The 72,089-nt window shown below is 41.3% G+C and overlaps 1 protein-coding gene across 1 annotated transcript; it reads left to right on the forward strand.

Annotated features, from left to right (window-relative positions):
• Positions 1 to 760: 760 nt before the first annotated feature.
• On the forward strand, positions 761 to 14,917 carry ETS2 (ETS proto-oncogene 2, transcription factor). Its single transcript, XM_006269409.4, has 10 exons — positions 761 to 858; positions 4,807 to 4,878; positions 7,470 to 7,590; positions 8,660 to 8,779; positions 9,215 to 9,415; positions 10,135 to 10,218; positions 10,892 to 11,131; positions 11,249 to 11,512; positions 12,177 to 12,295; positions 13,285 to 14,917. Exons 2-10 carry the CDS (start codon positions 4,807 to 4,809, stop codon positions 13,498 to 13,500), a joined length of 1,437 nt encoding a protein of 478 aa, XP_006269471.1. The 5' UTR covers positions 761 to 858; the 3' UTR covers positions 13,501 to 14,917.
• Positions 14,918 to 72,089: the final 57,172 nt, after the last annotated feature.

Here is a 72,089-nt window from a genome sequence, read left to right on the forward strand (position 1 = left end):
GTGTGGTGGCAGCATCCCCAGGTTGAGAACCACTTGTTTGAATGGCCCAAGGGACCACAATATACTCATCACGTTTCTTTGGTCCCTGCCCTGAAGACACTACCATTTAAATTCATCATTTAAATAAATATCATCTTCTGCTGCTGCTGTTGCTCCTTTTAAAGTGTGTGTCTCTGTGTGTGTGAAAGTGGGTGCATGTGTGAGAAAGTGTGCAAGTGTCTGCGTGTACAAGTGCCTGGGTGTGCATGTGTGCTAGCATGTGTGTATGTGTGCATGCAACCACGTGAGAGTGAGTGTGAGAGTGAGTGTGTGCATGTGAGTGTATGTGTGTGAGGGTGTGCAAAAGTGAGTGCGCAAGTGTGTGTGCGAGGGTGTGAGAGTGTATGTGTGTGGGCGAGTAAGTGTGAGGGGGTGTGCGAGTATGAGTGAGCGTCTATGTGCGTATGTGCAAGTTTGTGTGAATGTGTGCGTAAGTCAGTGTGCGTGTATGTGTGAGTGAGCGCGTGTGTGAGTGTATGTGAGCGTGTATGAGGGTTTGGTACGTGTGTGTATGTGAGTGAGTGAGTGAGTGCGTGTGAGGCTGAGGGTAGGAATGAGTGCGTGCATGTGTGTGTGAGACAGAGCGCGAGGCTGAGTGAGTGTGTGTGTGTGTGTGTGTGTGTGTGTGTGTGAGGGAGGGAGGATGAGTGCACGTGTGCGCGCGGGAGACGCTGGGGCCGCCCCAGAGGGCGGGGGCGGGGGCGCGGCCCGGGCTCCTCCTCCTCTCGCCGCTGCCTCTGAAGAGCGGCTGCCCGGCTCGCGCCCGGCACAGCACAGCGCAGCGTTCCGCACCCGCACCCGCAGCCACAGCCACAGCAGGTAGGGGAGGCCGGTCGCCTGGCCGCAGCCGCGGCAGTGATGCTCCCTGGGGAAGGCGGGGGGAAGGAACCTGGCCCTGCCCGGAGGGCTCTACACCCTCTAGCTCCACGGCAGATGCCTTGCCGGCCCAGCCGCTGGAGGAGCCCGACTGGGGCCGGCCGAGTTAGATGTGGAGCCGCAGCCTGCGCCTTGTTCTTCCAGCTTCCGGAGGAGCCCGCCTAGGACGGGCTGGCTTGGTAGCATGGCCACCTTCTGCCAGACAAGCCGGCTTTGGACAGGCTGGTTTAGATGCAGCCCCCTATGCCTTGCCTCTCTAGCTGCCAGAGGAGCCCGCCTAGGACAGGCTGGCTTAGATGTAGCTCTGTGCATCCATCCTGCCAGACTAGTCTGCCTGGGACAGGCTACTTTGGCTTGGTTTGGTTTAGTTGAGTGACTGTTTGCTGTTTGTTTGTTTTTTTTTCTTTGGCCTTCCAACCATTTGCCAGCTCTTAGGTGTTATGATGGTTTAGACAGGCTGGCTTGGTTGAGTAGGTTTTTGGGGTTTGTGGGTTTTTTCATTTTGTTGTATTTTGTTTCTTGGACTTCCAACCGGTTGCCAGCTCTCGGGCATCACAAGCAAGCACTCTGTCTCAGCCCCTGCTGGGAAGCTGTGGGCCCCGGTTCGGCAGAATTCGTTAATCAGTGCCTGAGCCTGTTGACCCTGTTCAGGTTCACCCACTTGCAGCCGTGCGGGGGTGTGGAGAGAAGGCGTGCGGCAAGGGCAAGGAGCAGTTGTGGGTGGATTGGATTGAGTGGGGGTTGAAGTAGCCAAGCCCAATGCCAGTGTGTGGTGAGTGGGGGGTGGGATAAGCAGCCAGGCCCAACAGCAGCATCCTGCTGTTGTTCTCTGTCTCTGAAAAGACACACCAGCTTTCATCCATGCAGAAAAAAACACTCTTTTAACCCTTTCAAGAGCACTGAAAGGGTGGGTATCTCAGCCCCGTTTGTTTTCTAGTAGCAGGCACAAGCCAGTGACACTAGGCCTGTTTGCATCTTTGTTGTACAACTTGAACTCGGTTAGAAGGTAGATATTGTGGTGTCAATATGCAGGGATTTGGTAGCCTGAATTTGCTGAACTGGCAGTCTGTTTTCCAGTGCTCAGTGTGCTACATACATTTTGAAAACAAGATCCAGAAAAATCATAGTGTGTTTAGAAGAGCAAGTGGCAATGGTCCTAGGGGCTACATTTAGTAACTGGAAGAATGTCAGATATGCTAGTTATTGCATAAAATTATTCTTTGTACTCTGAACACTACTCAGACAAATCATGAAAATATGGAAGAGAAAATCCTGTTCCTCTAGATCAGTGATAAAGCTCTGCTGCTTTTCACCATTGCACCTGAAATCTTTGGAAGCCATATTAGTAATACAGGATGGGTCCAATATTTAAAGTTTATTAAGAACCTAAGTAATGTGATATCACACACAAATGCAGCCGTGTTCAGGAGTTACTTCTCAGAGCTGGACACTCCTTCTCTGTGTATTTTAATGCTGCTACCACACACAGAAAGAGAGAAAGAGAGAAAGAAAGAAAGCCACAGTAGAAGAAGAAGAATAGTCATTTAAACTGTAGTATCTTCAGAGCAGGGACCAAAGAAACTTGATGCATATATTATGAACAGTTCATTAGTTCCCAAAGTTCCCTCTAAAGTATAACATTTGTTAATAATCTAATTTAAGTAAAATGATAGCTGTATATTACATGCTTGGGTGGTATTGATGATCTGTGAAGCTGACAATTCCTTTCAATGCATTTAATATATTTTCTGTCATAAGCCTTTTATACTCAGAAATAGCTAACATTGCATCTGAAACAAGTCCTTAGGTTATTGTTCTTTGTTTGCTTTTTTTTTTTTTAATTTTGCTTTTAAAGTGATCAAATAGAAAGGAGGGAATAGGTTTATCATCTGTTTGTTTGCATCTGGACAGATTTTGTAGGGTGTTGCTTAGAGAAAACAAATATAGTCAGCCCAGCTTTTATTTGCAGTTTATTTGCTAAAAACCTTTTATTTGCAGTTTCTTTTTGAACCAGTTTAGGATTGCACTTGGAGTTTTACATACCTTTAGTAAAGTCATTTAAAAAAATAAAAAGGACTGGAGAACATTTGTTGATGTCCTTTACCTGATAAGGAATTTCAAAACGCATACAAGTTTCTAGACAGTTTCTGTGAGGCTGAAACAATCAACATCAGGAGGAGGTAAAAGGTGGGGGGGAGGAGGAAAGTGTTTAAACAAACAGCTTTTCAATAGAGTCTGAGTAGAGCATTTATTCTCACTTTTTACGTCATCATGATAAACTTGAACACCACCCCAAAAAAAATGGTACTTCCTTGTCTGAGCTTCGTTGCTGAGTAAATGCACAGTAATCTTATCACTTTTTATTCCATTAAATAGACTTCAGAGTACAAGTCCTGAGATCACACAATTCTGTTTCTTTGTATTATACATTATATGACAGTACTTCTGCCAGTATGACAATTCTTGTGTTACTGCAATCAAGTTATTGGTTTCATTGGTTTCAGTTAGAAACCCTTTCAAGTGGAAACTTGAGAGGTAGCCTGACACTCTTTGTTTAAAAAAAAAAAAAAAAAAAATTAGTTACACTTTCAGTTATGAAGCATGCAAAGTTTAACTGATGGTTTGGGGTTGCTTTCTCTTTCATTTAAAGAAAATCAGGTTACTAGTTTTTGGGTTTTAGTTTTTTGTTTTGTTTTGGTTGGGTGTTTTTGTTTCTTTGGGGGTTTTTTTTGGTTTTTTTTGTTTTTGTTTTTTTTTTTTGGAATAGGCAACTCTCCCATTCCCATAAAATGGGAGAGTTAAAACATGTACCATCCAGACATGACATGGTAAAAACCATACTAAAAATGTATTTTACTGTATATGGGGGTTGGTTGTAGCCGTGTTGGTCTAAGGGCATAGGCAGAGAAGGTTCTTTGGGTAAATCCAGTATCTTTTATTAGACCAACTAAAATAGTTGGAAAAATTCTTCTTTGCAAGCTTTTGGGTATAAACACCCTGCTTCAGGCAGAAAGAAGAACATCTGTAGTTATATGCTTTTCCTGGATGGGAGACAAGAAGCCTCTGGCTTCTATTTTATCCCATCCAGGAAGAGCACATAGCTGCAGAGGCAACCTCTGGCTGAAGCAAGGTGTTTGTACTTGAAAGCTTGCAGAGAAGTTTTCCAGCTATTTTAGTTAGTCTAATAAAAGATATTGTATTTATCCAAAGAACCTATACTGCACATTGCCTTTGAAATGCCCAAAGAACCTAAGTTGGTATTGTGTAATTCCCTTCCTTTATAGTGGGTTGTCTTTTCCCTGATACTTCTCAAACGCTTATTTATTCAACTGACCACAAGAATCCCATGACAAATAATCGAAACATAGCTATCAACAAGCTATTATTTTTAGGCTATTAAGTTTCACATTTTGAATGCAACCTACATGCAGTAGTCTGCTTGATTGAATTAACAGTGTACTCTGGATCATTCTCAGTTATGAATTTTGCCTGATAAAGAACTCATTACAATCTGTCTCCTCTCTTGAATATCCCAAATGTTTTATAGCTGGCTTGTGGGGTTTTTTTTTTTTTTTAAGAGGCAGTAAAAGACAAATAACTCCAAATCTGAGTATGCTTGAGGCCTTGCCTACATTGCAGAGTTATGTCAACTAGCAATATGAAGAGATCACACCCCATAACTGATACAGCTTGTTTCTGTTGATTTTTAAAGCCCTTGGAAAGAGAGTGCTGAATTGGGCCCTGCCCAAGTACATAGCACATAACCTAGTTCTGTTCTTGCTCCACCTTACTCAACCTGTTCTGTTCTAGAGCAGATAAGATGTTTCTGTTCGTGAATATGCACTTACAGGGGTAATAATATGTTTCCCGCATTCTGTTTCTATTTCTCAGATGAGTGATTTTGGAATCAAGAACATGGATCAGGTAGCTCCTGTGTCTAACCTCTACAGAGGAATCCTCAAGGTGAGTTCTCTTAGGCTAGATGCTTCTAAAGCCAAAAGGTTGCATCTACTCATTGCATTATATTTATAGTCTGTTAATGCTAATGAAGGAACTGTATGGACATGCTGATGAGAGGATAGATTCTCAAGTACTGAAAGTCTAATTGCAGACAAGGTTCTCTTCCTCTAGTTGGCACTTCAATTAAGTGGAACTAGAGCAAGCCCTTTGTATCCAGCCACTTAAAATTGACAAACATATTGGATGAACAGTTAATTCCATCATAATTCCCACCAATCCTAAAGATCTCATAGTAAAATATAGGGTCAGATACTGAGTTCTAATTCTTTGAAGTAACGGGCATTTAGGTGCAAGTAAAGGCAGCAGGACTGGGTCTTTCTGTGTTTAACTTTGTGTGGCTGTCACATTTTGATATGCAGCTTTAGTTCTTATTTATATAAAAGCATTACTATGGTATGCGGAAAATTTAGAACTTGTCTTGTGATTAATTTATTACATGCAAGCCTAATACCAAATGAAAATAGAGTGTAATGCAGGAAAACAAAAGCAGGCTATTACATTTTATAATTATTCAAATGTATTGACTCCATTTAGAAGGAATTTAAAGACAAGAGGACAAAGTAGGAATAAAAGATTCCTTTTCTAGCTGTCTGCAAGTGCTTTTCTCTTTATCTATATGACAGTTCCCCCCGCATCTCAGCCTTGATTCTTTATATAGTGACGATCAAGGTAAATTGAATAAAGACCAGTCAGACTTTCTGAATCCTTGAACCGTAAGAAATGCTGTGATCATTGAGGATTTTATTTTTAGAGCAATTCAGATACCAGAGATTTGTTTAAGTGAGCTTCAAGGACTGAAGTGGAGGTGAAGTGGGGAACTTTTTTTGTTAATTTGTTTACTGTATAGGACAGCACACAGTTCTTATGCCAGGCATAAAACAAAATAGACATTAGTAACAACACAATTTCATGTCTCAGCCTTTAAGGTACTAGTCCGTTATCAGGTACTCGTTACTTATTTGCAGTTCTTTTGGATTTGCTTTAAGTTGTACGTAAACTTGTAATAGCAGCTCTCATGTATATTTTGAGGTCAAATAACGTTCTGTTGACTATGAGTAAGGTGAGCAGGATTTATCCCATGTAGAGTTTTCCTCTACTAGTTATTGAAGGCTTTGCTCAAAGATGAGTTTCATGTTTCACAAGTGTAAAATCCAGCATGCTTTCTACTCATTCATGGTACTGCATTTTTTCCAGTGACTCAGTATAAGGGTCATCTATTTACACAAAACACAGGAGTTTCCAAATGATGTTGAAAGAACTTGGCCTTCCTTCTAGGTACTAGTGATGAATCAGAGCTATTCTCTATTTAACATAAAAGGAGTCTTCTAGGCAGCTACTATTAACCATTTCATTTAGATGAGAGCTTTAAAGTATTTTATCCTGACTCTTTATTCTTTGTCATTGTTCCTGAACATTTTTTGTTGTTTAGAACAAATTACATTCTCTCAGTAACTTAAACCACTAAAAAAATAAATCACATGAGAAACTATTACATAAGTCATGTGGGGCTGTACCACAGCTCCTAGTAATATGATGTAGATTAAATCTTTAAAAAATATATAAATAAATTTACTTCAGTCCTCAATTATTCACTATCTGTTCATATCGTTATAATTGTTACTCGGAGGATAATACCACTACTGCAGTAGGTTAAAACAATACATATACTACTACAGATTTCTTTTTAAAAATTTAGTATATCAAGCAATTGTGCATGTACAACTCAAGTTCCAAGAAAGGTTAAAATATCTTCTGCTACTTGTGCCTTTTTATAAAGTACCAGAAGAAAGTCTTTTCATATCACTTCTTACAGTCTAACTTTTTAAAAGAGGTTTATATTGCCTTTTTGCCACTGCAGAGATGCAGCTGCCACTCTGTAAACAGATGTGCTGTGCTTCTTACTGTAGTAGCATTTTGCTAGAGTCATTAACAGCTCATATAGGCACTTACCCCTCTCCCCAGCCTATTCACCTCAGTGGTGGTGTAAACATCAAAGCTTAATTGAGGTCATTTAGCCTCTGACTTAGTTTCACTCAGGCAGTGCAGTCTTAAAAATGCAAATGAGCAGCATTAATACATTATGAAGGTTGCACAGTTATTTTATACAGATTGAGAATCTGGCCCTATGATTTGTAAAATGGTTCTACTGAAGCCAGTAGAGCCATGCCAGTTTACACTAGCTATGTAGGATCTGGCCTAGAGGGTCAGGAAAGACGGGAATAGTTCTGATGTATAACTTATACAAACACGCTTGTACATATGTATACAGGCTGCACACTTTAAATGCAGTAGCTGTATTCATGTTGGGACCTAGAGAGCATATCAAAGAACTGTTTCACTGTAGTTGGAGCCTTAAACATTTATGTTAATATTGTTTCTTGTATGCATAACTTGAACTTAAGTTTAATGCATGTATCATAGTCTGAATCCTGTTTTTATCAACGATTGGGAAATTCAACTCCTTTTAGCTGTTCTTGGCAATGCTCTGATAAAATGCTTACACTGCGTACTTGTTTTCTTAAACCATCTTGCAGCGTCAGCCAGCATTTGACACCTTTGATGGAGCAAATTCTTTATTTGCTGGATATTTTCCCACATTAAATGAAGATCAGACGCTTCAAGAAGTGCCAACAGGCTTTGATTCAACTTCTTATGGTAAATATTGTTCTGTAGTCTGAACAGCAATATCAACAGCTCAAATAAAATGTATTTGGTATTGGCTTCAGTAACCCTTTCACTTTGAGCAACAATAATTTTTTTTAATGTAAAAACAAGCATTGTGGAGTGTTTCGGGTGGGGGAGTTGTTTTTTAAGTTACTTTAGGGCTCTAACTTTGCCAACACACTTTAATTTTATTCGCAAGAGTAGTTACAATGATAGTTTACAGCTTCCCATGTTGAAGCAGAGTTCATGAGCATAAAAGGAATTGGTGTCTGTGGAAAGTTTCTGGAACAGACTTGAGACTGCCTGTGCAATAATTTGCTAATATTGCTGATCGTTATCAACTTCTTAAGCTTCCATTTCTAGTACTTTAGTCAGACATCATCAAGCAAACAAGCACACCAATATATTGGTAACAAGTGTGATGGAAACACATAGGCACCATCTTGCAATGAACTGTGTGGGTGTGGTGTTTGACCTGCTTTATCATGTGGAACTCCTGACAGGACCAAAGGCTTAAAAAGCTAGAATAGCCTTGCAGCTGCATGCACAGTGCTAAAATCTGAATAAAATTGAATAAAACATGACAACACTATAAACTCAAAGGACTGACACATCCATAAACAAGCCATTTCATCACAGCCTCTTCTAAAGCTCTCAGACTCGATTGAAAATATCTGGGGTAGAGAGATTGTTACACAATAGTCACTAGAATCACACTAGAAGATATGAAGCATCTCTCACCTTATTCCCTAACAAAGATCATTAAATCCCCACATAACCAAATTACACTTCTTGCCACCAGAAGTTAGTGAGGATCTGTATCATTATCAATCGCAAAGATTTATTTTGTCATGATGCAGTTTTGAGACTACAGCTGATTGTAGTAGTGTTGTTAAGTCAAATGTTGGAAGGCCTAAAATGGATGTATCATGACTGGCTTGTTTTATTTAGGTTTTTTTCAGTTCCTCCTTTTGTAGCCACCTAAATAACCAAATAGATTCTCTATCATGATTACCCCTCAACTAAATAGTTACATGTTCTCCTCTCCTCCTTTTTAAAGAGTCAAACAACTGTGAATTGCCACTCTTGACCCCATGCAGTAAGGCTGTGATGAGTCAGGCCTTAAAAGATACTTTTAATGGTTTCACCAAAGAACGGTGTCGCCTGGGTATTCCAAATAGTAAGTGCTTTCTTTCTATAACCTCGTTTGTTTTTTTTAAGTGAAAAAAGTGAAAAGTAACAATTAGTTAGATAATTCTCAATGAGAAGGAATTGTACTATTAGAAAGTACAAACATACATCTTGTGTGAATTTGGCAAGGTTTATGTGGAAAGATTAGACATACTAATATAAATGGGGGGCATGCAGAGCTTGTATTTTTCAACATAAGAAAAATGAGCTCATCAACTGTTTAAAACTGAGTAAGGCAGGAAAATTTAGAATATTGTTTTAAAATGATGAATAAATTACTGATAGATGAGCTTCTGATGATGAACTAAAAATCCTATTTAATTTTGAGTCCCCACTCGTTTCTTTTTAACTAAACTTATTTTAGGTTCTTATTAATTTCAAAAGCTGCCTCTAAATTTTATTCTATTTTTCTTTCTCCCTACAGACCCTTGGCTGTGGACTGAAAACCAAGTTTGTCAGTGGCTTTTATGGGCTACCAATGAGTTTACTTTGTCCAATGTAAACTTTCATCGGTTCCTCATGAATGGCCAAAACTTGTGCAGCCTAGGCAAGGAACATTTCCTGGAGCTGGCACCTGATTATGTGGGTGACATTCTGTGGGAACACCTGGAACAGATGATAAAAGGTAGCTAGATGACCAGAATCTAAACTGTAATTCCAATAATGAAGACAAACACTATTTTAATCATTTTCAGTAAATTTTGTATTTAACTACCTAAACAACCTACACAAATGCACTCAAAAATCAGTCCAGACAAATGAAATCAATGGGTCTCACCATGGACACATTCATGTGTGCCTCCCAGTCAGTTTGCAGGATGGGAGCCTAAGCAACTGCTCAAAAAAAAAGTGGAAACTTCTTGTTCTATGGTTACTATAAACTGATTTTCAACTTCCAAAGCAGTGTAGTAAGTGAATAAGCGCAGGACCAGTACTGAGACAACTACACTGTTGGGCAGTAGCAGACAAACCAGTGGTCTTGTTGTCTAGCTGAACTTGGTTGTGTTGTTATCTTGTGTATAAAACAGTTATCAAAAGCCCGGATCCCACAAACACACACATGCCTAGTATCTTTTCGCTTCTTGGAACTGCATGTGTATACAAATTAAACAGTTGCATGAATGTTTGCAGAATCTTAGCCTTAAAACATGCTGCAGATTTTTAGACAGGCTGAATATCAGAATTTCATTGGTATTAAATATTACCTGCTAGCAAGTACTCTTTTCAAAAGCTTGATTTTTTTTTTTTGTTTGTTTTTGTTTTCCCCACAAAAATACTTAAAGACTTCCTCAGTGTTCCTGTCCAGATCAGTAAATAGAAATGCATTTGTTCTGTTTTGTTCAGACAGCCAAGAAAAGACACAAGATCAGTATGTTGAATCTTCTCATCTCACTTCTGCCCCTCACTGGGTCAACAACAACTCATTAAGTAAGTCAGTTGAAACACAAGCTTGGTTTTAGTGTATGTAGTATCCAAACTCTGTATGTAGAACATCACTATTGCCACCTTGAATAAAACTTATCCATTCTGGTTTTTTTTAGTGGGAGTTGTATTTAACCCCCTTTTTTGCTGCCAGCCTTTGAGTGTGGGTAGAGTAGAGGTGGAGGTGGGGGAGAAATTACATGGATCATGGAGTCCCTCTTCCCCCATCCTCCAGCTTTGTATATTTTTAGAGTTGTACTTTTAACGCATGAATTCTCTAGCTCTTAATCCGCTGATTCCTAAATTGGAAAAGACCTTCCCAGAATTACCTAAGCTTTCACAGCGTTTTCAGTTGGTTCTAGTCCCTTTGAACCAGAGAGCTCTGAGCAATGGTCTGTTAATCATACTGGAGATAACCAGTTATGTGATAATCTGGTTCAAAGCCTTTTGAAGAAAAGGTAGCCTCCCACTGTCACTAGACTTTGGATTAGGATCATAGCATAGTTTTCCTTGCTCTTTTTTTCTCCCTCACTCAGCCAGGTTTTAAGCAAAATATATTTCTTGGTTGCCTGTGTGTATATGTAGCATTGGGGAGCCCAGGGTTTGTTCTTCTTCCAAGGCATTATGTTGTAACAAGGACTGTTGTGAATTACTTATTAATTCTTTAATTTTCCATTAGGTGTTAATACGGAACAGAACCCATATGGTATGTTGCTACCTAGCTACCCCAAAACCCTCAGTTACTCCAAACCCGATCTCCTGAATGATATGTGTCAGACTTCTGCAAGACCAAACCTCCTCAACCCAGATCAAGAATTTCCAATATTCCCCAAAACTCAACTAGAACCAGTTGGTGTGAACTACTGCTCCATGAACCAGGATTTCTCAAGAAATCTGAATTTGCTGATAGATAATTCTGGTAAGACATAATTTTAGCCCCCTGGCCACATGCTGTATGTTCTTTTTTTCTTTACATAGTTTTGTTTGCCAGAATAATCTAAGTAACAATGACTATATAATTTTTTTTTTTCTTAAGGTAAGCTTAGAGAGCATGAATCGAGTGACAGTGGCACAGAAAGCTATGAAAGCTCAGATTCTTTGCTTCAGTCCTGGAACAGCCAGTCATCTTTAGTGGACTTACAACGTGTTCCATCCTATGAAAGTTTTGAAGACGACTGTAACCAGTCTCTGTGTCTGAACAAACCTACAATGTCTTTCAAAGACTACATTCAAGAAAGAAGTGATCCCGTAGAGCAAGGGAAACCCGTTATACCTGCAGCAATTCTAGCTGGCTTTACAGGTAAGTGAAGTAACAAAGTATATCTTGTCATCTCTCTCTTTTTTTGTCATACTGATACCCTCTGTAGATTTGTATTTGTAGTTCAGAAGTATAGTATACCCTTCCTTAGATAACGTTGTTTTTTTATGAACTGATTCAAATCTAAATATTAATAAAGCAAATATCACTGGACTATTGCTCTATGCAAAGTAAATACAAACCACATCAAAACTAAGACTGCATTCCATTTTTATAACTGACAGTTCTGACTTTCTGAAAGGAAGGTAGATCAGGCAATGTGTCCAATTCATTAAGTTCACAGGCACTGACTCGCCCACTAACTGTTCATCGCTAGTGGCCTTGCTCAGGTAAACCTTCCTTTTCAGGAAGTTTTGCCAGGGCCAGAACTTCAGGACAGGATCTTAAGATTTTAAATATATCTGTCAGCAGAAAGGAATCAAGAGAGAAAAAGACAAGGCTTAGTTCAAATAATCATTTTGATTGAAAACGGTGATCTTGTCTCATTCTAATGACTCCCCTCAGCAAATTTCCATCACAAATGAGCTTTCTGTCAGTGTTCTTTGCCTCATACTAGTAAGTTAAAATTAAGTTATTTCTTTATTCCATAATATAGCCTTTAATTGGAATCAGTCATTTTACCAATTCTTATCTTGTTTGTATACAGGCAGTGGACCTATACAACTATGGCAATTCCTTTTGGAGTTACTGACTGACAAGTCCTGTCAGTCATTTATTAGCTGGACCGGAGATGGATGGGAGTTTAAACTTGCTGACCCAGATGAGGTGTGTGCCTAACTTTTTATGAATAAAAAGATTTAGGGTGTTTATCCTGTAAGCAGTCCCTCTGTGGAGTTGCTTCACAAGATGCAAGGTTTACAAAATCAGACTCTTGGTGAAATCTGTTTGTCTGCAAATATGTTACTATACAAGCTAGGCTAAGGTGAAGGACTTCTCAAGGTCATCGATCAGTCCAGTCACTTCAGTGTATGAAAACAATGTGATGGAACATTCCAACTTTGCATGTTGCTGTCACATTTGATTTACAGCATTGCTTATACTGCCTAAAGAAAACCCAGTTTAAGCAATGCAGTTGGGAATGCACAAACATATGACATGTCATGTACATGTACGTATATTGAGGGCTGCATAGTTCCTTTTTTTTTTTTTAAGATATCCATCAAATTGCTATTATGATGCATTTAAAATATATGATCAGAAACAAGTTTCAGTTACTTAATAGCTAGAATAAACTTCTTCAGCTTTTTCACTGATGATGAAATTTGTTTTCTGATTCAGTTAAGAGGCCTGATCCAAGGCTCCCTGAAAGACTCCTATTGATCTCTTTAGGATACAGATCCTGAAGTGACTCTGTCTTATTCAAGTTTCACTTAAGGAAGTATACTGCACTGTTCATAAATTTACTCTTAACCACACATCTCTGTTTACTGGTGGGTTTTTTTTTTCTATTTTATTTATTTTTATTAATACCTTCTGGGACAAGGTGTCACATGGGCCCACCTACTCTGAATTGGCATTGTGTCCACTGTTTTGGTCATAAACTATGCTTTTCTCGCTTCAAACTAATGCCGGTATTCTGAGCAGAGGCTGTTTATTAAGTGTTCAGCCCTGCTACTCCCAGTCAGCCAAATATCTCCACTGAATTCAGGGCATTTGAACCAAATAAAATGGCTTGACTACTAATAAATTTTTTCCAATAGATCAGCCACTGACTGAGAGATTATTTAACTTTTTCCCCCTCCTTTTGGCTGCAGGTGGCACGACGGTGGGGAAGAAGGAAAAACAAGCCAAAAATGAACTATGAGAAGCTGAGCCGAGGCTTACGCTACTATTATGACAAGAATATCATCCACAAGACTTCAGGGAAACGTTATGTATATCGTTTTGTATGCGACCTACAGAACTTGCTGGGGTACACAGCAGAGGAGCTGCATGCCATGTTAGGAGTGCAGCCAGACACAGAAGACTGAGCACAGCAATCTCAAAAACTGGCAGAGATCACGTGTTCAAACTGTGACAGGGAACCATCTGCAGGCAGCTTTTTTGACTGTTCAGATTGGTGCAACTGTTAAGAAATAAGGACCTTAAAGAAACAATGTTGTAACCAGGGAAAGTTGAAGGAAGAAGTGGCCTTATTTCATCAGATGCAATGGCGTCATAAATTGCTGCATCAGTCCCTTGAGCAGAACAGAAGTCGGCATGGGGCCAGACTCCAGCCTGAAGACAAAGAAAGGCTGTAGGATTTTGTTTTTTTGTTTGTTTTTTTTTTTGGCTGTGTGCACTGCCATATTCATCTGGGTGGTTTTTAAAACCAAAGCTTGGATGAGAGACCAGGGATGCATCAGAATTCTAGCTCAAAACTTAAATTATCACTATAGCTTACATTGTATATTATGATCCATTTAAAAAAAACACACTATTTATTTAAAATGGGCAGTAAGAAGAATCTGTAATCTCTTCTAAAGTACATCTTTGTTATACATGAGCATACTGCACATGTACAGAAATGCGTCAAAACCAGGTATAGCAGTTGTAAAGTTCTCTCAGCAGAGGGGGAGGAAATCTCACCATTTCAACAGTCAATTTATGTATACTGCGATTTTTTTTTTTTTTTTTTTTTCTTTTTGAAATTCTGTAATGTTCCTATTTAACAGATATTGTATATTGTAATTTAAACTAATTGTATGCGTCTGGGGGGGGTTGTTTTTTGTTTTTAAATAGGAAGAAGGTAAACACAAATGTTTGTTTCATGTTTGAATAGGACATACAACCTTCTACAAATATTTAATCTGCCTGAGGGACATTATAAAATGCTAGGAATATGCACATGCTGTTGTATATGCTAGTAGTATAAAAGTCATACAGAGGGTTTCATTCAACATTTTGCCATGAATGTAGCTGGCCAATTCTTTACACATTTTGGCATTTTTACAAGAAACTTGGACATAAAGGGCCTGTTTTGTGGTTTCTCCTCTACCTGAAAGTGAAAATATTAATATGGATAAATGTCATTTTTCTTTGATAAATGGCATATGTTTTGAACTTCTATGCATGTCCTTTTAAAACAATTTGTATACAAGCAAATTTTTTTCAGTTGATTTGTTTTTTCTTTACTTTTTTTTTTTTTTTTTGTGTTCCAGTTTATCCTGTATAATTAAAATATGAATTCTATTTTTGGAAATATTTGTGACTCCTTTTCAGAGATCAGGAGGAATTTATGTAGCAGGTATTTTTACTGCAAAAACAATTCACTGGAAAAATGTAATTTGTAAGAAAGCTTTTATTTTTTATCTGAGCTTGATGTACATTTAAATGTGGTGTACATTGTGAGAGGTTTAAAAAAAAAAATCAAATGTTTATTAAAACCTCTTGGGGAAAGAAATTAAATAGTTGTGTGCATTTCTTAAATTTTGATGAATTCCCAGTATCCCAAGACAGTCTGAGCTGGATTTCTTATTTCTGTGTCTGTAACATAACAATGACATCTGAAGTCTAAGGGCTAGTTTTGTTTCTCATTGATATGAGAGGAAAGAGTAAATTCAATGAACATAGCTGAGTTACATCAGTGTAAAGCTTGGAGGTGGAGAACTAGGCAAAGGTGCTTTTTTTTTTTTTTGGTGTGAGTTCACAAAGACCCTAGACTTTCCCTTTGAGACCTTGTGTTGATGCTGTACCAGGCTACTGCGAGAAAGTAGGATTATAAGAAAGTAGGACTGGAAGCGATGTCATGTGGTCATCTAGTCCAGCCCCTTGCTCAAGGCAAGGTCATCCTTGACTAAAGCATTCCAGACAAGTGTCTGTCTAATCTGCTCTTGAAAACTTCCAAGGATGGAGATTTCACAATTTCTTGAGGTAGCCAGTTCCAGTACTTGACCATTTGCATAGTTAGAAAGTTCCTCCTAATCTCCATCCTAAATTTCCCCTGTTCCATCCTGAGTCCTGTCATGCAGAAAAGCTCATCTCCATCCTCCCCATAACTGCCCTTCTGGTACTTGAAGACCAGTTATCAAATCCCCCTTTAGTCATCTCTTCTCCAGGCTAAATAAACCTAGTTCTTTCAGCCTTTCCCCATAAGTCTTGCCTCTTGGGTCCCTGATCATCACTGTTACTCTTTCTCAGTTTCTAAAAGTTTCATTTCCAATGCACAATTTTTTTTTCCACCAAAAGACAGGAATAGCATTCAACTAGAGCTGAAGCTTATGGTCTGTTTTTCATATGATGGACCTAGTTTAAACAAAGGAAGAAAAAGGAAGATACAGTTCTATTTCCCAATTTCAGCAAAAGAACTTGCATCAGTTGGAAAAATAAAGTCTCTAAAAAACTGCTCACATTAGCACATTTCTTCCAGGAGCTTAAACCAATAATTTGCATTGTGTTACTTTAATGGGCACAACATTAAGTCCCAGGCACAAGTCTCTATGCACTACAAAGGAAGCCTATTTTTAAAGAGTGTTTTATGCCTCAGAACATGGCATGTAGGAAATAACTAGTCTTTTTTTCCCCCAGCAGCCTATAGACAAATGAGTAGCCCATGATTCCCAGTAAATCTCCCTCAGTTGTCTTCCAAACAAAGCAACAATGCCAATGCCAGTCTTTCCAAAGCCTGATTTCTGCAGGCCTCATGGAGCCACTAGTCTGTCAGAAGACTTAGACAAGGTTCTTTGGGTAAATGTGACATCTTTTATTTGACCAACTAAATAGCTGGTACAATTGTTTCAAAAGACAAAATTCAGTATCTCCTATGCTTTAGGGTTGTTGATTAGCATGCAACCTTCATTGATGAAGTTCCACCTTAACTATAAGCAAGCTTCCAAAGGGCTACTGCCCTCTTCAGAGTTCCTTAATTTCCCTTTGATTACCTTGTATAAGGAGTACTGGTTACTGTAAGGCCCAGAGTTTCTAGATTCTGTTCAGTTCCCAGTTCTCTTACAGGCTTCTTTCTGTGTAACCTAGGTGAACATACTTCATCTTTATATTCAGCTCCTGATCTGTAAAACAAAGGCTAAGAGTCTTCCTTTGTCTGTCTTGTCCATTGAGATTCCAAACTCTCTTAGGAAGAGGTTTTCTTGCATGTTCAAACAGTGCCTTCCACAAAAAGGACCTTAATTCTGTGCCTGTAGGTATTATGCTAATATAAACAATAAGAATTCAGCAGTATACATGCAATTAACTGCAGCAAGATCTCATTTCGTCAAATATTAAGGACTCAATTTTTTTAAGATTAAACTGCCTGCATAAATCTAATCATGTAGATTTAGAACACCACTTGGTATAGTGCAGGCTTCAATACAGAATATATTAAACAGATGTTGAGATATATATCAATATCAGCATGTTTAATATATGTTAACCTCTCTCTCTCTCTCTCTCTCTCTCTATATATATATATATATGTGTGTGTGTGATGTTCCAAATCTATAAGATTAAATTCTTCAGCAATTAGGATCCAGCATCTGTTTGTATAGCGCAGGCAGAAATACAGAATTTAACCCACAGTGGGTGCATCTACATGAGACGCTACGGCGGAATAACTCATTGCTATGGCACCATAGTGTCGCTGGGCACAAACCATGACAGCAATCCTACTGCACCATAGTAATGAGCTACTACACAGTAGCTCTTTGCTACCGGGCAGTAGCATCTAAAAATAACCATGCAGTGATGGGACTGCACAGTAACGCCGGTTACTTATACAAGTACTAAATGGCTGTGCAGTAAGAACTGCGTAATCCATTGCATGTGCAGACACAGCCACTAACATCTTGCAAAGTACTCTGATACTGTACTCCAGAGTAAATGTCTACCAATAGCTAGAGACCACAATATTAATTTTGCTAAGGAAGCCTACTGGAGTCATAAAGGCAAGACAAAATAGTAAAAGAGAGGAAGAAAGAAAGAAAGTCACTTTCATTTGTTTCATGAGTGTATCACAGAATTCTGCAAACCGTAGTGCAAATGATCTGGAGTGGTGCAATTCCATGGAAGTCAGAATTTGAAAGTCTATGAAGTATTGTAATGAGAACCACAAAACCCCCCCCCCAACAGATTTGTCCAATGCAGTAATTAACTTTCAGGTTCCTGGAATGAAATCCAAAGGCCTCAGGGCAGCATTTATGCACCCCATAAAATGCAGAGCTATGCACCTCAGGAAAGAGTCCAAAACTGCCAACATGATCAGGAACCAGCAAAAATCAGTGTCCTCAAGGTGCAGCGATCTGGATCTAACTAATAAGCAGTCCAGAGCACAGGGGTGAGTCTTAAACCCCACCTGCCATATACCTCATCTAGGACTGCCAGGAAGTATATCCAGTCAATCATGATCCATAGCGGGAACCCTCTCCTGAAGTGGGGAGCCTGCGCCCTTTCTTTCAAAGAGCTAGCAAGACTTACTGTTTTCTTTTAAAATGGAGGTGGTAAAGCCACTACCAGCCCCCCTCATATAAATGCTTAATAGAGCTCACAAGAAGTGGAAGGCCTGACCTCAACTTCTGCCACTGCCTGAAAGGATACAAATCTACATCTTCCACCTCCTCCCCACCAAGTGATAGGTTAGTCTGAGTGGAACACCTGCACCCCTCCTGTTCAAGCTGCACTTCCATGTAGAACAGAATGAAAGTATTCTGCATGAGACTGTTTGACAAAATGCAAAAATTGGCCTAGGAGCAGGGAGTGAAACCCAAGACTCCCTCTCCTACAATGGCAGCCTAAATACTAGACTGCAGAGTTTTTCTACCTTTAATGCCCTCTCTCAAACCTAATGAATTTTTATTGTGTTTTCTTAAAGGGGTGAATTTGGCAGAACATGATTCTCCCATTTAACTTACATTTGTGAGCAGGATCTTTACTAAGTAACTGGACACATTTTGGCTCAATGAGAGGCAAAGATAAGCCATGAAGGGCAGAGGAGGAAGAGGTGTGGATCCAACAGAAATATCACTGTTGCAATAAACATGGTGTTGTCTTGCCTTCCCCTTCCTTCACAGCCATTCACAGAGCCTAATCTTGAGGGATACTAAGAACCAGATCAGGTTCCAAAACCCCCCAGCCTTATCCTGTTGCTACTGAATAGGCTGATCTAACTCCAGCTGCCTAACAATCCAACGCAGATGATTTTTGTATAAGGATTAACTGTTTTTGAATACTTTCCCCAATGTTCTAGGCACAAGGCTCCTTTTCTTTAACAGGAATGTGTGCCTGCTTGCTTCTCAACTATTTTTCCGTTAAACAAACATATGTATTGTTGCCAATGAAGCGAGAATTCCACTTTCTCCTCAAGGGGCTTTGTAAGAACTGGAAGGCTCAAAATACATCTTTTCCATACCCATTGCCTTCTCTGTCCATTACCTTCCAAAATTAATGAGTTTCCACATGCATACTTTTCTACGCATTTAATCAATAAAAATATATATAAACATCTAACCAGGTATAACATCCTAAAGACCCAAGGAGAAAGTTAGTCTGCTAAGTACCACCACAGATATGTAAGTCAACATTTTTGTCTTCATACACTAATACCTGTAGAATCATAGCTGGAAAAGACCCTGAGCTTATAGTCACAAAGTACTAGTATTCTAATGCAGGATTGCTCTTAAACTGTTTTTTGCCAAGTCCAGTTGTCAGGTAGTGGGGCTTCTATCATTTCTTTTGGATGATTATCATATAGTCTAACAGGTCCCCCTGATAGGAATCTTGTTCAACTGGGGGCTCACATACATTACATCTTCCTTTCTTAAACCAGTGTGTCTCTCTGTCTTAAAAGCAGCTTAGATGTTTACCAAAATCTTGAAGTGTGGGCAGTATTTCCAGCTTATTTTTAGGATATAGCAATCAAAATACAGCCAGTGGAAAATAATTTAGTAGAACCATCCCCACTGGCAGGCCTGAGAGTTTCATTTTTTTTATTACATTATTTTTTTCCACAACACTATTAAAATATTCTTGCTCATTAAAAAAAGAAAATAAAAAACATGAGCTGCCTAGCAATCCCTGAGCATTGCTTCAGATACAGTAGGAAGCTTTAAGAAGGTAGAACAGTTTCTTAAGGCACCACTGTGGTTTCAAGCTGTCAGGAGAATGGGCAATTATTGAAGTGACATGAATGGAAACTGCAATGATTCAGAAAATTATTAATAGCACATTAACAATGTCCCTTGAATAGCCCTCCACTGTACTGGAAGACAGTGGCAGGATTTTGTCCTATACCCACTCCTGGCTCTGCTTTTATTTAGGCTTGTGAATAATTTATAAAGAATCTAACTGAAATCAAACTTGATTGGGGGTCTAACCCATTTGCAAACCTCAGTTCAGGCTCCGGAAGAGCTTGCTGAACACAGGCTATCTCAAATCTCCCTAAAGGTGCCTCCATATTAATTAAGTTTAGCTGGGACTGGGACAAAAACACAAGACTTTGCAGTTGTATTCAAAGGGTTTTCTTTCTGCAGGAGTTGCTTCTCTGCCAGCTATCATGGATAAACCCTGTATGATTCAGTTCAAGACGCACAACCCAAATCCTTTAGGCTTTATACAGCCCTGTTTTTCTCTTCCTTTGAGCTTCTCTACCACAAAGAAACTAGTAACACTAACCTCTGCACCTGTTCAGGTGCTTTCAACAGTTCCATTTTTGGGGCATAGAAACTGATTTTACCTCCTCTTTGCTTTATAAATCCATTGGTCATAGCCACACATGCAGGCACATGCAGTTTGTGGTGCCACAAACCTAAGCCTTGCATGTTAAAATGTGTGCCACGCTGCTAATTTGCTTGTGCTTGTCTGGCTACATGTGCTTGTCTGGAGGCAGCCAACAAGTTCATTGTTGTGTTCCTGAAGTGTATGCAGCACCAGCAGGAATGCAACACAAGCTTAGTAGTACCAGCTTAGTTCTCACAGCAACAGTAGCACACTTACCTAGCCGTTCAATAAATATTTCATAACTTTGCCAGTGACAAACTCTGTGTTCACACAATAATCATCTATGACTTAATCAGGATTCAGTTTCTAGTTCCCCTTTTAATTTTTAGTCAACTTTGTAAACTGGAAAGTTTTTCTTTGCTCTCTAGCTACAGGCAGTAGGATACCTAGTTCGTAGCTCTTTTCAGAGCAAATATAGCTATCACTTCTAAAGCCATAGAAGTACTTCCCATTCCTGTGTCTGGCACAGAGATGGAGAAGAACAAAATGAAGGTACCTTTATTCTACTTCTGGGGCGTGCCTACATGTGCTTCCATGGTGCAGTTGTTACTGTGCTGTCATTTAGTACTTTGTGCTGCTGCATGCACATGCCCCTGCTTGTCTGGATGCACCCAACAAGTTCATTGTTGTGTGTCCCAAGAGGATGCAGCACCAGCTTTAGGAAGTATTAAATGAAGAAGCAATAACAGTTATTACTACACCATCCTGGCCGCGCACAGTTATACATTGTTATAATGACGTGCTATAGCAAGGTAGCTCACTGCTACAGCAACATAGTGTCGGTATCACAATTTGTTCCCGCTGACACTACATCGCCGTAGCACATCGCTACGGTGATGTAGCATCACATACAGATGTGCCCTTACAGTCATATTCAGGAGCAATGCCTCAGATGCCTGGGACTAGTCTAAGCTTCAGAAAAGGCCTGATAGGGACATGTGAAATGTAGCATAGACCTGAGCAAGGAATGAAAAACTGTACTTTTTAAAAGATCTAATCTTCTATTTTCTCATGAAGACAGTTCCTAACCCCTCTTCTACTGCTCTGGGTGATGGCCAGTGGATGACCAGTGGTTTGATGCGTGGGAGATAGCTTTTGTGATCTTATACAGGGCATCTTTACTCCCTTCCATATCCCCTCTTAGGGTTCTGTGGACAGGCAGAATTGCTCTGATAGAAGAGTTAAGAGCTCCTTTTCTTCCTCAGTGCATGCTTGTCCTGAAGCCTAATTGTGAATGTTTAAATGATAGCATAGTTCATTATTTTTGCACTGCAAGGGGAAACAAACACCCAAGAACTGTACTTAGACAGCGGGTGCAGATAATACAGAAACGTGAGATTTTAAAATCCTCATTTGGAACTTTCTTCTTCTGCAGGAAGTGTAGCGACAGCCGTCATCTAGGGAGGACCAAAAGGGGCTGTGAGGGAACTCTCTCCCTGGTGAAAGCAGCTGAAGGGAAATTGCACTGCCATGTGGCGCCTCTTATTTTCATCCCTGCTCATTATCTCTAGCTCGCTGGACTGATGACAAGTCTCAGGCCTCTATAAAGTCACTAACTCTAGCAGCTTTGCTTCCTGTGTTAAAACCACGGCTCAAGTTTTTATCAGTAGTCTGTAAACTTGCTCTTCTTCACCTTTGCTTGTCAAACTCACATCTGTGTAGAGCTTCTGGTTCAGCATCTCTAGTACTGATGGTCTTAACGTGGAGGAGCAGGCTTTTACGAGGTCACATGCTGAGGTCCATTGGTTGTCTCGATTGGTATCCTAGCAGACAACTCCCTCAGGTCACATACTTGGCATCAATAGTCAAGATACAGATCTCTGTAAGACTTCTAATATCGCTAACTGGCTGAGGCACAGGTTTTGAGAGGCTACTTACTCAGTAGGGGAAACTGTCTTTACCGTCAGATGAACTCAATGAACTCAATGCTGTGATTGTCAATAACTATTCCTGGTGGCACTGCATCCTCTTGGGGGACACAACAATGAACTAGTACTAACTGACAGCACACTAACAACTGCATCATGGGGGGCACATGTAGCTGCACCCCAGAAACAGAATAAAGATACCTTCATTTTGTCCTGCTCCACCTCTGTGCCAGGCACAAGGATGGGAAGAGCTTCTGTGGTTTTAGAAGTGATAGCTACATTTGCTCTGAAAAGACTTCTGAACAGGGTATCCTGCTGCCTGTAGCTAGAGAGCAAAGAGAAACTTTCCAGTTGGCAAAGCTGACTAGAAATTAAAAGAGGAACAAAAAACTGAATCCTGATTAAGTCATAGGTGATTACTGTGTGAACACAGAGTTCCTCACTGGCAAAGTTATGAAATATTTATTGAATGGCTAGGGAAGTGTGCTACTGTTGCTGTGAAAACTTTATGTACTAAACATTGAAGTTTTACCGCTAAAAACAGACAAAGGTTGCAACACAAACCATCACTTACAATAAAGAGAAAAAGATTACATCATAACATTGTAAAAGTCCCTGCTACTTTGGTTCTGAAAGAGTTACTCACCAGAAGCAAGTACTGAATTCTTGAGTAATCTACTGTTTCTGCATCTAAAAATATTTCATTTATCAGCATTGTAAATAGTATAAAAGTTAGCTACAATACTGTAATTTTCTAAATAGTTTTAAAGCCTGTTATGTTCCTTTTTTCTGGATGCCCTTCACTTTAGAAATATCAGATTGTCAAATCTAGTTTCCTTTTTTTCTTTTTTCCTTTTCTCTTTGGTGAGAAGAAATTCAGGAGGTCATGATAAAGTGCACGTACCTAGACCAAGGCAAAAGATATCTATTAAATATTTCATTTGCCAAAAAAATGTATATGTGGGCTTATGAAAAACTATTAATAAATTATTGTCAAGTTAACTGTATTGTCATAAAAATAAATTGAAAAAATAAAAATAGTCTGTGCCAAAATGAAACATTTTGAGCTATTCATTTTTCATTAAAAATGAAAATTTGTTTAACAATTTACTTAAATTTACTTAAGAGAAAACATTTTTTAAAGAAATAAATGAAAAGAAAACAAAACTTTTTTAGTTTTTGTTTTCAGTTGAGCAATCACATTTTTGAAAATTTTATTGGCGTATCTTGAGTTTTGACACAATGGCCAAAGGGTGAGAGTGTTAAATCTTTACCAAAAATACCCTTTCACGCAAGTGTCAATTAGGTGCTAACAAAATCAAAGAGCTCTAGTCTTGCCTGTTTTGGAGGACAGTAGAGTTTGCATCATGTGCACCTCCAGCAATGCAACTCTTTACTTTTTATATACACCCTCATGTAAAAAAAGTTCCTTGCACTGTTGGGGCTTATCTTGACTTTCAAATGCAAAGTATAATTCATACCAATGGAGGGAAAACGGGTGGGGAATGTGTATGTTACCACAGAAGACTGCAGCTCCAAAAGTGAGAACTTAAGCCTTGCTTCAGGGCACTGCTGAAAGCCATACTCAGTTGTAAATGGTCATTTGGGCTGGGGAGTTAAAGGTGGCAGGATGTGATGCTAACCACAACACACCCTTGCATGCTCTTGGCTACATAAACTGATTTGTCTTAGCCATACTAACCCAATGAGCTGCTAGGTGCAGCTGGACCCTTAGTCTTAATATAACCCCACAGAAATCCTGCTTGAAAAAAAATCTCTTTCTCTCTCATTAATTTTGCATTTAGTTTCTTGTCTTTTCTGATACAGCATCCGTCACCCTAGTGTCATCAGGAGTAGACAAGAACTAAATCTATAAAGTAAAACACATACAGGAGAAAACCTTGCGCGTGTTCTGTGTTGTGAAATTAGCAACAAGGCAATAATTCATGAAAAATTGACTTCTGGTATTTTTAAATCAACTTCTCTGTTCACATTTTGAAGAAGTTCAGATCAAAATCTGAATTCCAACTTGTCAGTATTTTCTAATGTATTTGAAATTTCAGGTAGAGTCATGTAAATATTTGTAAAAGTGTAACCATTAACACCCATAGCTTTATTTTCAATCAAGTTTTAAAAACACTTCTTGAGGTGATAATTTTCTGTGATATCTTTTATTGAACCAACTACAGAGTTGAGAGAGCTGTTGGGCAAGCTTGCAGCTATCCAGTGCCATCCTAGAGATCACTGGCTACTCTCCCAATACTACAGCTCATCCAATAAAAGGCATCACAAAAAAATCCTTGCCTCTCAGACATTTCCTGTACTGTTCTACAGAAACATAAGAAAATTATTTTCATTTCTGCAAAGACATCAAATGGTAGTGCTTTTTGGTTTTCAGTAATTCACCAGGTTGGAAAACTGAATGACTTGGCTTGCTAAGCTGCATGACATTTTGGCAAAAGCACTCAACTGTTATTCAAACATTTGTAAAATTAACTCTGCAAAGTGATATTTTAAAAACACATTAGAAATAGTTCAGTGTTTTGTGATGCCACCATCTTTATCAGCAGAATGGGAACTGAACTGGGGATATTAATAAATTCATACCCTCTTGACACATTAATGTGCATTAACCTAATTTAATGCGCATTACAGGCACACATCTACACATGCACACCCTTAATGCGTATTAAAATAGCAAAATTAGGCTAATCACACCTACATTTGATACCTGCAAATACAGGTATCAAATTTAGGTGCAATTAGTTAAAGCACATTTATGTATGTGTAGACGTGACCCAAGACTAACTTTAGTGCTGGGTCTGCCCAGCCACTAGGGGCACATAGCAAGGCTGTGGGGACTTGGCACTAATTTTGGTGTCAAGTGCACTAACTTTAGTGCCAAGCCCCTGCATGTGTAGACACCTGCTAAAAATCACTTAATGTGCATTAACTTAATGCACATTAAAATTAGTCGTGCTTAAATGCACGTGTAGATGCGTCCACTGTGGCTTACACTGAAAGGAACCTCAGGAGTCTAGTCCCCTCTCTAGATTTGCTTCAGAAGCCTCTGTCTCTTCTAGTCCAAAAGCTTAAATCCCCTTCCCTGAGTTACCCTACCATTCCATGATTCCCAATAGGGGGGTCCCTAGAATCTGCCCCTCCCTGTTTCATGCATGCATGCACCATCTATAAGTTGGCATGAAGAACCAGCCAGATTTAGATCAGAATGGCATTACCTAAAGACAAATCCTGAGGGCCATGCAAAGATCCTGAATACAGTAGCAATGGCAAGGTTCTGCTGCATAAGGCATAGGAAACAGGAAGGTTGTTCAAAGTTTTTGCTTTAGTTTGTAAATTGTGGATGACAACAAGTGGGTTGGGGAGGAGAGAGGGGGCAAGCAGGCACATTAGAGCTAAGTACATACAGTCAAAAAGACTGAGGCTGAATTGATTCAATCTTCACAAGTTAGTCTAAGATGAGTAGATTGAATCAAAAAGCAAGTGAACAGACAATCACTTTAATTCCAGAAATGCAGCACATGCCAGCAGTGGCTCAGGCCAGAAGCCAGGGACATTAAAGCATGCCTCCCTGTTCAGCTGGAGCACACAGCTTAGGCCAAAGCTAGCCCACCCATCCTATGAGGGGTGGTGGGGTTATTGGTGCAAAGCATCCTGAGATGCTGAAGGACTGTGAGTTAATTTGAACATGGAGGGAATATGGGACAGAAGTTCAATAAACGGGTTTAACCTAAATCAGTTAAGTCTGATACTACATCCATCCAGGTTTGTCTTAAACTGGTTTCAGCCATTTTGAATGCAATGTATGTGCATTGAATTTCTGTTGTATTACAGATTTGAACCAGTTTCTGATCACTTATACTGGTTTATGTGTAACTTCTGTCCCTAGCCTACAGGACAGTATTGCTATTCTAAATAACCCTGAGAAACATGGACTGAAATAAATCAGATGAAATTCAATAAGGACAAATGTAAAGTATGACACTTAGGATAGAACAATCAAATATGCAAATATAATGTGGCAAATGACTGGCTAGACTACAGTCCTGAGAAACGAGATCTGGAGATTATAATGGTCCACAAGCTGAATATGAATCAATAGTGTAATATTTTTGGGGGAAAAACCCACCCAAAGCTAATAGGGTATTGACATGTATTAACAGAGAGTTCTGAGTTTGTATGGTGTCTACAAAACTTTAGACCCAGACTGTTGACTTTTGCTCCTAAGCATTATTGTACTACAAGTAGGAATAATGCAGGAACATTGTAACTGGTTGTGGTGTCCCCAGCCCAAGACAGATGTTAAAAAATTGGAAAGTGCTCACAGAAAAGTCAGGATTAAAGACTAGCACTGTGCAAAATGGCTATGGTTCATTTCCAGTTCAGATTTGGCCATTTTGGAGGGACAGTGATTTGTTTTGGTGTTTCAGATCACTGTTCCATTTCAATTCAGCCAAATCTGTCTCGGAGTTTCCTGTTTCAGATTTTCCTGCCGCGTGGGTGCCAGGTGTGGGGAGAGGGAGGATGATCCCCGCTGCCCTACGCTGCACAGGGGGGCTCTGCCATAAGCCCCTAGTGGCCCTGATCACTGCTGCTACAGCTGGGGAGTGCAGGGCTTTTTCTTTATTTTTTTTAAAGTGCCAGGAGGTTGAGACCAGGAGGGGCATGGGGCTGGGCAGGGCAGCCATGGGGGCTTCTCTCATGGCTCCCTCTGCCTGGGGAGAGGCAGGCACAGCCAGATGAGCTGTGGGAGAACCTGCAGCCACCCAGCTGTGCCTGCCTCTCCCTGGCCAATCCGAATCTCTGAATCTCTCTGAATTTTTTTCAAATCAATTCGGAGGCTTCGGATTCTAGTCAGACTTTTTAATGGGTCTCCTGATTCGATTCAGATTTGGAGATTCAGCTGCTGAATCGGGACAGATCTCCTCCAAATTAAATTGGCAACTGAAGCTTTGCACAGCCCTATTAAAGACTAGAAAGCATGTTGTGCAGCAAAAGACTCCAAGAGTTCAGTCAATTTACCTTACCAGAGTGAAAGTTAAGGGGTAACTTGGTAAATCCATGAATACCCATTTGGGGACAGTAATTTGATAACAGACAAAAGTGTGACAAGATACAATGGTTGAAAATCATCTCTGGACAACCTTCACACTATAAATAAAATATAAATCTTTAATGATGAGGGTAATTAATCACTGGAACAATTTGTCAAGGGTTTTGAAGGATTCTAAATCACCAGAGATTTTTAAAAATCAAAACTAAATATTTGTCTAAAAGATGAAGTGTAGTTCAAATATGAATGCAGTCAGGCAAATGCAAAGACCTGTGTTGGACAGGAGGTTAGATTATGATCAGACTGGTCTCTGCCAACTGTGTTTTCTGAACCTTTTCTGTGTTTGTGGCCTGTGCTGTACCTATTTCTTAACATTAGCATTTGATTAGAAATGCTGTGGTGCTGCTCACAAGTACATCATGACCAGGGATGTGGGTTTTTCTTTCACCACAGAAAAACATGGAAAAACATGGATTTTCTCCTTCAAAGGAGAAAAATATGGGTTTTCTCCTTTAAAGGAGAAAAACTCAGGAAATAGTGGGTTTCCCCTTGCAGGGTGGCAGAGTTCTAGACTGCAAGGGGCTGCTTGGGGCTGTGGGGAGTGGAAGATAGAGGAGGGTGCTCAGGTAGGGAGCACCACATGCACATGTGCATGCACACATACACATAGATAGCACCCAGGCAGCATGGAGAGCAGCTCCCTCCAGGTAGATCTATAGGGGGGTGTCATTGGCAACACAATGGGGTGAACGCAGGTTCATGTGCACCCCCTGAGCATGGCAGTGCACCCCCTATGAAAAGGCACCATTGAAACTGTTGGTGGCGCCTCTGGGTGGTCACTGCTTGCAACCCCCCCCCCCCCAACACCACTGGCAGCATCTGCAGGTGGTCAGCAATTTGCCACTGGGTGCTGGCCACCAACAACGCTGCTGGCAGTATCTGTGGGTGGTCACCAACCTCTGGTCGGTGCTCGCTACCTCCCTGCCACCCATTGCCAACAGCGGCGTCAGCGTCTGTGGGAGCTCCCCACTAACTGCCACCATGCTCCTACTGCCACCAGCACCGCCATGCCCCCCACCCCCAAGCACCGGGGGCACACATCATTCATGGGGGATGGCATATTGAGGCCCACACAGTGAGAGAAAGGGGTGGAGTGGAGCAGGACTGGGGCTGGGGCACTGCCCAGCCAGGGTGGTGTGTGGAGCCTGGGGCCCAAGGCCAGGATGATAATGTGCAGCTGCAGATCCTGGGTGGGGACCAGGATGGAGCCATGGGCAGCACAGGGGACAGGCCTCCCACCTCTGCACACACTCCCAGGGTGGCATGGGAGGGTATGTGCCCCCCAAATTTGGGCATGGGGCAGGGGCACATGCGGACTGCCTGCTGTGAACTCAGGGCTCCTCGCTCTGCTTCCCTCCCCCCAGGACCTCCAAGAGGGGAGCCCCAAGCCTGCAGCAGGCATCCCACATATACCCGCCACACCCTCCCCATAGGCTATATTCCAGCCATGCTGCCCACAGGAGAGGGGTGCCCAGGTTCCAGCCTCCACTCTGGCCACAGCATCCACTGCTCCCCATGGGTGTCAGTCAGGGCTCAGGTGCTACTGGGTGGGGGGCAGGGGCCCTGGTCCCATAGCCCTGGGAGCTGGGGTTCCCCTCTGGCAGGGCTGGGTGGGGCAAGGAACTATGGGTCATAAGTGAGGGGCATCAACAGGGCTGGGGGGTGTGGCTGGCTGTAGGTTGGGAGCAAGGAGCCCTGGAAGGGCCCAGGGGGCTGTGGGTTGGGTGTGAGGGGCACCAACAGGGCCAGGGGGCTGTGGATTGAGAGTGAGGAGTAGGGCCAGGGGGCTTTGGGTTGGGAATGAGAAGGACTGGCAGGGCCAGGGGACTGTGGGTTGGGAGTGAGGGGCACCAGCAGGACAGTGGGGGTTGTGGCTTGGGAGTGAGGAGCAACAGCATGGGCAAGGGCAAGGCACCGGCATATTAGGGCTACTCTAATGCCACAAAGTATGTAGGGGGACAGCCACAGCTGGACCCATGTCCTGGTGAACAAAGGGGGCAGGAGGAGTTCTGATTTTTTAATATTAAAAAAACCAAAATCAAACACCAGTATATATAGGTATTTAGAATGTATTTTATTATAATGATTGAGGTACTGGTGGGCTTCCAAATTGCTTTAAAATGGTAAATACATAAGTAAAACATTGTGTTTAACTGATACCTATATATAGTGGTGTTTCATTTTAATTATGGAAAAACAGATGTTTTATTTTTAAGCAAAGAATTTGGGGGGGTGGGGTGGTTATCGGAGAATTTGCATTTTTTTATCAGAGAAAACCAAGATTCCTGATCATGACACGGTACTGCAATAGACACTTGTATCTGGGGAGATGTATTAGTATGAAGTAAAGAACCTCCCCAACTACTTGAGCTGCTTATAATAGTCTTATCTTGTGCAAGGCATTTGGATTTATTTTTATATGAACATTGATTCATAATCTATAGCTGAGTAATTATTTTCTTAAACTGTTTCAACTATTTTACTGTCTCAAGCTTTGACTAAATACGAAGTACAAGTGCAGTTTGTTTTCAGTGGCTCTCTTCCAAATCTACGTGGAGTTTTTCCTCTGTTCATTTTCCATTTCTCTCATTGATTTCTGCAGTATAAAAGTAAATTAAGCACCACCCTAGAAAGTTAATAGAGGTCTGTTTGTTTGTTTAAATGCCCAGACATACCCTTCATGGTTTCAACTGAACATTCAAAGTAACGCCCTAAATCTACAGGCACTAAATGGACTAGGATTATTAACCACAGGATTAAAGAATATAATTTTTAATGCTTGTAAACATATTTTTCCATTCTTTACAAATAATGAAATTTCAGGATAGGTTGCTAAATTTTATAGGTGATTCTGCTGCTCTTATATTGTAAAAGTTTGATGGTTAATAGGTTTTCAAGTTAGTTTTGAGCATTTAAATAACAGTGCCTGCAGTTCTGTGTTTCTGTATTTTGTCTCAACTATGATTTGAAAGGGCACAGATGTAAAGAATTTACTAATGTTACAAACAATAAGTTAATGTTTTCACAACTATTCATAGATACAAATTGTAGCTGTGATAATAGAAGCCATTGGTAAAAAAAAAAACAAAACTACTCCCCCTCACCTCCCATCCCCCAGGCCTTAAATCTGAGGGAGGAAGATTAAGAACTCTATATTGATGCAGTCACAGTAAATATATAATTTCTATAGACAGAATTCTAGTAAACATGCCAATATATTTGAGTTCCTCACATGCATATGTGTTGACAGTCACTGAGTGTGAAAATAGGTGAAGAAAATGGAAGAGGAAGAAAGAAGGGGACATGAATGATATATGTGATTACATAGTCTAATTTTGTGTCCATTTTCCAAGCTTGTGTCTGTTTTGTTTTTTTTAAGGATATAAATAAACCAGACATATGCAGTTAAATGTCTAGTGGAATTTACTTGCAGAAGGAAGTGCATGCACCCTTGAACTAAGCAGTGAATAACATTTACACTTAAAATAGTCAAAGGACAGCAGAAGCCACCTATGCTAAGGTGTCTTATATGTAAGAACAGTTTCTTTTCTTTCTTGTATTCGTTTTATGCGAAAGGAAAGCATACGTCTAAATTTATGATACTGCTTGTATCAGAACTGTTCATGTTATAGAGATTGGGTTATATATATTAAAGCAATAAGAAAATCAGACACAGAAGAGCCATGAGATTCTACTACTCACAAAAAAATAAAAGGCTAATATTCTCAGGCACCCTTGCACCACATATATGAACTTCCCCATCTTTGCAGTGGGCACAGATGGCCTTTCCACATCCAGACAAATCCTTAATACATCCTTAATGATGAAGGGAATAAAACCTAATTGTTAGCTGTTATTATGAAAATTAAGTACATATTTGCCACAGACCTAGTTTTCAGAGCAGCGCACACATCACAAGCTGCTCTGGTGGCAAAGTCACATTCCCTCAGCACTAAATCAAGAGTACAAAAAAGCCACAGTACTGGACTTCTGTGTGTCTGTTTCATTTCAGTTCCGTATCACAAATCAAACTAATGACTAAGTCACAGACTCTTGCCACAAAGTAAAGGAAACAGTTTTATTTGTGAGCGGAGTTGCTGTTTCAGAGCTTGGTCTGGGAAGCCGGCTACTGAGATATGATGGTAGGTCTTAGCTTTTCATTTGGGTACAAATAAGATATGCCAGAATTTAAAACTTTGCCACAATACTGATGAAAACAAATACTGGGGTCAATTGCAACCGTATGAGTAAAAAAACATGAAGCAGAGACATTTCACCATGAAAATGACACAATGGTGAAGTATTTAAGGGCTGGGCCAGGAATGTGATGCGTTTAAAAAAAAAAAGAAGCCTTCCAGGGTGGCTTTGAGCCAACTTGAATACTAAGTGGGCCAGCAGCAGAACCAAGAAGCCCTTCAGGAAGTGATCTCTACTCTAGCATCACTTCAACCTAAATGCTTTTCAACAGGTGTAAGTGTCCTCCACTGTTCACTGGAATCCTTGGGCACAAGGCCTACTTCATGTGGTGCAAAGATTTGGAATAAAGTTCTTCAAGCATTTCTTTACGTCTGTGGTTCTTCAAACATAGCCATAGACCATGTAGTGTGGCCACAGACCATGCAAGGAGGATAAGCCCTATTGTTATCAGTTACAAGAAATGAAAAGGAAAGTTAAGGGAAGACCACTAGTCCCTTCTGCCATCTGACTGCAGGCAAACAGGAAGAGGAGAACTGAGTTTCTTCTTGTGTTGCTGAGTTGTGAAGGATAAGAAGAATCTTCTCTGCAGACACCTCTCCTCTCATATTGACTCCTGAAAAGAAGTGGAAGGGATCCTTCTGTTTACCTGCCTTTAGGGCTTATGACTCACCGCTCAGGTGTCCCGCTCAGGTATAAGTCAGACAGAACAAAGCAAATAAGATAAGGGAGCAGAAACTCAGGTCATATACATGCCAGGAATTTTTTGTAAATGAAAGAAGGAATTACCGACATTAAGAAACTACTCAAGAAGCTGTTTCATAAGGGTCCCTGCCACAAGAACCCCTGCCTTCAGCGTTGTCACATTGTACCAGCCTGCCCCAGCTGGTGCAGCTGCTACTGCCACAAAAAGACTTCTTCCACAATCCCCACAAGATGGAGGCTGTGTTTGGGAATGACCTAAACTGCTTAAAGCCAACTTGAGATTGTAAGGGTGGCAGATCATGCCTGCCACCTGTACCGCACAACATAGTGAGGTACTCTGCTCATGCCACCCTACACCCAACAGCATGACATGTTTGAGACTGCAAGCAGTAGTAGTGTTATATCCATGTGGTGCTGAAGACGATTTAACTGGCAGTCACTATTTTAAAATGAGTGAGGGTTTTTGCCCCAGTTACTCCCATTAGAAGGCTGTTCCAGAACCACATTGCTCTGAGGGTTGGACATCTTTGAATTTGCAACCTAAACATAAGCAAAACCAGCATCTACCCATCTGTTCATGTGCTGGTATTAAATTCTTTCCATTCACTTCCTCACAGAAAAACTGCATGAAACCCCAACATGCTGCAATCTCCAATGCTTATTACTCTGCTCCCCCAACTGGAAACCGGATAGCTGTGTCTGTGCAGTGCAGAGGGCAAGCTAAATGTCACAATGCTAAATAGCAGAGGTGTAGCAAGATCATTCAGAGCCTGGGGTATGTATTTGAAGGGGGGGAGCGGGGGAACCGGGGGGGAGGTTAGGTGAAAGGAAGGGAAGGGAAGTCTTACCTACCTGGGCTTTATGCATACTAAAGACAGCTGCCACTGCAGCCCTGAGATGCGTGCTCCTTGGGAGCCAACTACTATGCCCAGTTCACACTTCCCCCTGCCCCAGATGTGCTACTGAGCACAGGGTTGCCCATGTTGTGGCATAAACTCCCCTGGAGATTGGGGAGGAACACCATTCCACTCCACCCACTTGCCCCTCACCCCTTCAGATACTCTGCTAGGTGCAGGGCTGTGCTGCCCAGCTCCTATGGCCCTGCAGCACTAAGCTACCCCTGCTGTGGCAAAGATTCCAAGGGAAAAGAGGGGAATCCTGCTTCCCTCTCACAGTTGGTGCCTGGGCTGATGCACCAGTTGTCCCAAAACCTAGTTACGCTACTGCTAGATAGTTCCCATTTGCATTATATGGATGCATCTATGCTACTTCTGGCTGGTGAGAAGGGAGTCATGTGTGGAGCAGCATGACATATCTGAGGTCACTGCCAGCAGGCATGGTAAGTTTGTGGTCCAGACACAGCCCAAGATTATCCAAGAGAAAGCTCTCAAATACCTCTGCAAAGCAAAATAAGGGGCAAGAAACAAAAAGCAAGACCAATACTTTTCCTTTCTTCCATATGCAAAATGGTTTGAATAGACATTTTCACAAGATGCAAAATGGCTATACAGTTACACTCACCAAACATCTCTAGTTCTCCCAAATGGTTATTTTTACTGCATATGTTTCTCAGAGCCATGAATCAAGATGCTTTTGTCAACTGGTAGCTTTATAAATCAAAGCTCTTTGCAATGAAAGAAGAAAATGCCTTAAATGGCAAACTAAAAACCTTATCTAAAGTACAGGATGAGGCAACATTTCTTTTCTGACTATTGGGTATCCTGCATTTCACACGTCAGCAAAACTGAGGGTAATTATTATACACTCAAAAATTTAGCATCATCCCCAGGCATCATGTGACAAGTTGTAAGCAAGGATCCTAGTTTTCCATGATAAAAAAAACCAAAATTCGCTGATAAAAACATAAAAACCCATGTTTTCCCATGACAAGCCCCCCACAATGCTGACTGGCTGAGAGGCCCTCACGGCAGCACCACTCTTTGTTGCTAATAGGTCAAGAGAGCTGCCCTTCAGGCAGCCCCTTGCCACTGATTGGCCAAGAGGGCTGCCATTCATGTAACTCCACCCCTTGCTGCTGATTGGCAGAGAGTGGTGAGGCCACATGAGGGGCTGCCCTCTCAGCCAATCAGCAGTGGAAGGAGGAGGGGGCAGCTGCCATGTGGCTGCTTCCATGTGTGCCAGTGGCTTCTCCCCCTGGCAGACTGCCATAACAGACATGAGAACCACTGGCTCCCACTGGGGAGCCAGAATTTTATTTTCAGTAAGTTTTTCTTTTTTTTCCTGGTAATTCTAATTATTCTCTGTAAAACCATATATGCCATGTTTTTCCATGGCAAACAGATTTCTGGGATCCCTGGTTATAAGAAATCTATCCAGTCCCCAGTGAACCAGAAGTTAACTTCACATCCACCATTCCATTTCTTAGGTGCCCAGGAAAGGGACTGGAAGAGTTTTGGAGACACCATGTAGAGGTCCTTAAGGAAAGTTGAGTGCAACACTCAGATGTTGTAGGGCTGACTTCTAGGTTGAGGGTAGGGTTGCCAACTCTGTTTGCATCTACTCTAGGAGGTTTCCAGAATGCTAACCTGCCTGTGACACAACGCAAATGTGTCCGCAAGCTTGCATTTATCAGTTATGGATTATGGTGTGTAGACTTTATGTCAGGAAGGCAAATGAACATTACTATTACATTTTAAAAACCCACTGGACCATTGTAAAAATCAGTTTCAATATTTAATATTTATTATAATGAATGCCATATTATTTATCTCCTGGGTGACTTTCAGCAGTCTCCTGGAGATTCGGCCTTTGTGAAGTGGCTAGTATTTCCTTCAGATTTGGATTCGGCTAATTCGGGGGACAGTGATTCGATTCAGTGATTCAAATCACTGTCCCGATTCAATTTGGCTGAATCTGATTCAGAGATTCGGCAGCAGCCAGGCCAGGCCAGGCCAGGCCAGGCCCATCCCCCACCCCTCTCCCAGCCTGGCAATGGCTGCCCCAGTTTCCAGCACTTGAAAAAATAAAGTCCTGTCTTTCCAAAGATTCAGAGAGCTCTGAATTGATTTGGACCATTAAATCAGTCCCCTGATTCGATTTGGATTTGGAGATTCGGCCACCGAATCGGGCCGAATCTCCTCTAAATTGAATCACCACCCGAAGCTTCTGGAGATGTATATCTAATTACTGGAGAAGCCTTACTGGAGATGTATATCTAATTACTGGAGACTCCAGGGCAATCCTGGAGGGTTTGCAATCCTAGTTGGAGGGTTGCGTTTTAGTTTGTTAACTCATGTGAAATGTTTCCCTTTCTTGTGATCAGCATTAAACCTTATTGAAAAAGCTTTACATAGTACAGTTCTATTATCTCCTGCCAAGTCATCTCATCATCTTGCCATAAACCATTATATATAGTCCTTAAATTCCAACAACATAACTTACCCAGTAGAATTCTTTTGATTGCAAGCTGTGCAATGAGCAGTTTAAGGAGAAATGTGAAATACTTTGGTCTATGGATCATTTACAGAACTACAGAAAGTAGCATTGGAAATAACCTACTGAGTTCCTGCATCAGGTCTCTTGCACTCTCAAGTGACCATGTGATATAATCCTCTTCATAAATTTAAACAAGCTCTGTTTAAAACTGCTCCTATTAGAGGCCTATTCCAGAACCTCTGAAGGTTTATTTTCTGTAAGTAAAGCTTACTGAAAAGCTTTGTAAAGCTTTTTCAATGCTATTCCACTGCTCTGAGGTTAAAAACCTAATTTCCCACTTAAATTTATTCAAGACAAGTTTATACCCTCTTGTTCTTGGGTCACCATTAACTTTACTTTGTTCACTTACTCCCAGGAGAATTGGGCTTATCTCCATATCCATGCCAAATCCTTCAAACCTGAAACATCAAGTGCTTGACTCACCATTGCTCTATCAGCTTTGCATCTGAATGATGGTGTAAAACTGATGTAATAAAGGATGAATCAGGACCTTAGTTCCTATTTGTGCAGAATCCTTTTGCCCTAATTCATCATATATGTAAGGAGGATGATCTATTGAGGGAAATACTTGCTAGGGGGAAGCATGCTGGCACGGAAGTGAGTTCCTCTTTCTGGAGGCTGTGGATATTGCACTTGAGTCTCCTTTGCAAAACATGACTGATGATTCCTCTGCAAAATAAGCACAGCAAATGACACCACATGAAACCCCTGGGAGGTGATAAGATACTCAGCCTACCTGAGCTTCTTGTCCAAAGTTTCTGTGCTCTGCATGTTCTATGAACTTTTTAGATGGATGACCAGGGAATATATTCAAACTATAATTTGATTTTGCAGTTTAATGGTGATCTCTGGCTCTATGCACAGATTATCTATAGATGATTATGCAATGTACTGCAACAATGCTGACAGGAAAAAAGTTGTTGGGAAATTGACTCAGATTTTCCAGATGTGACACATCAGCTGAAGATTTATGTAGCTGGCCCAAAGATACTTCACTAATTCACTATTTTGGAAAAAGAACATAATTTTGAGTCATTGGGTGCATCTACACATGCGCTTTACTGCAGGGCTGACTAATTAGCTCTGCAGTAAAGCATCACAGTCTATACGTGTGCCACTATTAGGACACACATAGATGGTGAAAGGGGATGGCTGGAGCACGAAGGTGTAAAAGTGTGGGGGCCGCCTGCTGCCTACCCCGGCATCTCATGCCCCAGCCAGCCTCTCCACCACCTGATGGCACTACCTGGAGCTTGGAGCTGACGCCCCCCTGACACCTGCCAGCCTGGGACCACTCCTCCCTGGCTCAAAGTGTTGTAGTCCTGAGTGCACATGTAAACACTGCACCTGGGAGCAGCTGACTCTGGGGTGAACTGCACCAGAGTTTATTTCTTCACACTAATAGCACATTTGGATGTACCCATTCATTTCATTTGATGGCAATCAAACAGGTGACACAATAAATTTAATGAATAACAAAATTAGGTGACCATTTATAGCAATGAGAAATAGGTACCTAATTCCCCATGGACTGGTATTAAAGCTACAGCTTCACCATGCACACTGTCAAAACCAAATTGTTATCATTGTTACCACAACCAGGCAAGAAACTTCATTTTAAGCTGAAATCCAATTAGTCCTACAAAGCTTTGAGACAACTAGGAGGAACTTGCCTTTAACTTTACTATTTGATGGGATTTATATGACATTTGTTCAGCTGTTTAAGATGTGCCTGCAATGCTGGTATAGTAAGGACTGATCATTCAGCTAATGGGTGATGTGAGAGGAAAGGTTCTGGGGGCAAAGGGGAACCCAAGGTTGATAATCACCCTCCACTTATCTCAGGCAGGAGAAGGTGCACAGCCAGGGCCTGGATCACTGTTCTGTGCTTCCAAAGTGAGTGCTCCATCTGAATTGGTGGCCGGGGAGTGCAGAACAATACTTCTGGCCCCAGAGAGCAGCAACTGGGAAGAGGCTATGGCATCTGCAGAGAGGAGACAGTGGAGGACTCTCTGGTCAGCGCCAGCTTGTAACGACTGGCAGGTGAATGGTGCACAGCAACAGGCAAGGGTGGTTAGAGGACCACCCACAAATACTGTGATCCCCAGTGGACAGCCAGGGTGACTCGCTGGGTGCAGGAGTGAAGTCCCAGGCAAAGCAGGTACTTGAGGACATGGGTGATATGTGGCTTGGGATCACCAGTCTGCCAGGGACATGGCAACTCAAGCCAGCTGGACTGATAGAGCCAATTTATGACAAAGAGTCAACCCTGATTGAAGAACAAGGAAAGGCTTAAGTTGATTTTTGCCTCAGTGTGTGTTTGAGGATCCCTAAATAACTAATAAAAAGAGAGGGAAGGGGATCAACCCCAGATGAAAGAGAAGAGTTGTTTATTTTCTTTGGTTCCTTTGGTTTCATGCTGGACCAATAAAGTGATCTGACAGTGGGTGGATCAACCTCAGGATGAAAGGGGTGGACTAAAATGAACCCCCCTGTTTAAGACAGTTAAGGACTTGATACAAGGTGGCAACCCTGAATGGGCGAAGGGGCATTGGCCAATGTACCTCGATGACACGATTAATGAGTGGGGTAAACTGACTCAGATTGCCTTATCTGGGAGGGCTGTTAGTTCAATGATGAGAGCAAATGAGCCCTGTGCGGATGGTGGTGTAGAATAGACCTTAGTGGTTGATTGATTGCCAATGGATCAATTCAGAAGGCCTGACCCAGATCTCATCAGTCTAGGAAAAGTCCCTAAAGTGGACACAATGGATCAGTCCCCTAAAAGAGAAATTGAAATAATATTGAGGAAGTGGTAAGGGTGGGGTGTAGGGGAGGCAGAGCCCCATGAAGAAATTCCTCCAACAGCCCAGGCTTATCACCCAGCAGAACCAGCTCCCTAATTGAAAGAAGATCAGTCATGATGGGTGAGAAAATAACAACAGAAAATGGGTAGGGGCTAATATCAATGCCTCCCCATCCTGATGTTATTCATCACGAAGATGCCAGGCCAGGGGGACTTGGTCTTACAGCACCTAACCCCAACAAGTAGGTTGGCCCAAAAGTTCTGTTACCCAAGAAAGAAAGACAGAATTCTGAACACATTTTCTAAATTGTACCATTGAATGTAAACCTGACTTACGTGCCATGCCTCTCACTCATAAAGTGTTTCAGCACATAGGAAGAACTAAATGTAGCTCAATCCTGGACCTATGGAAGGATCACTGGCAAACGCCTTTAATCCAACCATCAAAGGAGTCCTTTGCATTAAAAACTGCATTCAGTTTGTACAGCTTTACAAAGAGCACTGATTATGTTTCAAAATAATGGAAGTGGCCCTTTAAAAGATGTAAATCCAGTGCAGCTATATAATTGGACAACATAGACCAGGGGTAGGCAACCCCTAGCACATGTGCCAGAGCATGGTACTCAAAGGAATTTCACACATGCCTCAGGGTGGATGGCAGGGAAGGGGCTGAAGCTCAGCTGCCACGACAAGGATCGGGCCACTTGCAGCTTCCCTGCTTGTCCAGCTCTGGCATGCCAACATCTTACAAGTCAAGGTTTTGGGTGTTTTTGACACTCTGCCCAAAAACATTGCCAACCCCAGACATAGACATTCATTTTAATATTTAGGAGCATCTTGAACAACTAGATAAAGTTTTCTAAGAGCTCTGAAGGGCAGAGTTAAGAACATATCTGGAAACACATTGCACAGGACTAGTAACAGCTTAAATATCTGGGATATTTGCTAAGAAGATGTGTTGTGAAACATCAGTGGAGAAAGAGCAAACCATCCTCAAAAGTCTGCCACTGTAAACTAAGACATAAATAGGACATCTTTGGTGTATAGACTGGGTGGCATAGATTTGCTCCACATTATTCAACACTATCAGTCCCCCTTGTTTGAATTAATAATAGAAAGGAATTTGCTAAAGGGGCCTAACTGAATGACCATGAAATAAATCCAGATAATAATAAGGAGCATATGTGAGCATCCCATTCTTCAGTGCCTAGCTTAGAGCTGGGTGGAGAAAGGCAGTTTCACTTGGTGGAAGATTTTAATATTTTCATATTTGTTTTTATTCCAGTGAGCAACACAAACCAATAATTCCAAATCCTCCATAAAAGAGGATGGTGGCCCAGCTTTGGGACAGTTCAATTCTTTCAGTCCTCAGGGAAGAAGTGTGGGGGAGAGGGTCTGGAAGTAAATCAGGGCAAGCTGCTGCTGAAGAACAAGAAAAATGGCCTAGAGAAGAACAGGCTAGTGCAGGGGTCAGCAACCCCCTGCACATGTGCTGAGCATGAAATGCGAGGCCATTTTGCTCGGCACACCATCGCCAGCCTGGGCTCTAGGCAGCTACTGCCAGCCACGAAACCTGGGATGCTTCCAGCAGGCAGCTTGGTGGCTGCAAGCCCTGCCATGGCTGGCAGCAGCTATCCAGAGCCTGGGCTGGGTGCAGCCAGGAGGCTGCAAACATCTACTCCAGGCTCCGGCATTAGCTCCATACTGGCAGGTGCATGCATGCTTCAGAGCAGACTTTGTCCAGTGGCCCAGGAGCCCAGCTCCATGTGCCCATGCATCTGGTTCTGCATGTTTGTCTGCCTCTGTCTGGTCCTGTTTCTCTGTGTGTGCACACATGTGTCTGGTTCTGGATGTGTGTGTGCATGTTTCTGTTCTGGGTGTGTTCTGGTTCTCTGTGTGTGTGTGCGTGTGTCTGGTTCTCTCTCTGCTCTCCTTTTCCTTTCTCTTATTTGTCTCTTTTTTCTCTCTCATTGCAACATACTCAAAAAAAAGGAATACCCAACAACAAAGGCAACATTTATGATTATTAAATATACTACTATGCAGTGTGTCCTGCCATGTACACTCCCCACCCCCAACCCAGGCCCTCATTTTGTTTTTCTGGCATGCCAGCACTCTGGCACCTTCTAAGGTACACATCATGGTTTTTTTGGCACTCCACCCAAAAAACGTTGCCTACCCCTGGGCTAGTGTTTATGAAGAAGCTAGACTCATTTCTCTTCCTTCTTTGCACTGTTAGGTTCCACTACCTGAGGCTCAGTGAGATAGTCTGCAGATCCCTTTTACTCCAGCACCAAAAGACTGGGATGAAACCATTTCACTGGGAAGCAGAGGTGTTGGGAAGGTGAAATCAAATCCTGAAACACTGACTCCTTTGGGTGCATAGTAGGCTCACCCTGCAGCAGAGAAAAAGGAGCAATCCACCTCAGGTCAGCAGAACCAGTGCAGTATTGGAACTGAGGGAAGAGATGGACTGGCTTTCCTTCCTTTAATAGTGGGGCAAGTATTTTGCTGCTCTGCCATGGTCATGGCATGGGAAGCTGGGATGGCAGAAGGGATCAAAGCCCCATCAGATCAGCTGAAAAAACTATCGATGCTTCATTTTTGGAACCTGCAGTTAAACATCACAGCTTCTGTCTGCACAATAGAGAAAATAAGTCACTTTTTTCCCAGCCACCAATGGCCTTCTTGGCCTGCAAGGCTTTTCTATAAAATACTGATTTTGAATTATCATGAGCCTGTTGGTAAAAGCAAGCCCTATCCTTTATGAGTATTACACTACCATTTCCAGTTCATCCATCCCTTAACTTACAAGAAGACGCAAAAATTACAGTGATGCAGGAACAAGCCTTTGCAAACTAACCCCATTTTGGACTGCATATGGCATGTGTCTTCCCCTCCAAGCATGAAAATATCTAACATCCTAATCACTGTTCCCTGGAGATTAAAAACATAACTGAACAAGACTGGCAATAAACAGTGTATGTGTATATAAGGAGAGGCACTGCATCATTGCCAGTACATCAGTTCTGTTAATCTCCACAAGACTGTTAAAACCTGATAAAACTTGTTACAAGCTGTTTATAACGGCCAAAAGTTCTTTTAAGTTTGCAAGGGGGAGTGGAAAAGCCCTCCAGGGAAGCTACACGTGACACTAACAGTCGACAGCGTAGATTGCAAAGTACAATTGGACCAGAATTCAGAGAGCTGAATGCCCAGGTGCACTGGAGGTAGCCCAGCCTTTTACTATACTCTAGTCCTGAGGGCAAACTCTTTGGCTCCCTTCTGTAAATTGCACTGGCTTGTAAGGTCTCTGAACAGGCAATTATGACAGCAGAAATTGGTGGGTTGCAGTACATTCTAGCCCTGCTGACTTCTAGCACCTGAGATGCCTTCTACCCAAGGGGCAAGGAACAAAAAAGCTAGAGAAAGTCTCAGCTGCCCACTGGGAGTACCTTTACATCCACTTTGTGTTACTACAAGGGACCCAACAGGGCTGGACCTCAGACTCAGATTGCCTACAGGTTGATGTTTTTACTCAGCAATGCTCCTAGTGTGGGTGATCACAAAATGAAGAGGTGCTTCAAACACATCTCCCAAATAAAACTCTTTAACAAAACCATGCCCAGCAGGAATAAATCCTTGGCTTTTGCCTCATCTTTCTGATGCAGCTGATGGACCTGATGAGACAAGGACGCTTACCGCACTTTGAAATGCTGCTATGATTAAACTGATCACTTGTCTAGCCCACCTTCCAGTTTGCTAAGAGGATTTATACAATGAAGTCTTTTAATAAAACAACTACTTTTTTATCACCACACTTTTGTTTTTGAATCAAACAAAATTAAGTGGATAAATCTTTTTATTTCAAAGACAGTATTAGGTATTATCTGGCCATCATAAAATTGTTGCCTTTTATTGACCTTGTTGTAAGACTCTCAGAGCCATCTGTTTGATTGCAACCTCTTGATAAAATCTAAGTCAAGCCTAGTCAGACAGCCAAGCTCACTTTGTCCAGACTCACCTCTGTTTGCCCTACTTGGAGCAAGTGAGACACATTAACATGGAGTCTAGGAGGATATCTTCTATGTGCAGCTATTACAGGAAGCTCACCTATTAGAAAACAATATAATAAGCAACAAGGGAGTACATGCCAGGAGCAGTCCTCAAGGGTGTAATGATGTAAGCAAAGAACACGTAAGACAGCATCAGATGCCAAAAAATCTTTTACAAGGTTAAGTTATTATAGAAGTGCTTGCTAGGGGAGGCCTAGAGTACAGCTAAAGGTGTGTCAGCTTTTACAGTACAAAATCACCTGCTGGGGGTCATAAATCCATCTTAAGAATGAGCTCAAGGCTGAAACTAAGCACATGAGGCCTTGATCCAAGAGGAAATTCAGGAGGAAGGACACCCTGGTGTTCGAAGTGCAGGGCTGAGTTAGAAAGCCTAAACTCTTGTCCTTTGGCTTCACCACATGTTTTTTGATTTGAAGTAGGGGTGTCATCTGGTACACAGGGCTCCTGGAGGAGGGGCATGGATTTGAAGGGCGGGTAAGTGGTGGTGGCATTAATCCCCATGGCTCCCTGACCTGCTATATCAGTGCAGGGAGCCATGGCAGATAATGCCCCAGTGCTAAATTCTAGCATACCGAATCCCGTTGGCAACTCTTTTTTGGCAGCAATGGGGCAAGGAACAGCTGTGTTAACCCCTGTGTCTCTCTGAACCAATTACGGCCTATCATTCACCCCATCAGTGGAAGTGGTTCTGGATCCAGCCCATGAGGAGCCCCATAGTCTGGAGGCAGTCCAGGGGGCAAGCAAGTTGAAGTCCCCTGACTGAAAGGACGGAAGATCATAGGGCATGCCAATATGGCTTCCTTCCAAATCTAGGTCTGCTGCTAATAAAATGAGCCCTGGCCACTGACTTCTGCCCAGGCAATCAGGCAGAAGAGATGTCCTGAGGTGGCACATGTGCACACCTCAGCACCATGCTCAGGAACAGCCTGCAAGCCATGCTGGGTACAGGGCACTCAGGTCCACCCTAAACTACTTTGAGAGGCTGCTGAACTATCTGCTCTGCCTTGGTTTCAGTCATCTGAGCAGGAGGAAGTTGTCAGGTCTTGCTTTGTCAATGGTACATTTGGGGCCTTTAGTGACCTTTAAGTTATTTGGCCTTTAGGTGACTATTTTCATTATTCCAATCATACTGGTCTCACTGTCCACCTGCTGCCTCTGCTCATAGACTTCAGACTGTGAGTTCTTTGAGTTGTGCAGTGACTTTGTATTTTGTGTGTGTACACCTCCTAGCACAATAGGATCCTTGACTGGGGTCAGTAGGCTCTTCTACCATACAAATACAGAACAGCAATCATAGCAATATGGGTAGGTCCAGGAAGGTGTAGAGAACAGCACAGAGAATGCCACGAAGGGTGCTGTGGGAGAAACCAATGAGGGTAGAGTCTAATTGCTGTCTTAGAATATGTACACTTGCTGATTAATGCCCTTGCTTTATAACTGAACATTAGCAGCAACCATAGCAGCTGCAGCTTTCTTAACAGGTATATTTATGGTTTGCAGAATGTTTTAAATAGCCTCAGAAAGAGCATGGATGGGGTTCTGGAAAAAATATTAAAAGAATGAGAGGGAGGCTCGGTGGCAAAATTAAATTGCTTTCATTAAAAAAATAACTAAAAAAAAAGAAAAAAAGTGTATGGGGGAAAGAGGGAAGCACTCTGCCAGTAGAAAGTTGATTTCTTTCATCTTGGCTGGGCTGAGCTCTATGTGGGTGCAGCTCTTGGCTGGGCGCCCAGCAGCGTAGGTGTTGTTCTCTAAACAAAAGTTCAGGGCTGCCAGATGAGCCATATCACCTACACAGGGAACTTTGGCCTTTAAGCCTCCCAAATGTTTGCTTCACTGGGACAAGTATAAATGTTCTGAGTTAGCCTTTATAAAACTAAATGAAAAGCCCTTGCCTGAGTGCATCTTGACAGCAGATGAAGACTATCTTATTCAAAGCTGCGTACTGCCAGAGAGATGTAAATGTCAAATGGACAGGACTGTGCATGAAGATTTACAGACAGGCTGAAGAAGGTCAAAGGGAAAAGAGTTTGCTCACAATTTTGGGAGGCTGTGAATTGCCCTTTTAGTGAGTTTTTTGGGCTTTTTGATCATGAGCACTGCAGTACAACAGTCATGCTGTAATAGGATAGGGATCTGGCTACACCCTACCTTGTGCTGATTCTGCTGTATGCCATTTGTTGTTGCAGCTGTAGAACACAAGATCTGCGGAGAGCTCAGATGTTTGCTCGGCACACTGTACCTGTCCAGGGTTCCATAAATAGATAATAAAAATAATAATGATGTGACATGTTTGCATCACAAATCTGCGTCATTCTGGGGCATATCTAAGGCAGGAGAGCACATCCACATCTGGTACGAAGAAAGAAAATTGAAGCAGACTTCCGTTAACTGAGCAGAGATAAGCAGGAAAGGTGCAAACTGTTCCTTTTATGGGACTGAGGGAGCTCTGCCCTTGCATGCTCTACCTAGCTGTAAACTCTTCTTACACAATTGGCTTTTACAAGATCATTGGGACTGGGTCAAGCTACCTTGCCCAGAAAATAAATTGCTTGAGATTGGAACCAGAGCAAAGTCTTCTTGGGTTAGGACAAATTCACCTCAATTCAAAGGACTGCATCATATAGATGCAACTTTTCTCCCTCTTCTTACAGCTATGATTTTCCTGGGACATCCAGATCATATGCCTGTGGCCTCAGTCATGCCTAACAAGGCCTATGTAGGATTTCATTTTTCTTTACAGATGTATAAAAAAAGCACTTTCCACATACAAGGCAATACATTTTCAGCCAACTTGAAACCTGCCCTCCCTGTGTTTTGTTGAAGCAAACTGAACCAAAGGAATAACACCACAGGATGGATGGTTTTATAAAATACTCCAAAGGGCCTTTCTTCTTACATCATTCAGATGATAAAGGGCAGCTTAAAACTTCAACCACTTTGTTTTACTGGACATCTATTTGCGGTGGGCAGTTTCAATTGGCACAGCTCCTAGCAGTGAAGCCATAGTGCTAAAGCTCCCACTAGTTCAAAGCCCATCTGCTTGGCAAAAGCCAACACCTCAAGGCCCTCTCCTGTGTATAAATATTATTTAAAGTTTCTATCCATACATTCAAAGCCCTGCATAGCTACCTGGGGGATCACCTCTCTATCACCACATGACTTGCCAGGAGAGCTACATCCTGTTAAAATGACAACAGTTGACCAACAGGGAGATCTTCCAATAGGAAGATGGGAGAGAGAACTTGTAGGAGTGAAACCAGTTCACTCTCCCTTTCAGCATCCCCTCGCTTGCATTGTATAACACAGGACACCGGACAAGATGGTCTAAGTTAGTAAATGGCAGTTCTTATCTTCTTATGTGAAATGGGCATGGACTGTGGAATGGAACTCACTTTTACATGAGACTAGAAAACTTTTACATGAGACTTTTACCCTGCCTTCTCTGCTTTCAGAATTAAAGGTACAATTAATTTATTTTACTTTGTTTTCCTTCAGTTTCTTCGCATTCCCTATCACACAGCCTGCCCATGCATATATACAAACTTTATCATGAAAACTTACAAACTAATCATGTCATTCTCCCTACAGGCTGGAAACAGGCAAAGAAGAAGCTACCACTGTTATTTCTATTTTTAAATACTTGGAAGGTATTGTTTCTACTTATGAGGCCACATAGAGTGTACAATAAACAATACCCCTGGTCCTTGGCCCAAGCAGCTGCTGGTAGGCACTGACTGGCAGTGTTGCAGAGAGTGCACTCAACACCTCCTGCCTCACCCCTGCCAAAAAAAACCCAAATATGGTGAGAATATAGGTGTAGGTGGAAAACCATGGGTGTGATGGCAGAAAAGTTATGTGGATACAAAGTAAGCTGTGGTTTTTGTTCAGCTGATTGTCCCTAAACAGACACAAAATCCTGATTGTAGTCTTAGCATATATGGGCCTACAAGCTCCAGTACACAGGAGATCCTTAGGCTGGCAGGGAGCCTAGTATTTTTGGCAGATGCTTTGAAGTAATCTGAGGTTTGTGAATTTCTGGACTTGTGGCTAAAGAGGCATACTTGTTATTTTGCTGTATTTGGAACCTTTTATAATGAAACCTTGAAGGAAAAATCATTTCTGCCTGAGAATAATTTGTGTTTGGCATCTGAGGAAGAGCACAAGAGTTAGTTCAAAGTTTAAATATTGCAGCATAACAATATTTTGTACAATACAGGCTATTTTAAAAACATTTAATTCCATCAGCTCTATGTTCATCCATGATATATCACTGCCCTGTTCTGGCTAGTTCTTCTCTCTGCCCTCTTCTCTCACTTAGGAAACTTTCAATTTTTGGAAACCCCTGACTATGGAATCTTCTTTCCTAACTCCATTTTAAGCAATGATTGGAAACCTGTGAGAGATGCTGATTCCTGGGCACTTCTGAGAACATACCCACTCCTTCAGGTTTGTAGTTTTCAGACTTGGCTCTTATTTTTAAAAGTCCTTGAAAGTTCCCATACAAGACAATGAAAAGCAAGCTAATTTTGGGTGCCTAAATATGGCCTGGCTTTGGGCACCCATTTTTTAAAATTTTGGCCCACAGGTCTCCACTATATAAGGATGTATATCCTCTATCTTTTATTTACTGTGCAGTTAAGCCCCTTTTAACAGCATGGTTTTGCTTTGCTGTGCGTGCATCGGTTATATAAAATCCTTGTGCCACGAATCATTTTGAGCACTCTTCATGACTGGAGGCATTTATTTTTCCTCCTTGCTTTTGATCTCCCCAAGACTGTTATTCCTGCAGTAGCAAAGTTATTTGCCCTTTAAGTCTAGCATGTGGTAATCCACAAAATCCATGATTCATAATGAAATTGGCTTCACTCCTAAGGAGTTTAATGGTTGTCTCAACCCAGTGCAACTGGCAATTTTGGCACAGAGGAGTTGCAACCCCTCCTTGAAGTAATAACGCCTCAAGTGTTGGACAAACTGGGCAGCTGATGAGAAGCAGTTTAAAAATGCTGCATAGTGCAGTGCTATATAAATGAGTGCGTGCTTTCATTTGAGCCTGCATGGCTGAGCTGAGCAGTGACTGGTGTTTTAGTATTTGCACTGGCTGAAAAACTAATGCCAGAGCTGGACTTATAGCACAAAGCTTAGCTCTGAATCTGTTCTTCCCCATGGGGTGCTAGAAGGGAGATGAATAGCTTTACCCAGTCTGGAGATGGTAGGGCATTATAAAGTTCAAATCCAGGTCTGAACACAGAACTTCCATAGCTAAAGTATCAAACTGTACATCTTGAGCTAAAGGGGAAAGGCCATGGTATTTCACGGAACAGCAGAAGGAAGCAGTTAGGTTCTACACAGGCATAAGGGGCAATCTCTCTTGAACAGCTGAGGGCTCAGAACCATTTTTTTATAGACATTTCAATTATTTTACTACTAAAATCCTACTACTATTTTACCACTAAAATCCTTTTGGAAATCATTCAATCATTCCCTAAGAAACAACCATGGCAGATGCACCTCCTCTGCAGGTTAGACGCAGACTGTGGCACGTAGATCGTGCTGAGCAGTGGGTTACAACATATCTAAATGATCATTATAAAGTAAAATAGGCTGAATCCTAACCTGAATCCTTCACAGTGTCTGTAGGACTGCTACTTTAAACAGAGTTGTTCATACTAAACCACATATTTTACTACATCAAATATTAAGTTAAAAAGAATGTTAAATAGAGATGGCTGGAAAATCCTTGAATAAGTTATTTTCTGTTTAAGAAATGCAGTTTTGCTTTCAGCGAAGTGTTTGGACATAAAGAACGGCAGTGGGGCGCAGAGCCCCAGCCCACAGTGGCAGCCTGCCTCCACCCAAAACACAAATCCAGGGGGTACGTGTCCTCCGTGCCTCCCCCAGTTTATGCACAGTGGTGGAGCACACCCGCACCCCTGGATGAGTCACCTGTAGCTCCAACCATCACGTGACCTGCCCTGGGGCCCCATTCACCCCAGCCCCTGTCCCTGCCTCTGCCCCCACTCCCTCCCTCACCATGAGGGCCTCGATCTGCCCCCACAACATCTCTTCCCTCCCCCATGCCCCTTCCCCTTCACAGACTTACCTGCTGAGCAGTGCTCCACATGTCACCGAGCTGCATTCCTGGCTGCCTGCAGGCTGCAGCTGCATGTCTGTGTCTGTGCTTACCCCTCCCCACCCTGTTGCAGCCTCCTGGAGCCCACGCCTGGGCTGCCCTGTGGTCTTCTGTGCTGCCACCACTTGTGTCTTAACTGTGATTAATTAACAGCCCCAAATATTATATAATATATTGATCAATTCAGAAAAGCAACTACCCTAGGCAGCAGGTGGCAATGTTTTCAGACTGTGGGCTGGACTGACCCAGCTCAGATCAGAGGCAGAGAGGCAGTCTGGCTCTAGACCTGACCATCCCTGCTTCTCTCCACCATGCCATGGGGGAAGGCACCTGCTACCAGTGCTTCACCCCAATGCAGCACAGGACCTGCCACCGAATGCCACTGAAACCCCACATCCATGGGCCAGAACCAATGGTCCTGCACACTGGATCTGGCCCATGGGGTTTAGATTGCCAACCCCTGATCTAAGACATCTACTATTGTGGAAAAATTTTAAATCTTCTGGTTTTGTCCTGGTTCAGAAAGAAGCCAAACTGGAAATCCTCTGCACAGCAAGATTCCTATCTTGTGCACATCTCTAACATTACAGTTAGAAAATGATGCACTAGAAAGTAAGCATGCGTCAGCTAGACAGTATGAAACAATATTTATATTATGTGATCACATACAATTTTTTCCTTATTCAGTACAAAGAATGAACAACACTTAGTGAATAAACAACTATGCAATATTTGTTTTATGTGTTTCTGCACCTTACTTACAGCACATCCCGGCATCTACAGAAATTTTCTGTGATGCTGATTGTTGCATCTTAGTTCTTTACAAACAATAAGTGCCCCATCCATTCTGGGTTCATCTACACAAGACGCTTAACAGCACAGAAGCATAGTTTACTGCACAGTAAGCATGTGCATCTACATGTGCACATGCTTACTACACAGTAAATCTTGCTAATTGTGAGTAAACTTACAACCTGCAAATGCAAGTAGGAAATTTACTTTCAATTAGTAATGGTGCAGTAGCACTCATGTAGATGCCTGACCAGGAGCAAATCCTCTCCTGCTCAGCAGTCCACCAGGGGGTGGGAGATTGCTCCCTGCCCCCGGGAGCTGCCTGCCCCACCATGGGACTCTGGGTAGGGACTATGTCCCTCTGCCTGGCAGCAGGGAGCTCCAAGCCCCCTGCTCTGAGATTGCAATCAGGGAGTGGGGTCTGGGAGATTCTTATCTCTGGGACCCTGCTCTACCACCACAATTGGAGAGCAGGGGGCTGGGAGATCCTTACCTCCCAGCACCAGCTCTGTGGCTGTGGGACCACAGCACCAGCTCTGTGGTCGTGGGACCATGGAGCTGGTACTGGAAGACCCTTATCTCCCAGCATCAGCTCCATGGTCATGGGGCCAGTGCTGGAGACCCTTATCTCCCAGATCCACGAGCACAGAGCTTAGTGGGGAACAGGTTGGGGAGCTTGTTCCCCATTCAGTTCCGCAAGCATGGAGCTGAGCAGAGAACAAGCTCCCCAGCTTGCTCCCCACCCAGATGCATGCTCATGGAGCTGAGTGGGGAAGAAGCTCTCCAGCTTGTTTCACAGCCTGTTCTCCACCCAGCATTACGCTTGCGGAGTTGAGTGGGGAACATGCTCCCCAGCTTCCACCCCACATGCAGGGCAGGGGCTGGGAATTGTCCTGGTCAGGGCAGGACCCAGCCCTGTGTCTCGATCGGGTGATCAAGCCTAGAGCTTCCCCAATCGTGACTGGGGCCCATTGCCATTAGCAGCAAATCTGCTCCTGCTTCACTGCATGTGTAGATGCCTGCCTAGGAGCATTTACTCGTGAGTAGTTTACCCATGAGTAAACTGATCCTAGATCAAATGCATGTGTAGATGCACCCTCTGTGAACTAAATTAAGAAGAATCTAATAGAAAAAAATAACGTGATCATGACTATTTGATAATACACAAACCAAACTATGACTGCACAGGTCCCCTCATTTCTGGTAGTTCCTAACTACTGGGAAATACTCTTTTATGCAGTTTTAAAAGAATGTATTTTATATGCACATGCGCACACACACACAAACCATATTTATGCACAAATCTCAGCTGCTATATCTTCATTTCAGCATACAGAACTCAGGTTGATGCTTCCAGACATAATCCCTTCATTAACAGACTGTGCTTGGACATATCTCCTCCACCTTAACAGCATCTTCTGAAATTCACTTGTTACTCAATTTACACCCTATTAAACTGCTCACTTGAAATCATGTTAGCAGTAGGGCAGTAGTTTGTTGTTTTACTCAAAATACACTACACAACCTGTCCTTAACACAGAGCAATGAGCCTGCCTGTTGCTCTCTTTGGCACTTTTAGAAAAGATTCCTGACTGCTCTTTAAAAATGATTTTCAACAGTTTCGTTGAAAAATACACTTTTCTTTGTAAGATGCCAAAAGAATGAAGTGGCTGCTATTAAATACGTAGCTTGTGATGTACATTGACAGGACCTGAGACGGTAATTCAATTTCTTTGATCCTGAAGAATCTGAGGCAGTTTCCTTCTGTCAGAGTGAATAATATCACCTTCATCATAAACATATGGTTCAAAGAGTTGTGCTTTTCTAAACCCCTATTTCTTCTTCTACCACTCTTAAAATTGTTCCTTTTCAGTTGAAATTTCCCAATATTAATCTTAGCCCAGAAGGGAATTTTCTTTGGAAAGTTTCAGCCAAAATCAATGAAGCCATTGCTAGTTATCGGATTATGAGAATGTACTTGAAAGAAAAAGAAGATCCTTTTCTTGCTTTTAGCTAAATCAGAAATCATTTCATCAAGTTAGGTGAAACTAGACAAGACTTGTTAGAGGGACTAAAAAGGAGGACGATGAAAGGAAAAATGTCCTAAAATATCCATGTATAAAAGGTCTAATACTTTGCCCTTTTGTTTACATTTTTTAGACTTTGCTAAATCTCTGGGATCAGTGCATAGGCTCAAATTGATGTGAGACCAGGTCTTACAGTATTTCTTCTCCCAAATCCTGTATGCCTACAAACAAGGATAAAATGACCCACCTTTCTGAGACATTAAAATGCCTATGAAAGCTGTAAGCAAATAGAGAAATTTGGCCAAACATCACTATTTCAGTCATTATTCAACTTTCTGCAAAATGCCCTGGTCTGAGCTGTGCTGACAAGCCATACTGATTTTTGTAGTAATAGCTGTAAACAGCTAGCACTGTTTCTATTGCCGGTTCCCAGTTCACAACCATGGAATTGACAAAAAGAGGAGAATCTAGTTATACTGAATCAAGGCTTGGGGGTAAGGGGTAACCTCTTTACCAACCACTCAGAGATTCCCTCCTTTATTCTGAGAACTGCACAGGATAACAAGAGTGGATCCAAAAGAGGTGCAGTGGTGTGGCCGCACCCCCTCCCTTTCTGCAGTTGAGGACTTTTTTAAGTCCCCGAAGGCAAGAATTTTCCCACACACTTTCCCTCCACACTGGGCACATCTACATGTATCCCTATGACACCTTTGTTACTGCACCGTTATTTAGTACTTCCAAAAGGTACTTCCTTTTGGAAGTACTAAATGATGGCACAGTAACAGCCCATAGTGCACTGTGCCAGTGGCACACGGTTATTTATAGCCCCTACATCACTGTAGCAATGCGCTATAACGAGGGAGCACATTGCTACAGTGACATACCTGAGGTGTCACAGTTTGTGCCTGCTGATGCTATGCCGCCGTAACATGTTGTTACAGCAATGTAACATCATGTGTGGACATACCCACTCAGAGACACATCTGCTCCCTTCCTTTTCAGTTTTGTAGCTGCCGGGCATACCCAAAATCCTTTGTGCTGGTTGCAGTGGTGCTGAATAGGTCATGCAACAGTGGTCAATGCACAAGATTCTGTCATTAGTGAGATCCAAAGATACCCGAAGTATGTGACTGAACGATAACAGGGACTCGCATTTGGAGGGAATGGGGTATTAGACCGAGTCAGAATTAGGAACTGGAGGACAGCCGTTAAAGAATGGCCACCTGATGAATAAACACATACTAACAAACCTTTCAAGGATAAGGTTCTTGGAATGTAGTATCCTTGATGATACCTACATGGATTATGCGTAAATCTTTCTCTAACAATGCTGCTAGAGCTGAGGCAATATAAGGGTGTGGACACAGAACAAAACTGTTTCAAAATGTCACTGCTTTGGACCTGGGTTGCAACTGCTGTGGGGCAGTGCTCATGTTGTGTCCAAGTTGGTGTTCCAGTTGGTCTGACTCAGGATCTCATGTGTACATTTTGGATTTTCAGTCTCAGTTTGCACTGGTTACCTCCTATCCCTTCCCAGGTCTGTGTGGAGCTTCAGGTTTCAACCATGACCAAGAACAGGTCAGTTCCTAAATAAATTTTGCTTTGATTCCACCCAAACAGAATTCAGTCCAGTTTGCTTAAAGGGTGGCAAACTTGGCTTGAGAGTTGAGTAACATAAGCCAGAATGTTAGATGCCAGATAAGTTTTTCCACTAAAAAATACATTTGACCCAGACTTCTTCCTCTAGGGGATATACCCGTGAAAGGAATCCAAGGGAAGAAATCCCTGTGAGAAACTCCTTGTTCAGTGCAGCTTGTCATTTATGTGGGAGTGAGTGTCAGTCATTAGCAGGGCATTAATGGGAAACTGCAAAGGAGAAGGACAGACTGGGGGACACCAATTCTTAAGTTGGCTTGTAGTGAGAGAGACAGGTATTGTTGATGAAGGCAGTGTTGTGTTTTGCTGCTCCTTCTTTTTTCATTTTGGTCCTTCTCCCTTAAACTTGGGAGGTGAAGAAGTAGTATGCAGAAACAAATTAACTTGATTCTTTTCCTGTCTGACTGGAATACATGTATTCCTGATTATATGCCACCTAGTTAATGTGAGCCCTTTGAGAAGGGCACACCACACAAAAGACCATACTACAATATTACATTTTGTACATGGTCTACATTGTTTTCCTACCAAGCCCACAAACCTTCTACCATCACCCACCTTCTCCTACTCTTTGGCCTACTTCCTAGGTCAGGCTGTGCGCTGACTGCCTCCATTCCTCTCTACAGAATCATAGCAACAAAAAAAAAGGGATGGAAGGGGCCTCAGGAGGTCATCTCATCCAGTGGTGGGCAACATTGTTGATAGACATGCCACAAGGTAAATCCTGCACCCTCCCCTTGTGCCACTTGATACCCTTCCCCTGCCTAATTGTTGTTCTGTTTTGTTTCCAGCCCTGTGCTCCTTGGGTCAATCTGTTGCTTTCCTTTCTTCTCCCTGCTTATCTGCTGCTGTGTTCCCTACTCTTTCCCTGATCTGCCGTGTGCCACACACAGAGACTGTCCATGCCACTTGTGGCACATATGCCATGGGTTGGTTACCTGATCTAGTCCAACCCTCTGTCCCAAGACAGGGCAAACTATATTTAAACCATTTCTGACAGATATTTTTTCTAATCTGCTCTCAGATCCTTACCCTGTGGAGAGTCTACCTTAAGTTCTCAGGAAGGGGATACACTTGAGGACATGGCTAGCTCCCTATCACAAACAAAACAGTCACCTGCAGACAGCTCCCTCTGTGTGCATAGCTCCCTGTAGTAATAAAAGCCTTCATTTTAGACGATTACATATTTCAGTCAAAAACATTTTCTGTGGGTCATAATTTAGCCATCTGTATAAACTCTCCATCCCAAAGCAAATTACTTTTGTACAGAAAAGCTTTAAAGTCATGTTAGTCATATATTAGGCAAATCTGAGAAGATGATTTAAGACCAAAAAAGGCCAAGCAAATGGCGTTGGTAGAATTGTATATCAGCCTCCTGCATCGCTAGACTCCACAGCAACTACCACAACTTTTGGAAATCTTCCAAAATAAGCTCCTAGCTAACAGTGTAAAAGGTTTAAGTTGGGTATTCATGGTGGTACACTGAATATGTTGTGGCATACAATGTGGTTTTGATTTATGAAGAAAAACTGCATTGTTAAGTGCAGCTCTTTTCAAAACATACAAAAATAATCAACAATGTTTATCAAAGGAGAGTTTTGGAGGGAAGAAAAATTATTTCAAATTTCTAAGGGGAGCAGCGGAGATTAAATTTAAAAATAAATCATGTATAAAGGACTCTACTCTGTCCCAAAAGGAAGATTATTATCCCAAGATGCTTTTATGCATTATTTCATCTTAAGCATCACTAGGTCTCATGTTTTTTTTAATCACAAGTCTCATGTCATTTGCTATTTTTCATAGAGCTTCATATCCTAGAATGATTTGTCTATAGGTGATTGTAAAGTTTCACTGAACAAAGTGAAATTTGTTGTTTCTGGATGCAGAGAACAGCTTTAAAATGTGACCTAAAGGCACTAACAGAAGTGACAATTTTCACTTGCTCTGGCCCCTGAAAGTGTTCTATAGCCATGAGCAAACAGAAGTGAACAGCTGCAGAGTGCTTTAAAAGGGTTCGATCCTGTGAAAATCTGAAACCTCATTGCATGAGGGTTCAGATGAAGATGCTCTAAAATGGCGTGCCCTCAGTAACTTCTTCTGATTGCAGCTCAGCCCTGCTCTGGCATTGTCTTTAGAATGGGAGAGGAGAAAGGGAATGGAGGGAGTTTGGTCTGGGGGTTTTTTGGCCAGTGCTGGAGGGTGGGGTGGGTCGATTGGAGCTCCCCTCCCAACTTTTTTGGGGGGTCTGATCCACCCACCCTACCTTCCAGTGCTGGCTGGGAACCCCCAGAAAGAGCTTCATCCACTCCCTTTCCCTATTCCCATTCTCCAATCAGTGTCAGGGATGAAAATGGGGAGCGGTATTGCTATGGGGAGAGTGGCTGAGGTTCACAGCCACTCTAAACAACAGCAGGATTCCCCAACCCCTGGGACTCAACACCAAACTGCTGTCAGGTCTGGGGAAATGTTGTAATTTCAGTTCCTGTGAAGCTCCATGAATTACAATGGGAAGCTGCTCTTCTGTCTGTGCCTTTGTGTCCTAAAGGCTTAGAAATCAGAAAGCAAATCAACAGAAATGGAAATCTCAGGATTTAAAAAATAATCTCACAGATTTCAAGGGTTTGACTCCGGATTGTAGAACACTAGGGCTTGGCAATGTTACTTTCTATTTCAGGTAATCTACAAGATGCAAATCTACCCTGCCTTCTGCTTGACTTCAGACTAATATGGCTAACTAGGTTTCAATATTAGTCTTCCCAGTGTAAGGACACTGAGAACAAAAACCTCTGGTTATTGTTATTAAGATGCTATTTACAACAACTTCTAGAAACCTTAAACAGGAATTAGGGTAACATTGTACAAGCAAGCAACACAGAGTGACTGCTTGCCCAGGTCACTCTCTCTCTGGCATTTAGACATGAACGTCACATACCCCCGGAGGCTGGGGGGCACAGTGAGCTCCCACAGGTGGTGGCAGCACTGTTGGCAGTGGAAGCCTGGCAGCAGCAAGCACTGAGCTCCCACAGGCAGCCACGGCGCTGTCAACAGTGGGGCAGGGGTTGGTGAGCTCCAACTGGCGGTTGGCGACCACCCACAGATGCTGCCAGCAGCGACAGTGGTGGTCAGCTGTGATTGGGGACCGCCCACAGACACTGCCAACAGTGTCGGTGGTGAGAGGGGGGATGGTGAGTGGTGACCACCCACAGGCGCCACCGTCAGTGTCGGTAGTGCCTTTTGCAGGGGGTGCACCGCCAAGCTCAGGGGGTGCACGTGCACTTGCATGCACCCCCTACGTGTCACCAATGCATTTAGACAATATGCAACAGAAGTCTGATACAAAGCACAAGGAAGTCAAAGGAATTCACTGACAAATCAACTCTGAGGACAAGGTAACATCAGAGGCTGACATGATTACCCAAAGCAGGAGTCACAGATGTGCCTAGCTAAACCACTGAGATATTGCTTTGTTCTAGAACTATGATGGAAATGATGATTGAAAATTGAAGAACAACAGTTTTGTTTCAGAATGAAGGAATCTCTTTATTTTAATTAGGTATAAAAGTTCTGTTGGATTTAATCTATTTATTTTACAAGAGCTCCAGTTACAGATGACCAACCTCTATCCTAAACCCATCAAGCACCAGTGTTTTTCCTGAATCGGGCATTCATTTGGCTTTTTATAGAATCATCATTTCTATTTTTAATACTAGTAATACCCATTAGATTACTGATGCCTGATTACCTGGCAGTGTTGTATGCTGTGCAAGGTGTACAGAATATATTCCTCTTCCCCCAGGCCAGAACACAGTACACTAATCTTCATCATTAAAGATACTCACCTACCTTTCTCACCTTGAGATAACTACATGCCAAAACCCCCAAGCCCTTCCTGGTTTCTATACATTTAAGTAGTTAAAATGCAAACAACCATTCCAGTTGCTTTCCTCTTCCTCTACATAATAAACATATGCCTCTAAAGGGCGGGGTGTATGTTTTCTGTTCAGTCATTACAGTGAGTGCTTCAACACTCACATCTCTGACACTCATGAGTAAGGCTGTTACTGAAATACATAAAACTTAAGTGTACAACACCCCTCAAAGATATGCATTTTTCCTCTCTATCCATAGGGCTTTGCATCTGCCTGAGGGCAGAGATCTGGTGTGCCTCATTAGTCATCACCAAAGGCACTGGTCACCTATAGTACATGTGCTCAACTAATTAACTTGCTCCACAACCACCTCCACAACACATCTCCCTCCTACCGTCTGACAACTTCCTACTTTTTCCATTCTCATCTGCTCCTATCATCACCTCATTCACATTGTCTATGAAGTAAAATGACTCCTGATTATGATTTGATTCTCAACTTCTATGTTCTTCATCAGCTACTATAACCAAGTATTTCATTTCCAGTAGACCTGGTAGGGAAATTGTTTATGCTACTTTAAAGTACTTACTTATTCAGTTATTTTACTTATTTGCTAAAAAAAACAAAACTGCTTTTGTTTAGGATTTTTTTTTTCCATGAGAATTTTCATTTTGTTAGAAAGTGATTATCAATAAGATGTCTTGATGTAATTTTTTCAACCACCTACTGTTTCTACCTATGTTCCTCAGTCGAGAAAAATCGCATCACATACTAATCACCATCACAACTCCACCTCCTTTTTCCTGACTCTCATTTCAATTAAAGGAATTTTCTCTGCTTTTGCAAAGACTATCCCACTGATCAGCTTCAGTCTGGTTTTCTACTTTTTCATCCTTTCTTAATGAATTCACGCAGGTGTGTCAAATGTGCTCTGTCCCCCCAGGCCAGATCTGGACATGGCAGTAGTGTCAGCAGCCAGCTGAGCAGAAGTGGCAGAGGTAACACAGTCAACACTTGATCCTGCCATGGACACACATCACCAGCAATTCTCTGTATGCTGGATTTTGGTAAAAACCCCAAATTCTTGGCCCTCAGATTAAGCCCGAGTGCCACATGGCACAGCTGTGTAGGCCTTATTTGGCCTGCAGGCTGTGACACTGACATCCTTGAACTAAAGTATTAATATCTTTCTCCATACTTTCAGGCTGTAAGTTTCAGGAAGAGTTTGATATTGCAAACCAAAAATGTTTTTTACTAGATCAGATTAGGAATTTGTCCTTGAAACATGAAAGCTAATTATTTGACAACAAGAAAGTCTCAGTTTCAACAGTTTTCCCCTTTTTGAAAATATCCAGGAAGAAAGGTTCAACATTGTCAAAAGTGCACTGTAAAGAAAAAAAATCCATTTGGAGGAGTTCACAGCAACATTTCATTTGAAAATGTAAATAGTAGTAAAAAAGTAGAAAAAATGTTAAAATATTAAAAGGTCAAAACTGAAAGAAAGCATTTCAACATGATCTAAACAAAAAACTCATTTCCATTTTTTTCAGTTTTTTGGTTCATGAAACATTCATATTTACTTCTCAACTTTATTCAGGATAGGGAACATTTTTTGAATAAAAAAAAAATTCTTCTGGGATGGAAAGCTGTTTGCAGTCTTACTCCCTCTCTTACACCATTATTAACATTTGCAAGTTCTGAGGCTCAAGTATATTTTTTATATTTCAAGACTACATTTTCTTTTAGGTTCTTGCATAGCATTTGCTTTGTCACAGATCTGTGTGATAAGTGCTTGAAAGGTGTCTTTGAGGCCCTAAATAACTTCCATCTGTTTTGATCACTGATAAACCATGTCTTATGCTCAGTCACAGATTTTATGGAAACAAACCAGAGTTCAGGGCCAGTATGACCACTGCCATGTGAATGTACTTACTGCTGTCTGATCTCATGTATATTGTTTGTCACAGAACAATATCCCTTAGAGCCACCATAAACCCATGCCTTATTTGACAGCATGTGACTCTTTCACACTGGTTAGGGTGGTCAACAATTTGCTTCTTCTGATTAATCTAAATTTCCCTATACTCTCAGTTTATTTTTTCTAGAAATGGATTTTAATGGTTCTGATTATCCATGAACAGCTCAGAGAAGTCAGCCTCTCCAGCATGTTCTTTGCAGCATGATTGCTATTGTTCCAATTGCCCCTTCATTGTTTCAGACAGGTACATGCATTGTCCACTCATTTCTCCTCCATTGGGATATTTTCTCCATGTCCTTCTATTCTATCCTGGATTTTCTCATTCTCAGATGTTTCTCTCCTAGCTTTACATTTTGACATGACTTCTCTATGTATAACCTCCAATTCTGTGTCTCATTTGATTTGGTACATCTCAGACCATATTAGATATCATCTATCTGAGACTGTCAGCTTCTGATATTACCATTGTTTTCTACTGCTAAAATACAGCAAAGATAAAAGTACTTTTTTCTGAGTGAAAATTCCTGTCTGGGCTATCTTCAAACTCACTGTTACCATCTTTAAAGATGATGTGCGTCTATAAAATTGGAAATCCAATTTTTTTCTGTAGCAGTTGGGGGTAAAGCTCCCCCCAACCCCAGAATCCCCAAATAACCAAGTTAAAGCTGTGATCAGTTTTTAAAATATATTTATCTATATTTGTCTCATCATAGTATCAGAATTAGTGTGGTATGGCACTATCCCAAAAACACGAACTGTTATGTTTCAGATACAGAGATAAAAGTTGAAATGGTGACACTCTGTTTGCAACACTGCATTTTAATAATGCAGTCTTCAGTTCACTGAATTCAGTGCTAGTCTGCCCATCAACTTCACTGGGTACTGGATCACTGGGCAGTGGATCAAACAAGGTGTCTCCTGGTTGAGTTTGTACAGGACATTCAGTCTATGTTATTGCAATAAGTTGAATTACCATGTTTTTAGTTTCATTGGAATCAGCTTTTAATTTCCTACCAAGTCCAGGAATCTTGAAGTCAAGCTTTAACCCTGCACTCTTTTTTCATCTGTATTTCCTTTGCCTGCAACTATGATTATCAAAAACCTTAGAGCTGTACCATTTGTCATGACCAGGAATCCTTGAAATCCATTTCCCATGGAAAACCATGGAATTTGCCTTTTTGTGCCCCCCTCACTGCTGATTGGTTGTGGGGCCTCAACAGCCCTGCACCTCACCTTTGATTGGCAAGAGGCATGGGGCTGCTGGGGTCCTGCAGCCAATCAGCAGTGGCGGGAGGCACAGCAAGAAGAGCAAGAATAAAGGCATGCTTTGCACGTCTGCCATGGTAAATTCCTACGTGTTTCATTTTATTTGTGGAAAAAATGTGGGTTTTTTGGAGGTTGTTGGGTTTTTTTCCACACAAAACTAGGATCCCTGGTCATAACTACTCTTACGCTAATTTTGCTACTTCTACTACTTTCCTAAGGAAATCCTTATTCACTTCACACATGGACTATTGCAGTTCTCTTATTCTATTATCTCCCTAAAACTCTATTCTTAAGACTTCAAAAGAATCCAAAATGCTGCAACCAAACTGCTCTCTGACTGCAGGAAGTAGCAAGAAGTTATCCTTATTCTGCTTCTACTCTCTGTCAAGGCCTCTTGCAACATAATGATAAAGAGCATCATGTTGGGAGGAACAGGTGCCAGGTAGACACGTGTCTATACAGAGCACTGCAATTAGCATCCTTGCCAATCTCTCTGGCTTTCCAATGACCATGCTGGGCAGGCAATAATTTGCAAAAACTGACTTCAAACTGACTAAGCAGAAGTACCCTGTTATCAGTACAAATAAATAAATGCAACCTGGAAGACTTCCATTAAGTATCAGAAGAGAGTAAAACTCTGACTCAGCTGATAAGTCTTACCCAAAGAAGTCTCACTAAGGGACCCATTGATAGGTACCTTCTCAATACCATTTTCCATGAACTTCTCATCATTGCTAGTATGAATGGTAATCTGCTAGGCATACAGCATGTAACACAGATCCCAATACCTAACTGACAGTTATGACAACCACCTTTACTTAATAGGCTTTTATATGCCTAGGGCCAGATTATTCTGGCACATAAGAGTGTGTTCAAGGAGAGAGAAGGTACCACAGATCTTTCCCTTGCTTCATCAGCCACAGGCACAAAGCCCAGAAATAATGACGCTCCTTGTCCCCTCTAGAACACAGTTCAGTTGTTCTGCTAGTGTCCCCCTTTGCCTCAGGAAGGGAATACAACCTACAGCCTTTTGAGAACTGGATGAGCCATTAAGGAACAAAGGAAGAATGGGGGGAAGGGAATGAACACGAGTCTGGGTTTGGCATCTGCCATTCAAAGAGGTGAAGCACCCTGCCAGGATACTTAACCTCAGTAAATGGCACCAGTTCTGAAATTTATGCTAATGAGCTATGATTCAGCAGCTAATTTTTACTAAGAGCTGTTCATCATTTCACGTGAGGGAAGATTGGAAAGGGTCTACACCCATCAGTCTAAAATAGGCTGTATCAGTATCACTGACTGCAAAACATACAACAATCATGATGTGGTCTCCTCAAAATTATAACACTTTCCTTTTTTTAATGAAAAATGTTTAAAAAAATCTTTTTATTTATTTTTTAAAACTAATGTCGCAGCCCTATTACTTTCTGATCTATGACCATTCAATGTATTCACTTTCTGGTCCTTTGCCAAGCCCATGAGAAACTTACTTAAAATAGAAAAAGTAAGAAAAAGAAATCCAAGCTTCTTCTCTAATTAATTCACTCCAGAGGCTGGAGATTTAAGGAATACATCAAGGATGGGGACAGTAACAATAAAACCAAGAGAGCTTAAGTCCTAAGTCCCATCTTGTCCAACATGCTAAGTACTGAACTGAGTATTTCCAGAGCTGAAACAATTAAGCAGCTACAGCTTGAGTTAATCTTCTTTAACCAGAGCTGAAACAGACTCATATGATCTGTGGGGGGACATATGAAATACATTAGTGCATTCCTGGAAACACTGGAATACAGTACATGTCTGGTGAGTAATAGATTTGGATCAGGTCCTTAAGTCAATGGAAATACTCTCATTGATGTCAGGTTCTTCTTTGACATAAATTGCGTGAATACGTCCTAAAAGCATTGAGGTGGGGAGAAGTTGCCTGTGCTAATGTGTGTGTGTGTGTGTGTGTGTGTGTGTGTGTGTGTGTGTGTGTGTGTGTGTGTGTGTGTGTGAGAAAATACAATATATTCCACAGGGATACCAATGTCAATAGCACTGTACCAGTTTACATGCACTGAGGAAGGTGCTTAAAAGACTTGTCTTTTGCAATGTTTCTGAAGAGGAAAGCTGAGCATTGATTCTTTGTAAGTTAAAATGTGTGTGTGAGTGCATACGTATATATCTGTGATGAGTTCTTATTATTTTATCTCCACAGAACAACTGTCAAACATTCAGAGGAGTCTTTTGTAAACTCAGAAACTGAAGTAAAAATATATATCAGCATAATTCACACTGTTATGGTCTTCCACACACACACTCCTACCAGCTCATCTGTATTCCTGTACTTATATACAGAAGAGACATGAAAGCCTATTACCGTATTACCTGGTAGAATTTTGACTGCAAGCTCTTTGGGGCAGGAATCACCATGTACTGAATTTATACAGCATCTAACACAACAGGGCCTTAGGCCACTCCCAGGTGCTATTGCAGTACAAACATTGAATAGAAAGAAGAACCACCACCAGGGTCAGTGTGATCCTGTGTAGCTCTGTGGTATTGTGCTGGGTATCACACCTCTTCAAAATCATTTTCATCTCGGACAAACAAAGCCCTCCACTTCAGAAATGTATGTGGCACCATTATATCATCCTCAATAAGAAAAAAATTGTGCCATTATTAATTTTCATGCCATGAAATGTGACACTCATGACATCACTACAGGTTTCACCTTAACACTGAAGAGAGGCATTTAGTATTACATACATGTGAGGGATGGACAACACTCTAGACATGTTCTAGAAAACTTGCCAGCAAGATACTGGCAGTGCTGGATTGCATGTACAACTTTATTTACTAACACTGAAGGCCTCATGCTGATAACGTAAGATGCATTTGTCATGTGCCTAATGTGTCCTTAATTAAAGGATAATCAGTGGGGGTTGCGATATATGAATGAATAATCCCGTCTTCACTAAGGGTGGCAGCTCAGAGTTACAATGATGTCATCCATGATGGATTATTCACATGTTTACCAAGAAGCATTATCCACAAATGCAATTACAATTCCATTGAATTCGCTCATGATATATTTTTCTAAAAATAGATACACAAACAGAATATATATAAGAATGATAAAGCATATCATATTATTTGCCCGATGACAGATTTTTTCCACATTCTTACCCTAATTTCCCCTTATCTTCCACATGACTCCATTTCCTCAGGCCCATCACACCTCTCTGAGAGTACAAGTGCCATGATTCCTGCTTTCATTGTGGCTGCACCATAACTGGGGGCTCTAGTGCTCTCTCCCATCCTACTCACCTGAAAAGGAAACTCTATCACATGAGTAAAGAGCTTGTGTGTCTGCCATGCACTGTGAAAGCAAGCAAGGATGGGAAGGGAGAGTGAGTGGTAGACAGAAGATCATGACCATAGAGTATAGATGTGGGAATAGGAAGGAGAAAGAATCAACAAATGAAATGAAACAGGGCGGGCACAAAGCAAGACAGGGCAGGGATGGCCATGGGAAAGACTGGATTCATAGGCTTCAAACTTGGTGCTGACTGTTCTTTATTTTGCTCCCACCCTTTCCTATCTTCCACCTGCTAGATGTTTGAGGAACTAGGGTATGAGATCTTCCACCTGCTAGATGCTGAGAGAACTAGGGTTATTGAGTCTGGAGAAGAGAAGACTTAGGGGGGCTTTGATAACAGTCTTCAAATACCTGAAGGGTTATTACAGAGAGGATGAAGATGGGTTTTTATCAGTGACCATAGGGACAGGACCAGTCCAGCTGGGACTTTAATTTGTCCTTCCTATCCTTACCAAATTCTCCCTCTTCAGTTCAAATTCCTTGTTTACCTCTGCCAGACATAACCTGACTCTGAATATTCCTTCTCTACATATGCTAATTTGTCTCTCAACACCTCTGCAGAGTTCATCACACATGCCACCTCTCCCTGATGAAATCCTCTTCTGTCACTTCATCATTCCTCATTGCATCAGTTGCATCCCCTGTCTCTAAAAACACCCATATCACATTAGCCAAGCTCCAGTACATACAAAATGCCAGTGCCTGCCTCTATTCACATAAAATTAAGTATGACCATAACACACAACCCTCTAAACAGCAGTACTGTCTATCCCCCACCCATTCCCAGATGCACTTCCATCTGACCTTCTGGTTGTCAGAACCCCGTATAGAAAACTTAAGCCAAAGCACATTTATCTATACTCCTTTTCTCATTCCCTTTGCTCTTCTGAGGCTTGATGTGAAGCCCACTGAAGTCATCTGGAGTCTCCCTAAACCAGTACACAGTCACTAGATGCTCTTTCTCTTCAGCTTTCACCATTTGGAATAACCTTCTTGTTCTTTACCATCTTATTTATGTTGCATTTTTCTCCAAAGAAATCAACTCTTTTTTTTTTGGGGGGGGGGGGGGTCCTCCATCTTTCTCTTTCATATCTTATTTATCATATCTTATGTATTACAGACTGTAAGTATATTACTCATAGCAAGTCTGTTAAGTGCACTGTCAGAGTGTGTAAAGACCCTGGACAGATAAGTCCCATTGGTAGGCTAGTAAGAACCTGTAAATGCTTACAACTCATGGGCCCCATTCATATCTGCATGGGCGTTTGGTTCCTTGAGGACAACTAGCAGCAGTATACCTTGTGCCGCTGCTAGTTGTCCCTGGGGACACCTATGCCATGCGCCCTCTGGTGCGCAGCAGGTTGTCTCATGTGGAGTAGGAGAGGATAGGGCCAGCACTGGGCTGGCCCCAGCAGCCTTACCTGAGGTCCTAGGGGCCTCCTGGGGCTGCCGCAGCAGCAGCAATCCTGCCATACGGAGCCTGGCCAGCAGCTGGAGTGCAGCTCCAGCTGGCTAGGTTCTGGTCTTAAGCAGCACACACTGCCCTCATGTGCGTTGCTCCACACTTTTTTCCCCGCAGGTTTTTTTGACCCCTGGTTATCAGCCATGTATACAAATAAGCATATTTTCACTGGGACTCCTTATTTGTATTAAAGGCAAGCACATGCACACAAGTTTGCAGGCAAATGAAAATATAAGTTGCCCTTTTACCATGGGAACCAGGAAGTTCTTATCGGCCTTCCCAATACCAGAAGACACATTTGCACCAGGAATAGATCAGGCACAGGGCTCTTCCATTCAAGGCAGCATGGGAATTGGGAAGTCACTTTGATAACAAAGTCACAATCTGCTTCCCAGTCTGCTCCTGGTGAAGTGTAACAACATGCTGGCTCTCACACAGGATCTGATTTAGCTACAAATAGACCCTCTTCTTTGTACGTACATTTTAACATTTGTCCAAAACCCTTGTTATTTGCTTTGATAAAGTTCTCCTTTATTTTACAGCAACTAAGTGTATAACAACAGACTTTCTTGGGATCTAAGTGTTTGTCCTGTTAACTAATACAGTGTTTATAAACTACAGTATGACAAGCCATATCTATGGTAGGCCAACCCAAGTTCTAGGAGAAAGCAAAGAAAGTTAATGCACCCTACAGGAATAATAAATTCAGGGTAGGCAGATCCCAGATAAGAATGGTGTATCACAGATCTTCAGTGATTTATTAATGTATTTAAATAAATATAAACAAAGCCATATAAATATAAATACATATAAATAAATACTTATATAAATATAAATGATCTGTTGATTTTGCAACACTTAATTTATAATTTCACAGAATATTTTACCATTTTTATTCCCTATTTTTAATGTTTTTTTTAATGGATATTAAAATAACTCTTGTAATTAGAACAAACCACATACTTTGCAAAGAAAGAGCTGTGTTTAAAAACAAAACAAACCCTTTTTTTTCTCTTGCCTGGCTTTTTGGACCATTAGGGGAATCTTTCAACTACTATGGAGTCAGACTCCAGGTCCTCAGGTACTATGTAATGAGTAGTTAAAAGCAGTGATTCAGACGGCAGATTTGGAAAACATTGTTTTTCATTAAAATTTTTCATTTACTATCTGAAGCCCAAACTTGCAAATCCTCACTGACTAAGGGAACTACTCATCTAAATAGGACCTAGTCATATGGAGAAAAAACTTGCAGGAGAATGCTTTATTTTTGTCAAACAGTATTCAAACACTGATAATACATAAAACATACATAAAAAGAATCTCAAGAGGCCATTTAGTCCAAGGTAGTCCATTTAGTCCAACCCCTTTATGATGCTCTTAGAAATGATGGAAAATAAAGACTGAAAGTAAAGATCCTGAGAATCCCAACAGATGGTAAATAGTTTCCACTGAGATGCTCAGTTCCTATTCAGCTTACCAGCCATATGTCCAGATTTTCGGTGTGCCGTGGCACTTTTTATCCAAAGTGAAGTCATGAACACATTCCAGTCCTCAATTCTTTCTAAAGAGTGGAGAAATTTAGTCATGATACATCCATCATTCCTGAGTCTTGCAACAGCATGAATAGATCAACAAAAAAGGCATACTTTAATGAAAAACTTTATTTGGAAAAGAAATAGTAAGTAAAAAACTTTCCATATGTTTACCATAAAAATAAACTAGACTCCACCTTGGGGCGTATGAAAATACAGACTACAGATTGTATATTTTGGCATTAGTTTAAAAAAAGCCTTTGTAAACATACCCTATTAAAATTTAACTACAGCTTTTATCATTTACTCAAGTAACATATGAGAGGACTAGAACACATTTATCACAGAAATAGTCATTTTATCATGGTTTAATTAGAGCAGTGATGTATTGTACAATTTTCTGTGCATGCCCAGTTTACAGTACATTACTGGTGAGTATTATCCTTGCACATCTGTAAAGTCTCCTTTAAAGTGTATCCAGAAACATTAATGCCTATTTAAAAAAAGAAATAGAGGCAACAGCCATTTCAGTCCTGTAGATAAGATTTGTATTTAAGTTAACATATGTGGGTTGACTTCATATTATTAGCCAAAATAGTGATGCACTGGCAGTCCTGAGGTGGACAAGCCTCAGATTCATTTTTGTGTTTGATTACTGAAATTCAATGAGAATGGTGGAAAATGAATGAGAATCTCTCAATAGCTCTAGATTGCACTTGAGAGTGACTTTTTGGCAATGTTTTTTACAGTATTAAAATATACATTGCAAAAGCCATATCACTCGGCAGTCAGCTCTGTTTCCTTCCCTTCCAGTTCTGATTTTAATGAGCCAGAGAAGTTCATATGATTTCAAGCCTTCCTAAAAAGCAACTCACGTGATTCATGACTTTTTGTGACCCAGATGATTATTGGATGATGGTACACCTGCTGCTCGGAGTACACAGAACCCTTTTTCGTGGCTATAGGTTAATATTCTGAGATCTACAAATGAAAAGTCTTGACTCATTTTGATGGTGGAAATACAAGGATTTCTGAAACACGATACAAACTAATTTAAAACCTTTAAAAATGTAATCTCTGTTAGAAATAGTTACCCTGAACTACCATAACAAACTAAAGCGTAACTTATATCCATCTACCACCCAGGTTTGGAATGAATGTTTGTACATTATCTTGAAGACAGAAAGCACTACATAAATAAATACTGCTGATTATTACTGCAGCTTGGTTTTATGAATGTGCATAATGTATGACACTGCTTTTAGTCCTGTAATGGGCAAAATAAGTAACAATGGTACTATAAGTAAATTAGTGGTTTAGAAATGTAATGTCACCAAAGTTTCTGTGTGTTATTCATTTTCATATAAATTACAGTAATTTTATTAATAAAGATTATTGTCATTTATAGCACAGGGAGTATTTTCTTCCTCCAACTTTTCTGTATGTAAAATTATTTTCTGACACAAAACAAAATAAGCTCCTAGTTTTTGGTTTTTTGTCTTTTTTTAAGTTTGGGGGTTTTTTTAAGTTTTTTAAGTTGAAAGTCTCTTGTATCTTAAATGTAGCATGTGGATATTTCACATATGAATGTAATTCTGTGTAGAAACAATAAATGTCTTTCTCCCCCTGCCAGTGACAAACCATTCAACATTACAAAAGAAGAATAAATGGAAAGCAAATTAAGAAGATTTGCCAGCAGATGACACAATGCCCTCTTTGAGTACATGTACGTTGAAAGAGTTGTTCAATAAATACTTTGCTGTTTGTTTGTGTGGGGAGTTATTTTCAGGGAAAAAATTGCAAATTCAAAGGATACTGAGTGCAGTTCAGTCTTATAATCCACAGATTCCAAGGTCTGCATACTGTTCTAAACATGACAATATATTTAATGAGATTTGAATACATCATTTTTTGTTGTTGCAAGGAAATATCTTCAGTGTAATATATAGATATTAGCAGTGTAAAAAATAACTCTTTATCTCTGTTTACAGAAGGGAAGATTGTTTTGAGTTGGGATTACAATGACTGGAAAATAGAAGCCAAAAAGTTCATCTTATCTTCTTCATGTGCTCAACACACACATGCTAATAATATCCCCCAATTATTCATTATGCATTCTATTTACAGTGGCTAAGAAAAAATAAATATAATTTGTATGCAACATATCACTTATTTCCAGAATGGCCTTGCTTCAAGAAAGGTTTAGAGAATGGGAAAAGAATTTAGCTTTTATGCTAGATTATTCTCAAGGCAATTTATAAACAAACCATGGGAAGGTCCAGCAAGAAATGATGATGGAAAACATTCAAATAGCAGAACCACAATGGCATTTTCTCAATTTCCAGAATTACAAAGACCTCTTCCAATCATGAGAAATATCAGTGTACTGGGGCTGTGGAAGCTGTGCATGCTTATCCAAGGTACATACACATTAACATCTGCTCTATTATATCAGTAAAAATTACAGATTGTGATTCAATTTTATTTCTACCTTTGAGCTGAGTTACCTTTGAGCTGCCTGAGATGCAACCACACCAACGTTCCATTCACTGATAGTCATTAAAAATCCATAATACTGTTCATAAGGAAAGAGGTTCTAATTATTATGGTATCTGGGCCAAATACCAACTGGGACAGCTACATTAACCTATGGCTATAAAGGAATTTAGGAATTACAGTGCTGAGTAAGCACCTAGCTCTTAGGCTCCTTGTGGAATTCACAATATCCAAGTTCAACATCTCAGCTGAAGAACAATGAAGAATGGGATCCATCAAAACTAGCGTGCAAATGGGAAGCTGTGTAAAATGTGGATGAGCATGGTAAAAAATGTTGATGGGCATGATATTTCCTCATATCCTGCCCCTCTTGAGGATTTAAGCACATTATGCTGCAGCTTGGAGTCAGGTGACCAAGCCCTTTTTTTCCAAAAAACAAAGCTAGAGTCAGTCCTTTCTTTCAAAACTTGACTGGAGGAGGTGGAAAAGGCATTGCCCCATCCAATAATGCAATGGTAAGCAATGGTAAGAGCAGTAAACTGATGGAAAAAGGCCTCTTCTTGATGGGATGTTAACCTAGAGTGACTTCCCTACCTGGTTGTATTATTTTCTGGGGTATAGATTTGACTCGCATTTACTCTTGCTGAAGCTGTCCATTTTGCCTGGACTTTGCCCAAAGAAAGAGAGTGAGCAAGTCAGAATGGACATGACTGTCTAAACCTACTGGTTAGCATCCTCATCTAGGAGAAAGACCTGGCTTCCTCTCTTAGCTCCCATGAGTGCTTAATATAAAACAGTGAAATATCCAGTAGAGCAAGAACTGGAATCCTGCTGAGTGTCCTAATCTCTCACAACAATAGTCTTGCACACTCCCTCTCTGTCCCAATTAATATTTAAGTAGGCCATGCAAGGTGGAACAACTTCAACAAGAGGGAATGACAGTACTGCCTACCCTAGAAGGCCTGTAGTCTTGTGGTTAGAACATTCACCTGGGAAATGGAAGATGTGGATTCAAATCCCCTCAGGCAGAAAAAAGGACATGAACCCATGTCTTCCACATCTTAAACAAGTGCTCCTAGATGTGGTAGCTCAGCTTCTTCATGTTGGACACAGCCCAGTTCATCAAGTACTTAAGCAGACTGAGGTGAAATAAGTGGAGGGACACCTAGTTCAGGAATCCTGATATAGGCTAGGTGTCAGGTAGATGCTAAGCTGTTCACCACTGACATAAACAAGATGCTTCTGGCATGCCAGAAGCAGAGCTTTGGGCACCTAGGGAACTTCAATGTCAGAAAATTCAAGACCTCAGGATTTTGGTGCCGTTAGTGTCAGTTAGGTACCTAGCCCTTCTTTAATGGTTCTATCCCATTCTGCACAGCTAAATCTGCTGGTGCAGTTCCTGCCATGTAAAAATGTGCATGGTTAATACTAGTAGCCATTTATAGCAAATGGCATTTGCCATCCCCAAAGAGCTCATAGATAAAGGCATTTCTTATTCTTTGTTAAACAGCTGGCCATTCCACATTAAGTAGCTGAACATTCACGAAAGCTCAGCTGTTCTTAGCAGCTTCACTGTTAACACCAGCTATAGATTTCCTATCCAATTTGATTACTGAACTTATACCCATTGCCCATGAAAGACTACTGTCAGCTATGAGGACTGTGTTTTCAGCTTTATATGTCTTCACCAGCTGTCCTAAAATGCTATATGAAGAAGTTGCTCTATCATGCACTATTATGCACTTGCAAAACTCACGGTGGCTCCAAAAGGAACAGAATGAGGTCCTTTTCAATAGCTGTAAAGCATTTTTACAATATAGGATGCCATGAGTTCAGACAAATATACTGTATGTTTCCCTAACATCATATGACAACAGGTTATTAGGTAGTTAGATGCGACACCTAATGGCTCCCACATTTTCGAGGCTTTAACATAAAACAAGTGATAAACAATAATTACACAGCAGGCACCAACAGTTTCAACCATAGATTACAGATGGACATTCCATAATGATATCAACATCAGTAATTGCAATGTCAACTAGAATCAATCCAAGTGCTTTCAAAGCCCTTTTGAGACGTCTCTGTTTATGGGACATGACAGTGACCTACAAGGGGTAATATTTAGTCATACCATTAGGAAACCAATTATTTCAACACAACTCGCGGCGCTATAATCAATTATTATTAAATTATAGGAAGCAAAACAAAAAAACCCATTATAAGCAGTAAGAACTTTAAGTATACCATTCAACAGTTCTGTGGGTGACCACAGCTATTATTCCACATTTGCTGGAAATAACTTAACATGCCCATATTAAAGACTAGAATATGCTGATGAAAGAAATTCCAAAATATCATAAAAATAATTCAGAGAGAGTCATTTTCTTTAATACTACCATGTGTAATTATCTAGCACTATACAGAACTTTGGCAAAACATTCTGGGAAGGCACCTCAGTTGATCCAGAGTATGTTGACTATATTTATAGGCTCAGAACCAGACCTGTTATATTTTAACTGCTCTCTTTGGATCAAAATCTTTGTTGATATTAATTGACTTAAATCAATGGAACTACTCAAATCATCATCAACTGAACATCTGGCTCTTTGTTTCATTACTAGTTAGACTTTTATTCATGCTCCAGTCAATAATTTTATGTATAAAAACCTCATGAATATAGCCTGTAACTATCAGAAGTTTCTCGTAATAGTTCAGGTCTGTCAAATAAGCAATAGGTAGAATTTTAAAAAAAATCTTTTGATCTTTACAGAGGTCCCCAACATAAAGGGGGTAGGGGGTGGCTTTTCTTTTTTAATGTTACAGACAGACTTTGGGCTGGTTAGCTTTGAACGCACGAGGATTGCTGATTTTTTTTCAAGTGACCATCATACAAAGCTTTTCAATGTTTACATTCCCCCTGTCACTAGGAATTTAACAGCATATACAAAATCATGTCTTGTGCTCCGGTGGCTTTGTTCCAATCATCTCATTTGGTTTCATGCATATAGCTCTCAAATCATAGACCATGGATCTACCGAGTTAGTTAATCTCTAG

This window comes from Alligator mississippiensis, chromosome 1, assembly GCF_030867095.1.
Source record: "Alligator mississippiensis isolate rAllMis1 chromosome 1, rAllMis1, whole genome shotgun sequence".
Lineage (NCBI taxonomy): Eukaryota > Metazoa > Chordata > Crocodylia > Alligatoridae > Alligator > Alligator mississippiensis.

Excerpts from the sequence above, each read along its gene's own strand:
- ETS2 (XM_006269409.4), top strand. The coding sequence starts at position 4,807 with ATGAGTGATTTTGGAATCAAGAACATGGATCAGGTAGCTCCTGTGTCT. Across the intron at positions 7,591-8,659 it reads CTTTGATTCAACTTCTTATG|AGTCAAACAACTGTGAATTG; the intron begins GTAAATATTGTT and ends TCCTTTTTAAAG. Across the intron at positions 11,513-12,176 it reads AATTCTAGCTGGCTTTACAG|GCAGTGGACCTATACAACTA; the intron begins GTAAGTGAAGTA and ends GTTTGTATACAG.